The 59,697-nt window shown below is 40.4% G+C and overlaps 3 protein-coding genes across 4 annotated transcripts; all 3 read left to right on the top strand.

The window, feature by feature from the left end:
- The first annotated feature begins 11,565 nt into the window (after positions 1-11,565).
- Positions 11,566-31,241, top strand: LOC139916077 (globoside alpha-1,3-N-acetylgalactosaminyltransferase 1-like). Its single transcript, XM_071904865.2, has 11 exons — positions 11,566-11,726; positions 16,154-16,195; positions 16,867-16,977; positions 17,403-17,435; positions 19,812-19,946; positions 21,669-21,777; positions 22,397-22,510; positions 28,801-28,917; positions 29,356-29,489; positions 30,059-30,136; positions 30,438-31,241. The coding sequence occupies exons 1-11, from the start codon at positions 11,656-11,658 to the stop codon at positions 30,583-30,585; spliced, it is 1,092 nt and encodes a 363-aa protein (XP_071760966.2). The 5' UTR covers positions 11,566-11,655; the 3' UTR covers positions 30,586-31,241.
- Positions 31,242-38,074: 6,833 nt separating this feature from the next.
- On the top strand, positions 38,075-42,905 carry mpc1 (mitochondrial pyruvate carrier 1). Its single transcript, XM_071904861.2, has 5 exons — positions 38,075-38,249; positions 39,814-39,817; positions 40,136-40,232; positions 41,082-41,214; positions 41,800-42,905. Exons 1-5 carry the CDS (start codon positions 38,179-38,181, stop codon positions 41,822-41,824), a joined length of 330 nt encoding a protein of 109 aa, XP_071760962.1. The 5' UTR covers positions 38,075-38,178; the 3' UTR covers positions 41,825-42,905.
- Positions 42,906-44,000: 1,095 nt separating this feature from the next.
- Positions 44,001-54,994, top strand: kifbp (kinesin family binding protein). Of its 2 annotated transcripts, XR_011784837.2 has the most exons (14): positions 44,001-44,461; positions 45,619-45,717; positions 46,140-46,219; positions 46,466-46,524; positions 47,277-47,401; positions 47,994-48,087; positions 48,704-48,816; positions 49,674-49,823; positions 50,176-50,250; positions 51,152-51,314; positions 51,706-51,880; positions 52,154-52,339; positions 52,866-53,080; positions 53,191-54,994. XR_011784837.2 is itself a non-coding variant. In XM_071904866.2 (13 exons), the coding sequence occupies exons 1-13, from the start codon at positions 44,006-44,008 to the stop codon at positions 53,002-53,004; spliced, it is 1,914 nt and encodes a 637-aa protein (XP_071760967.2). In that variant the 5' UTR covers positions 44,001-44,005; the 3' UTR covers positions 53,005-54,994. The 2 variants fall into 2 exon arrangements, 1 of the variants encoding a protein (XP_071760967.2); XM_071904866.2 differs by having other exon boundaries at positions 52,866-54,994.
- The last annotated feature ends 4,703 nt before the right edge of the window (positions 54,995-59,697 follow it).

Genomic DNA, 59,697 nt, shown 5'->3' on the forward strand with positions numbered 1-59,697 from the left:
ATGTCTTTTCCAAGAGAGACATGGAGATTTGGTTAATATATCACAATATTTTCACAAAATGCATCACAATATTTGGACTCTGCCGTAAACAAATCTGTTGCATGTTGCATGTTGTTATGGGCAATAAATTGTTGTAGATCTCAGTGAGCATATTCATGTACACACACACACACACACACACACACACACACAGATAGATAGATAGATAGAGAGATAGAGAGATAGATAAGAAATTAGGGCATCACAGCAGCATTGCAAGATAAGAGATGTAAATAGATCATATAGGGAAAATAAATAAAAAGGTGAATAACAATAAGGGGGACATACTGTATATACATATATGGAAATATAAACATGGTGAGCAGCAATGTACCCAGGTGTAAACAGTGCAGTGCAGTGCAACAATAAAAACTAGAGATTATTAGAATGTACATATACATGGTGCAGGTGTCAATAATAAAATAATTTATAGTATGTATAGTATGTGTAATTGGAATTTTGCCAGAATATACAGGTTCCTAGTGTAAATAAAATTGAGAAAGTACAGTTTATAAAGGGGTGAGCAAATGTCCACATTTATTGTCAATGCGCAGATGGCAGGCAGCCATACACAAGCGACTTTTTGTTGATACACACCTGTGAGGTAGACGATGTTGGGGGGTTCGAGTGAAGTCGGAGGTCAGGAAATGGTGTATTGCTCTGTACGGTGCTGAGCAAAAGGGTGCCATTATCAGACAGACAGTTGCTCCCGATGTTGTTTGTAAGTTTTGCAATGGAGGCACTTTTGAGCGCTGAGGCAAACTCCCTGCTTGTTGGGTTGAACCGGTGTCCACCCTTGCCATGGATCACAGAGAACAGATTCTTTGGGGGGGGGGGGGGTATACAGTATGTTAGGTTGGAAGAGATAACATATAAAATGGCTTATTAGAGGACATAAGATTACTTCTGTGGTGCCCACTATTTCTACCTTTTATTTATTTATTTATTTATTTATTTTCTTTTTACCTCAAGGCAGTCCTGATTCAGCTTGGCTGTGGTTCAGTTCTCCCAATTCTTTCCCCAGCTGCTGGACAATCAGGATGACACTGCGGATTGTGAGGATGAAGCTGTGCTGTTAAGGGGGAGTGAATCCAGGCCTGTAGTAACATATTACAGAGAAGTCAATGATCTATTGCATGAATGATTATGATGATGGCAATGAAGACCTATTTATGTTTACTAATTTCTTATTTAGTGTCTGTGCAGTAAAGCTGGAGGAGTGGCTAATTGGGAGCACACAGGTGTTTTATTATGATCCACAGTGTTTTCGTTAGTTTAGTTCAACGCCTAATTATTATAAAGATGAATCAGTTTTCGCTGATAATTTGTGTATTGAAATAAATGTTTAGATTTGGATTATTTGAGATAAAAACCTGATCTTAATCATACCGTCTCAGTTGGCTGAAATGCACACTGTCACTATACAAATCTCTAGATGTTTTCAGCACTCTACCGAGGACTGCTGCATGGAAACATTCTGACCTGCATACTTTCACTCACTCATAGCACACAATCGATGAATCTTATGTGAACGAAAGAAAATGTCAATTGTCCATTGCCTTTTTCTGACCACACCATATGTAATGTTTTCTAACCAACCTGAAGGTCCAAGATGAGATCCAGTGAAGGCTGTCCATGAGGAGGTTCATCTGTTGAGCACTTCTTGGTCCAAGGGGCCGGCGCCATGGATTGGTATCGGAGTAGCTTCTGAGAAGTGTTTGCTAATCAATCTTGATAATCAAAATTTCACCTACATTGACTCTCATAATCAATGCCAAAAAAAAAACAAAAAAAAAAGAAATCTATGATGATCAGTAGGCATTTCAAATGGAGTCATAATTAATACCTTGAATTCAGTATGTCGAACAGCCTGTTCATATCCTCAAAGAAGTCCGCTGTAGCATGCGCCTCACTTGGTAGCCTTTTTAGGTCAATCATGGTCTTCATCCCTATATGATTGTACGATTAGGGTTTAAGGGTGAAGAGATATCATTTAAAACGTAAGAATACACAGGCCTAACAATTTGATCCAACAACAATCAGATTGAATTCTGATTACCGTATTAATGTAACACAGATGCATCATAAAAATGTTGTTCATGTTGATTCAATAAATTTCCGTACATTTTAAAAGTTCCATCAGGCTTTCTAAAATAAAATAAAAACTAGTTGCCTACCGGCTGCCACAGTGTGACTGAAGACTTGAGTTGAACTCGCATGTTCATGAAAGGCGGCAGTGCTACATGCTTCATAGTTATTTTTGGAGCCATGCGGACAGAGTTCTGTCTATCAATATCATAAAACATCTCCAAGTGTTTCCACTGGGCTTGTTTTTCGCTCCTATCTGTAACACAAGACAGTAGAAGGTGATGTGATACATGTGGTTTGATACTGTTCATGTGGTTTACAGCAAGATTGGACCAGATGTAGTCCGACCCGTCAGACCCATGGAACACTATGCAAGCTAGCTCTCCACTGGGTCTGGATGTGGCACATCAACAAGTAAACAAATAGCCTCCCGGCGAAAATGGTCGTTAATAAAGTCAATTTGACTTACCATGGTGATGTGTTGGTGTCTTACCTCCCATCCCATAATGAATTCCTGGCGCTGTAATCAATCGTGTTAAAGTGTGGGGAATAGACTATTTCTCAGTTTCTCTGTACTAGCCAACAGCTCTCCCCACTGTAAACAAGCCTTGCACGCATGGAGCTACAAGCCCCTGTGTGCACAGTTGACAGCCCGTCGCTTTGGTAACACACAGATAAACAGAGAAATCATCTTTTTCAATACTTTAATGTGATTACAGTGCCAGGAATTCATTATGGGATGAGAGACAACACATACGACACAGCATGGTAATTCAAATGTACTTGATTGATGACCATTTTCACCGGGAAGCTATTTGTTGACTTCTTTATGTGTTCACACCCAATGGAGAGCTAGCTTGTGTAGTATTCCATGGCTCTGATGTGTCAGGCCAGACCAGATGAAATCCAACTTGTATTCTCACTAATACTAAGTGATAAGCAGGACTGGAAATGGGCTGGAACAAACATACATATGTATGATAGCCATATTTTATTTGATAATGAAACTAACCTTCAGGCCATGTTTTTTAGGTTGTTACGAACAGACTTAACAAGATGAGGCACATCGAATATCATCCACTGATATACAGTGTGCCACATCTGTACTGTCTGCAATGTCCAGGCTGGCTCCTAACAGCTTTAGTGTCTTTATGTTAGAAGACGATTGGTCACAGACCACAGAAATGACCTGTTGTGAGAGACACATAGTGTACATGTTAACACAACCTCCATTACATTTAAGTGAAGTATTCACACAATATGTTGTCCTCCTCTAATTGGATTTTATTCAGACTTACTGTGAAACCAATCTCGCTTAGGCGTCTCACAGCCTCTGACAGTATTTCTACTGTCTCTTCTGCAGAGAGAGTAGCTTTGGCCAGGAAGTATCCTATGGCTTGCAGTGAGCAGATGGAAGTGTATACAGTTATGTGTCCTGAACACACAATAATCATTCCATAATATCAGACCATATGTATCTTTCCCATAATATGACCCCTTTAAGTGAACTAAACTGTATCCTGTATCTGTAGTGTTCAGTTGCTCTAAGCAGTATAGAATGAAACTAATGAACATTAACTCACTTGCTTCCACTTTGAGGCCATTCCTCGAGCCATCAGTACCATGGCTTGGTTAGCCACCTCGCCTTTAGCCATGAGTCCATCTATCCTGTCCAATGCCCGATTATAATCAAGATGTTTTTTGATCGCCATCTCATCAAAAACTAATGAAACAGCAAGCTCAGATGGCTTCATTGTTTTGGCTAGCTGTGCCATCTGGTTCAGGATAGGATCAAGGAAACCTGGCTGTAAAACAGAGGAGCAGTAGCCTGTTAGTGGAATGGATTGACATATTAAAAACATCTGAAAGGAGGTCAATGCAGTGTGGACACATTGTCATAGATTTGTAATAGCAGAACAGAAACATGGTAATAGTGCAGAAAGTCTGATATTACAATATGTTATTTAACTATATTATGAACTGCTGACACATCACTCTAGGTCTATAATTATGTCATGATCCATGAGATTCTGAAACTACTCTTACATGGAAATGGCCCACATTGGTATTTATGAACCGTTGAAGTGTTGATGGGGATGGAAGAATAAAATGCCTCCTCAACGTCCTGTAGGTGTTCGGGCTGTGATGGAAAATCTGCACACCCAACTGTTTGATCGATGTTGGAAATTCTCTTCCTCTCTGTTTTCGGCCGCAAGTTTTCACTTGATGATATAAAAACTCTGCAGTCTCTGGAGGAAGAACTTTCAGGGCATCAGAGAGTTGTTTTTTTTGCCTCTTCAGCTTTAAGCATTGAGAGAATAAACAAAGGTTTTATTTTTAAAGAAGGGAGGGAAGTTAAGACAAAAAAAAACATACACAAAGTAGTTACACCTCAGCTCTATTGTAAGGAATGCCTACTTTGCATTGTTCAGTCTCTTCTTGCTGGCCTTTTCTCTACGAAGCTTTGCATTCATCTTTCTTTTTCCCTCACGCTCTCTCTTAAGTTGCTGCTCAAGCTGCAGTCTTATCTCCCTTTCCAGTTTCAGTTCTTCCTCAAGCTGTCCCTATTGTTAAGAAATGTGCATTGAAATCCACCTTACAAATCAGTATCTTAATTCTAGTGATATAAATTGTATTCTTTATTTGTAACTATCATTAAGAGTCAATCTTTTTAATTACAAATGGACTTACTTATTACAACCACCTTACCTCAACTACTACTTTCTCGTGCACTTCAACTACTTCCTCGATTACTTCTTCGGCTATTTCCTCTTCTACTCGTTTTTCTCTCGCTGCTGTTTTGTCCTCTCCTTAAAAATAACATGCCTTTAACATACTACCACTGGTGTAATGGTATGGATTGGAAGTTGTTGCATGAATTAGATGTTGCTGAAACTAAGTACAGTAGCATTCTATTGTAGCATACAGATGGCAAGTTCATATCGGTGGCACATTTTTAAAATGGCATGGGTATAATTCATTTGTTTTTCTGTGTTTGTCTTTTGTTACAGGTGCTGCCAATATTGGTCTGACCACTTCAACCCTCAGGTCCCTAAAAGATGGAGATATAGCCTGCACTCCAACTAATCTACTGATGTTATTAGCTCAAGGGCTCTACAATCCATTTGTATCATGAGATGTGCAAAACTTCATAGGAAAAGAGAAAATAGTAGCTAATTCTTAAAAGGCCAAAAATCATCAACATAGTCTATGAAAAGACCAAAACCTACAATGCATTTCTCCTACTTACAAGTATGGTCCATCTAGCCAACACCAGATTATAGCTCATATCCAGAAGTCATAGAACTCCGTTGTTGTCAAAAAAGAAGGATTAAAACAAGTCACAGAGATGCACTGTTGCTTTGGTCAGCATAATTCATCGTTGGGATGAACATGGGTATTTTTTACATTCCAGTACTTTTTCCTGGACTTGAGTGTAATGTGCAATGCGGATGCTCGGGGACTACGCTGTTCTGTTTACTACTGTACATTGATAGATCGATAGATCGATAGAGCTTGTTGCCTTTTGAAGTACATTTTGTAATAACTACAATACCCCTGTTTTTCATATAATACTTTGTGATATTTAAAGCTGGAAATATGTGTTTGCGAGCTGTATTTAATGATTTCAGCATACAATGGGAATGTATGGCTTCCTGGTTGAGAGCTCCTAAGGGTAGGAGAGAGCAGGAAGAGTATTTAGAGTAGAAGAAATGCATTGTAGGTTTTGGTCTTTTCGGAGGCTATGTTGACAATAAGAAAAAAAAATGAAATTACACTGGTCTCATCATTCCATTTAAAGAATCCATACTTGAAAGGATAACAATTGGTATGCAAATGTTTAACTGTCACCTGTTTTTGTGCTGTTCAACTATAGGGAGGGGCAATAACTACCAATGTTATTGATTCTACGTAGCACACGTCTACCACCAGTTGATGGAGGGGGATTAGGGCAGTTGATTATTGTTGGTGTAGCATTGTCCGTCAGACATTTTCTCTGTTGCTGCAAAATATATTCTCATTAGGACCTCTTGTCTTCATACTAACAATTCTTCATTGCGCTATTCCCTTCCCCTCAAGGATGATTGTAGGATATGGTGATTTAGGTGTGAATTGTGGAATTCATGGAAAATTAGTAAATTAAAAGACTATGTATAGCTGTACCATTTGGACAATCATGCCTCACAAACTCCATAACCCCCTTTTCTGAGGGCATCTTGAGACAGGTGGATGGACAGGTCTGCTCTTCTGATGTTCACAAGCCATCTCTTTCTCCTAAGTAGTTAGATAAGATGGTATAGTAAGGAGAAGTTTTAGTCTTTCCTAATGTCTCTGGTCTTACTTTGCTCATCACCTGTGTGCATGTGTATTTTTTCATCATTAAAGAAAATAAATGCTTTACATGTTTGAAACTGAAATAAGTGCACTTTTTATTGACAAAATGCTTAAGACACCTCATAAGCTGCCCCCCTACTTGACCACTCCAAATATCCAGCAATGCCTATAGCTAAAGATCATAGTCCAGCTTTCTTCTTAATGTCCCCAGAATCAGAGCTGTTTCTGCCCATTTGATTACTTTGCACCCTGGTCCTGGAACAGTCTTCAGTCAAAGCTCCAGCTTGACCACTTTGTTCCTTAAAATCAGTTCACAGTTATTATTCAGTCTTATGCAAGATGTGTGCTCCTGTTTCTGATCCAGATTATGACTTAGGACAAAGATGCTCTCTACACACAAGATGACGCATTACAAGCTGCGGCAATGGTATGAAATGGTATATACTTCCTGTCTCCTAAGTGGGCGTGGTCGCCTCTCCCCCCCATCCCCCCACCTCGTTTGGAAATGTGAACGTCATGTGGATGGATGAAAGCAGATTGGGTTGTGCGTCGTATGATGTTATCGGTAGTTTTAACTTTTAATTCATGGTTTCACGTATAAGTCCCTTTAAATTTCTGTTTATCCAGTTGGAAAGCGACGTCGGCAGCACTGCAGTGAAACCAGACCGACGGGATATATGATGATGTTGCCAGATTTTTTTTTTTTTAGTGTCAGAATGTTTGGAAGATATGTGGCTTGTGAAAAATGGGTCCAATATTTACTTCGGTGACTATGGGGCGAAAGAATCGGTCATATTCTGTGCTCACGTTCACTTCTCCCATTGGAGTGAATAGACTCAGGACCTGCCGCTAGTCTCTTAAAGGGGCGGGGCAGTGGCGAAACCCACGTGACACAGATACAGGAAATGACTCACAGTTGCGCCGTCTCGCTTCTAAACCGTCTCTGGCTCAAACTCCACCAGGATTTCAAAAGCAAACTAAATGCGCGATTTGAGTGGCTGGCTTGGATCTAGCATCGCGAGACTGTGGTTGATTGCGTCTCTCCCGCTTGAATTCAAACAGTGGCCTTACAGCTACACTGACGGCAACAGCGTCCTTCTCAGGTGAGTGACATGACATTTTTGGCTGGACCGCAACAGCGGGGCCAGCCCTATAAACGCTGTCACTGACTGACTGACTGACTGACTGAGTGATGAAGTTACACCATTGGTCGGCTGTGGCACGTGGCACACCCATACACGGTCCAGCCATATACTAGGTTTTGACCTAGTCTTGTTATATTGTTCCAACAATTAACATATTTCACCTGTGACCATGCACCCACCTCTAACTTGCGTTCCCATAATTCAATTTCAAGATCTGCCTTTCTAATCTGCCGCCCCAAGTACACCATTTCTTGGTCAGTTTTTGCCATCTTCTTGATGAGATGCATTTTGTACAACTCCTTTACCGGTAACTGGGAAAACGTAAGGATGGCATTAAATTCTACAGTTCTACATGCGGAATTAACCTGGCATTTACTGAACATCTCACTGTGTCAATCTGTGCTGTGGAGGTTGATGGACCCTCCTGGTAATGCCCAGCCATGCTCTGTTAAAAAGGATAAGAATGTGCAGGTTGTTTGTCCATTCATTATTTATTCTCATCACTTCAGTGTAAATGTCAAACTCCAAATTCCACACAAGAATGTAAAGAAATGTGAATGGAGAGAGAACTATCAGTAGCTACCATACATAATATTAAGATGTATACCTCTGTAGGCCTCTCTGAATCCCTCTCTGTGGCAGCAGACAACGTGTCTTCTTCATCATCATCATCATCCTGTGATGAAGACGAGCATTCTGTTTCGGTATACTTTAAACTACTATGTGGCAAGATCTCTGGAGTATTGAGTACTTACAACTGCAAGGAGTTCTGTTGTGGCAGGAGGCTCAACAAGGCAGATAACACCATCAGTAACTGTTGGGAAAAATGAAAAACCCAAAAAAGAAATACATATATATATATATATATATACATACACACACATCTCAGCACTTGTGTCCTGGGGGGTGATTGGCTAGGATGAGCTCCCTCCAGGGATGCTTTCAGCCACTGGTCGCCCAGTGTTCTGGCTCAGGGCCAGCTCTTCTGCCTCTGTCAGAGGTGGTGGCGGTGGCCCTCCACCCGTTTTGCGGGCCTCTGCCTTCTTTCTGTTGGCTGAGTAGAACTCAAATGTCAATCTACTAAACAGGATATTAGGCGAGAGGACATTTATGTGTGTTAAAACAGCATTCTGTTGGGGGTTAAAGCTACTACACGTTGAAATAGCCACTGAATGATATTTACTTTGTTTAATGTCATATATGATTAAAACCAAAGTGAGGTACAATCATGAGCCTATAGGCCTAAGCAAAATATGCCTTACCTGTTTGAAGTAGCCTATGTTTTTATTCCAAGTGCGCTTTGCGCCCGTCGGATTGCACCTAAATGAAAATAAAATTTTATTCAATACCATTCCACCACTTTTTCACCTGTAATATTATTAGAAAGTGTGGTTAAATGTTAAATGAATACACTACTGCATTCAAACTTACGCATTGACTCGGGCAGCAATTCTCTCCCACGCCAATTCTCTGCATTGAGGTGCTTACATTCATGATTTTGCATAGGCATACTAACCTGAAAACCTATTATTGCGAATCGCGAGAAAGTTTCAGAGCGACAGACACACAGAGTGTCCCCGTAACCATAGTAACTCACTCTCACTCCTGCCTGCGTGCGCACGGCGCGAGAGGAGAGGGAGAGACGCAGAAGAGCCGCTGACAGATTACTCTGAGCACCATGCATGGGAATAAATTACAATATAATAGATTTGTGTATATTTCTCGCTATTCAGATGGTCTTCGAAGGTGCCAACGCCGTTCCGGATCGTCCCGGCCCACTTTAACCCCTGGTTAGATTCAGAGTTTGTTGAACCGGCTTTCTGGAATAGAGAGCCTAAGTCCCTCCCCTTCCGGTGGACCACCATGGGACCTTATTTCGGAAAACATATGTACGGTAGTCAACGGCGAGAGACAAATAATTGTTTGATCCCGTTTGAATTGTGCCATGAATTACACATATGATGTTTTGTCAATTTAAATGATAATTTTGCAAGTCAAGAAAGTCGCAGTTTGTGGTAAAACTGTTGAACTATAAGACTGTAAAAATACGTAATTAGAAAGACTACACACCCAAAAGTCGCGCAAGTGACGTAACTTCCTCTCTCCACAAGCTACCCAGAGCCGCTGAAGCTAAGTCCCTCTCAGATAGCAGGAGTATTATACACAACCTGGAAGGTAGACAGTAGGAATGGATTTAAACTGGTTTAGGATAGTTTTAGTACAGTGGGGACTAACGTTAACGCGATGCCTGTGTGTTTCGTAAGTTTCGTTCCATGTTGGTGTTGGTGACGTATATTGTGCGAGACGAGAGATGTAGTTCACTGAGCGGTTTCACACAAAACTAAACGTTACTGTACTGTTTTACAACAAACTGCGACTTTCTTGACTTGCAAAATTATCTTTTAAATTGACAAAACATCATATGTGTAAGTCATGGCACAATTCAAACGGGATCAAACAATTATTTGTCTCTCGCCGTTGACTACCGTACATATTTTTTCCGAAATAAGGTCCCATGGGGGACAGCGGAAGGGGAGGGACTTAGGCTCTCTATGGACCCCAGGTCATGTGCACAGACAGTGTTGTGCAAGCAGGGAAGATGTATCAAGTAGTCCAGAGCATAGAAACAGAAAACAGTCCAGAACAACTAGACTTCAGCACACTCCTAATTGACTGGGCTGGCTATGGCAAGAAGTGTTGTGCCCCGGATGGACTGGAGGCTAAAGGTGTTCCGTGTACAGCTGCATTTTCGAAATTCTTGAATTCATTTCTCAATCAAACTCAACCACCAGCAAAACTGTCTGTATCTACAGCCCATTTTGCAAATGTCAAATGTCAATTTTGCAAAAAGTTCAATACTTACTGTAACATATAACATTCATGTGGACAGCAATTTGCTAAATCACAAATACTATATTGAAATATCTGAAATCTATTCAAAATGCTAAAAAAAAAAAAAAAAAAGTAGATATAATGTTACAGAGACAAACTGTTGATTGGAGTTATGTAAATTACACCAAGCACAGCTGATTCCCATCTCAGTTGGAGCCCTACCCAACTGTAAACTACATCAATTGTACTGTATTACAGTGTATTCTGTAGTTACTGTATGCCAAAAAACCCTGACAAAAACAAAGCACACTGAAGCCTTTCTTCACATTTCTTATACTGTCAACCAAAGAACAGAGTAATACTTAAGCTAATTGCAATACCAAAATAAAACATTGAAGAAGAAAGAAAAACACACAAAATCATTTACTACTTCAAAGACTGACAAGACTTGGTGCATCTAATGTGATGGTTCCTGTTGTCAGTGGTTTTTATTTCATTGTGTTCTGACTGACAAAGTGTTCTTTTTGGGAGGAAACTAGTTCTGGTGTTTTGGTAGAATGATTTGATGCAGAGTTTTGGTAGTTGTTGGTGTGTTTTGGGCATGAAATGAGGGAATTGTATGAAGAGTTTTGAAAAAGTGAACTCAGTATTTACAAAAGCTTGTAACCAATTGTTAAAAAAACTGTAAGGGGAAAGTCAGGGTGCAATAGATCTTTCATGCATCGGATCGTTGGTCAGTGCTGCATGGAAAATGAGGGGCATTCTTTCTCTCCCTCTTTCTCTCTCTCCTTCTTTATTTGCTTACCTCTCTCTCTCTCTCTCTCTCTCTCTCTCTCTCTCTCTCTCTCTCTCTCTCTCTTCCTGCCCCTTCTCAGTCTTCCTCTCTCTACCGCCCTGCGTTCTTGTCTCCATCCCTCCCCTCTGTCACTCCCAGTCTGTTTGCTCCTCCCAGTAATTTTGAGAACCTGACTACATCTTCATTATCAGCAATGCAATGAGAACATGTTGCTATGAGGAATATACCACACTGCAGCTGCTATACTGGCACTGACCTCTTCATTTAGTTTAGTTTACTTTAGTTTAGTTTAGTCAGTTTAGTTTGGCTTAGTCCTGCTCTCCTCTGTTCAGTTCTGTTTTTATTATAATTCTATATAATTGATTGTAATTGATCGTACGGATTGAGCAATCTATAAAAGAGATTAGACTGAGCGTTAATATGTTGCGCTACGTGTCCAGGACTTATCTAAATATTCTTGTCATCTCTGCTCTTCTTCTCATCCTCCTGGGGTAAGACTTTTAACTATTAATATTTAATAATATTAGAAATTAAAGCAATACGCTTTATTCATATAATGTTTTTCAGTGTTTTTATTATGAAGAGAATAACAGCTGAAACCATTAAACAGCAGCAAAAATCAGTACAGAATATTTTAATAAAATAATAGATTCTGTGTGGTTGAGGCATTTAATCAAAATAACTTACAATATTCAGTTTGTGTTATTTCTTAAACAAATTTTTCAGATGAGCCAAACTGCCAGTTTTTCATTAGGTGCAGACAAACACTGTTGAAATGTAAAGAAAATAAATGTGAAAGATTACACTTTTCTTTCCTTTTATTGAATATACTTAACACTTTGAAAATTGATGATTGTGGAATGAAATTGAACATATAATTGGATTACAGTAATGTGATCCCAAAAAAATCATAAATGGAATCTGTTACTGAATTGGAAAAGGAGGTTGCGCTTCAACAATATGGGATTCTCAGTGGAGTGCTAAACCCAAAATCCAGAGCATGTTCCAAAAACTATGAAAGGTAGCACATCTCAAATTTCCATGTCAAGGAGGAAAAAAATACTAACATTTCACTTATTTATTGGCTCACATCACAATAGAAAAATGCTGACGTGTATAGCTCAAATGCTACTTCTATTGTGATGTGAGCCAATAAATAAGTGAAATGTTAGTATTTTGTCCTCCTTGACTTGATGTGCTACCTTTCATAGTTTTTGGAACATGTAATCTGTTACTGTTATGGTAACAAAACAGCCATAGGAAAAAGGTGATTACATTTGAGAAAAAAAAAAAAAAAAAGGGTAACCTTCTACAAACATGGTGGTTTCACTCAGGTCACAAGGGTAACCAAGAAAGGACTTTTATTTCTGTTGATGTTTAACCAGAAAATGCTATATTTTAGAGAGAGAGAGAGAGAGAGAGAGAGAGAGAGAGGGAGAGAGAGAGAGAGAGGGAGAGGGAGAGAGAGAGGGAGAGGGAGAGGCAGAGGCTTCGCAGTGCTCAGCAGAGGGAGGGGGGGGGTTGTGTGTGCCCAGCCTGTGTGACACAGAGCTTCAAGAGAAAGCGAGGAGCATAAAACAAGCATGAAAAAAAGAAAGAAGCGAGTCAAAAGAGTTTTTCCAATGCTAAGAAGGGAACTTCAAGAGACGGTGTTGTTTTGACAGTGGAAAAGTAAGTTACGGTTACAGTTATAGTGTGTGTGCGCGCGCAATGGGGGAGAGGTGGGCAATAGGAAGGAGAGGGTGAAAAATGTAAATAAATAAATAAATAAATAAAACAAAGTACATGTTGCTGTGAATGTGAATTTGTAATTAATTAAATACATTTCCATATATGTCAATTCATGGTTCTTTGTGTTCTTTGGATTTATTGATAGTTTACTAATTTAGATGTCATGGCAACTGTATATTTGTGAGTTTGGGTCCCCGGGAAACACCAAATCTATCTTTTGGGTCCCAAGCTGAAAAACTTTGGGAACCCCTGATCTATATAATGCTCTTGGTTGATAGTTAACTAGGGTTTACCAAATAAAGCATGGAAGTATACATGTAGAAACATCAATAAAGAAATTAAACTGAAATTTGAGGAAAATTAAAACAACATACCCATTTGTTAGTACATTTTTTATTCATCACTATTTTATGTTATTTTTGTATTTTTGAGAATGTGAATAATAATTCAAAAGTAGTGCTTTTACAAACATTACATCGTGAGATGGCCTTTGCTGCCTTACAAACTTTAACGGTAGGTAACGTTATTACCTTGTGCTTTTTAAGTAGCGTTAGAGGAAATAGGATAACCGACAGCCTTTAGGCAAAAGGTCGCCAAGACGAACCCACAAAAGACAACAATACAACTAAAGTAAACTTATTTTTAATCAATGTAAAAGAAATGTACTCACTGAAAACTCCCCTCTTTTTGTTACAATAAATTATAATCTTGAGTCATGGTCACCCCCCTATTCTCAGTCAGGCTACTAGTGTGATTTTTCCACTTGACTATGCTGCCCTTGTCCTCGGGACAAAAATGACCCGCTCTCACTGTCCCTGCTAGTATAAGACTCTTCACTTAATTTTTAACCCAAAATCTATTTTGCATGAAGAAACAACCTGTCACGCAGCAACAACTTGGGGAATAACTGCGTTTTCCACCAAACATTCCAGGAGACTGTATTTATTCAGTGTACACCACTCGTTTTTACTGTAAAATACACATCATAAGTGGACTGGTACTGGAGCACCTTTATAACATTATGACCCCATTATGAAAAGAGTGCTTCATAGTTACTACAAATAATTTATAAATACTTCAATTAGTCTGTAATTGATTTAATAACTGCAGGGTCAAAAATGACATGAAATGTACAGCTTTTATAAAAATATAAAAAAAAGGGAAATGTTTCACTTTTTCTAATTGTAAGATCACTCCAGGAGAAGTCATCAAATTTCATGCAGAAAAAAAATAATTTAGGAGGTTTTCACTGCTGTTTTTACTTCCAACTGCATCACAATAAAAATAAACAAAGCTACCCATGTGGGGGTGGAAAAACAACAAAAAAGTGCCCTTGCATGCATACTTTGTGCCCAGTTGGGAACTGGTACCCTCCCTCAGGCAATCGAGGTGGGCAGGTTCAATTCTATTGATGAGGAGGAGAGACTTTGTACTGTATGTGAACTGGGTGTTGTTGAAGATGAATTTCATTTTTTGTTTCAATGTACGTTATATGAGGAACTAAAACTGCTTTTATTTGAGAAAATGCAAATCAAGAAGCCTGAGTTGTTCTGTTTAAGAGATGAGGTTAAGTTGGTTGGTTATTCAGAGAGGAAGTTTTTGGCGTGGCCAGTTCAATTGGGAAAGCATGGAAACTGAGAATGGAGAAGCTGTGTATTTGAATGTATGACTTGTATTTGTATATGTTTTGATTATTATTTGTTTCTGGTTCTTGTTTGTTTGTTTGAACGCCACGCCTCTGTGTCTTGTAAGCCCACACGGGCTGGGCACCATGTGGTGGTACCATCATCTATCTATCTAAATCTACTTTGCTCAGCCCAATTTGATGGTAATGTATAGAAAAGATGGATTAAAAAGGGAAAAGGTTGGGATTCATGGGGTTCGCCCCAATAAGCGATAACCATGTCGCAATGCTTCAAGGCATCGAATTGAACTGAATTGAACACGCGCCGTGGGCCATGCAATACCAAGCTTTTAACCAGTAGATGTTAGTCCAACCCGAAAAGTAGTTTTTGTGTTTGGTCTCCCTTTATAAATTGGAGCAATTGTTTTTGTGTTTGTCACGTCACACGTGACTGTCCAACACCAGAGGGCAGTTGAACATTATGTGCGTGAACAACCTACACTCTTTTTCAGTTGGATGCTGCATTTAGAAAAGTTAATCAATTGGATAAATATTTTCCAATCCATTGTAACAGAACATATGCTCAGCCATTCATTTTCACTGGATTTTTGAAAACTGTCTAAAACCTTTCTTTTAGAACCAATTTCAACTTCAGCTTCAGAAATCTTTTAATTATTCATGATGGGCAACCATGGTTGACTTGTATGAAATATCATGTTTGACATTTATTATAAGGTAATCAGAAAAAGAGAATAACACGTATTTATAAGCTATGCTATCTGCTACAATGGACAGACACTGCTGGCTTTTGTTAGATCCATTTTGGTTGCCTACAGAATTATTATTATTTTTGATTGAATTATTATTTGAAAATTGATGTTGACGAAATGAATGAATATGTTCACAACTTAATGCTTACTGTTATATTATTTGTAGATAGAAGTCTGCCCTCTGCTGCTCATTTTTATGTATGCGACTGCAGTATAGACCGGATGGGACGTGTGTATCTATTTAGGCAGGACAAAGTGGGAACAGGTGGGCTTAGTTCAGACCGCTTGCTTTTTGTTTGGTCATGTTTGTTTTATTTATTGATGTTTTCAACACGTATATGGAGACGGAAAATAAATACGTCTTTTGCAACAAGTTTGGAATTGTATTGGTGAAGTTTTTGAAAGCAAGAAGAGTCAGAAACATACAACTGCCTGTTTTACAGTGGCTATAGAGAATTGTTAGTAAGCCACAACAGCTTTTGACAATCTTTTTTTTTTCTTTTTACCTCAACTTCTCTGCAATTTGATATTGTTGGCCTCCTAATTTTTACTTTGAGGGACTACATCAAATTAAGGTTTCCTTTTGCTTGAAATAAAGCTGTCATACCTTTGTTTTGCTTTAACCATAACAACAAGTTTAATAAAAACTAGTGTATATTATAACATCAGCGCAGGTAATGAAAAACGAAATTGCATTATTGACCTTATACATTCCCACATGGCAACCTTGTAACTACTTCTGTAGTTTTCGCTGGTTATTCTCTGGTTAACCTCTACCTGTGTGTCTTCACAGGGGCATCTACATCTACTCAGGATATAACATCACATCCCTAAGGTAAGGTCTACTTTCTGCTTGGGTTTTGTGAAAGATATACAGAGGACAGGTCATTTAAAATGCATGAAACAAGACATGAAACTTTTTTAGTCAAGAGGCCACAGTGGCCAGTAGATTCAGATTTTACTAGCCAATTTAACTCGTTAGCAGCTCAAGAAAGTTTATGAATAGAATAAAAGTAGATAGTAGAAGTGATAAACATAGCATTTGGCTGGGGGAAATGTGATGCTCTACAAACGACAAAGCATATTGTTATATGTTGGCCTGGAATGTAGGCCATGGTACTCCCATGGTCCTGCAAACACAATGGAAGTTCCAGGAAGTGTTTTAGCCATTCATTCTTATTATAGAGTACAAGCTTTCTCCAGATCTTATTTTAGGAATCATTTATTTGTTCCTCTATGAATCATATTTATAAAAGTTACAGTTATAGCCTACGGTTATACCGATTGGGTGTCTTTATAAACTCATTAAAATAGTTAAGAGTTAAAACACGTCCTGGAACCACAGTGGGGAGCAGGACCCACCCTGATGCCAAAAAGGTTTTCAGTATATGAATTCTAAAGGAAATTAAATTCCTCATTTGACTTCATTCAACCAAGCTCTGGTGTCGACTATATTTAAGTGCATGGTTCAAACCAGGTATGTTTACTGTGTGTTTTCCTTTTAAGTTTTTGTGAGGACTGTGATAACAAACCTAAGCCAAAGATGAAAGATGTAACCACAAAAGATGGCTCACACAATGGCAGCTGGATGATCGGCGAGCTAAAGATGCAAAATGGGTGAGAGTTCACTTCTCTTTTGACTTAAAGACTGACACAGTTGGTACAACTTCAGGTATAAATTTATACTTGTTATGACTCTGTATTTTTAGTATTATATGGTTTAGTATTTTATGTATTTTTGTTATTCAATTCTACATTCTTTCCCTACTATACAACATTCATACAATCTCAACTGCACTTTTAGAGGGGTATTAAATAATCTATGACCCTTATAAGACCAGTAGTATAGCATCGGCAGAACTTGTCTCCACATACACAAGTTCCACCTCCCCCCCACCCCCCCCCCAAAAAAAAACACACACACACACACACACATTACCCCCTCCCACCCCACCTTTCCGCTTTAGCACCTGACAAAGTAATGATTCAATAAAGACAATGGCATTACAGCAATAAAGCCATATTTTGCTTTTGTTTTTCAGACTGAATTATCCTCAGCCTAGCACACAGCAAGGGTAAGTTATTCCAAAACAGAGAGTACAGCTCATATGTGTAAAATATACAACCACCTAATGACAGCCATTGATTAAAAATGTTTGGGCAATGACATTTTCAATCGCAGCCATGTTATTTCCAAAATCCTGCCCCTCGACTGTTGCAAAGTAACTTTGTAATTCTTTGTCTGCTGATCTTTTGAATACATCTCACCATGGCCTTTTTTTGGCGGATATTGCTACATTGTTTTAACCATCACTTTAGTTCTAGAGAAGAGGCATTCATAGCACAGCCTTGATAAAAACTCTCCACAGCTCTGATCCTAGCAAGCGCATCACATTTTACACCATGGGAGTACTGCACGCTTAGAACCGCAATATACAAACTTGTACTTTGACTCAAACAGTGCGGCCTTCCGCATGTCAAGATCCGCAGTGCACAGGCACCAACCACAATAAAAAACTCCCTCTCATATGTTTTTGTTTAAATGCGTCAGGTGTTTTTTATACAAGCAAGGATTATAGCTTCCTCTTTGGGTGAGTGCTCTTCATAGTCTAGAACGGTTAGGCCTGTGCTTTCTAGCACAGTAGATGGCTGACGATGATGATTCTACCAAATGGGATATTTTAATAACTTCCCCAACTGTGTAGATGAGGCAAACTGATGCAAAAAGTTGTGGTGTGTATCACTGCTTTCAGTTTTAATTTTAGCAGCCCCTGCTGATGGTGATATGATTACATGAGACTAAAAGGAGAAGTAAGTAAGTTTAACAAGATGTGGTCTTGACCAAGGCGCCTAACCAGCTCCTGTTGCTCCAGTGGCTCAGTGACAAACAAAAGACAGCTGTGGTTGTAATGCCAATACTGTTGAGTAGCTGTCAGGTGTGAGTCTGTTCAGCTGTATGAGCATGGAGCAGGGCACTGGATGGAAGAAAGCAAGCGTGCTCCGACAACCTACCCCGCAGAAAAATACATGGCGAACAAACAATGGTTATGGCCATGTTAACATCAACTCGTCATTCTTTTAGAAACTGTGAGTGTGATACAGAATGTATATAACTGTGAGTGAAGCAGAGAGTTGCTAAAAAGGAGCGAGCATACTCAACCTATCCTGGGTAAATAACAAACGACATTTGATTACTCTGGACACCAAACAATTACAGAAACACTAAAAATACTAGAGAAATATCAGTATTATATAGAGTCTGTTGAGGAAAAAGTTCTGGAGTCAGAGGTTCGTCTTACTTGAGTATATATTTATTAAAAGGAGTCTCATGAGAGGAAGAGATGCACACAGCACATAGGCTACATACACTTCTTCAAAGGAGAATAGATTTGAGCTGGTCTTTATGTATCTTCCAAGGACGCACAGAATGTGCTGACATGGGAACAGGTCACAGAAAAGAGTTACAGCATCATATGTTATGGCTTAGTTTAGAGAATCTACAGATAGTCTGGGACATCCAGGAGCCACTTGTGTCAAGAGACCTCTGGCCTAGTAAGTTATGGCCCAAAGGTTACAGTGAGGTGACCATTCATCATGAAACAGTGCATTCCCCGAGGGAGACCAGTTAAGCTGTTACATGTATGTTAAATTTTCTTCCACAGAGTCATATACTAGTAAATACTAGTACACAGTAGATATGCTATGGCACTTTGGTAAGGCTGCTTCAATCCATGAACTGGCTACCAGTCTGTTGCCAAGCCTTTGTGAATTAAGCTGGTTAGGATTCATATGTTATTCTACGACAGTCTAATGAATAATTGAGAAACTAAAAAACTCTCTCCCCAAGCTAGAATCCAAAGAACTGAGACTCAAAACTGTGATTTTGTTAAGATGAGCTGCTCTATAGACAATACATGAAAGACTTTATTTGTATGTATGTTTGCATTATGCACCATCTTTGTTTACACATGCGGGATGCCAGTCTATTGCAAGGCTTTTTAAGCCTTTGTGAAGGTAGTCATTCTTCATGAACAGAATGCAGAAGGTTTCTTCCATTTGTGTGCATATGTCTGTGTGTCTGTGTACTTCTGTGTTTTGTTGAAGCCTGAGAAACTAAGTGGAAAAAACAGATAGGGGTTTTAACATTAATGGATTTAAAGAAGTACACTATTTTTTATGCAAATAACACTGTGTGATGAGAAGACTAGTAGCAGTTTTACCTGTATGCCACCACCTGTGTGTCCAGTATCTACTAAGTCTGCTACTGTGCACGTTTTAGCACATTGCATATGTTTAGTGGTGTAGTGTAGTATCTCGGCGCACTAAATACTGAACACAAAGACGCAAAATTACTGCTGATCTTCATGTTACACAATGGTAGGTTGAACATAGAGCTGATTTTGCCAAAATATTGGTATTGATTGAAATCAACATCTTTTTCCTCTCTCCAGACGGACTGATGTGAACTCAGTGACGAACTGGAACGCTCCTCTGGTCTGGGAGGGAACCTTCGATCCAGTGGTTATAGACGCGATCTACAAGAGAATGGACCCCAGAATCGCTGCAGTGGTGTTTGCTGTTGGCAAGTAGGTACACATGACTTCCTCCTCTCCTCTCCTCCCCTCCTCTCCTCTCCTCCACTCTCCTCTCCTCCACTCCTCTCCCATCCTCTCCTCTCCCCTCCTCTCCTCTCCTCCCCTCTCCTCTCCTCTCCTCTCCACTCCTCTCCTCCACTCCTCTCCCCTCCTCTCCTCTCCTCCACTCTCCTCTCCACTCCTCTCCTCTCCACTCCTCTCCTCCACTCCTCTCCCCTCCTCTCCTCTCCTCCACTCTCCTCTCCACTCCTCTCCTCTCCTCTCCTCCCCTCCCCTCCCCTCTCCTCTCCTCTCCTCCCCTCCCCTCTCCTCCACTCTCCTCTCCTCCCCTCTCCTCTCCTCTCCTCCCCTCCCCTCTCCTCCACTCTCCTCTCCTCCCCTCTCCTCTCCTCTCCTCCACTCTCATCTCCTCTCCTCCCCTCCCCTCTCCTCCACTCTCCTCTCCTCCCCTCCCCTCTCCTCTCCTCTCCTCCACTCTCATCTCCTCTCCACTCCTCCCCTCCCCTCTCCTCTCCACTCCTCTCCCCTCCTCTCCTCTGCTCTGCTCTCCTCTCCTCCCCTCCCCTCCCTTCCCCTCCCCTCTCCTCTCCTCTCCTCCCCTCCCCTCTCCTCTCCTCTCCTCCCCTCCCCTCTCCTCCACTCTCCTCTCCTCCCCTCCCCTCTCCTCTCCTCTCCTCCACTCTCATCTCCTCTCCACTCCTCCCCTCCCCTCTCCTCTCCACTCCTCTCCCCTCCTCTCCTCTGCTCTGCTCTCCTCTCCTCTCTTCTCCTCCCCTCTCCTCTCCTCTCCTCCCCTCCCCTCTCCTCTCCACTCCTCCCCTCCCCTCTCCTCTCCACTCCTCTCCCCTCCTCTCCTCTGCTCTCCTCTCCTCTCCTCTCCTCCACTCTCCTCTCCTCTCCACTCCTCCTCCTCTCCTCTCCTCTCCACTCCTGTCCTCTCCTCTCCCCTCCTCTCCCCTCCTCTCCTCTCCTCTCCTCTCCACTCCTCTCCACTCCTGTCCTCTCCTCTCCTCTCCTCTCCTCTCCTCTCCCCTCCTCTCCCCTCCTCTCCTCTCCTCTCCTCTCCACTGCTCTGCTCTCCTCTCCTCCCCTCCCCTCCCTTCCCCTCCCCTCTCCTCTCCTCTCCTCTCCTCCCCTCCCCTCTCCTCCACTCTCCTCTCCTCCCCTCCCCTCTCCTCTCCTCTCCTCCACTCTCATCTCCTCTCCACTCCTCCCCTCCCCTCTCCTCTCCACTCCTCTCCCCTCCTCTCCTCTGCTCTCCTCTCCTCTCCTCCCCTCTCCTCTCCTCTCCTCTCCTCCACTCTCCTCCCCTCCCCTCTCCTCTCCACTCCTCTCCCCTCCTCTCCTCTGCTCTGCTCTCCTCTCCTCTCCTCCCCTCTCCTCTCCTCTCCTCTCCTCCACTCTCATCTCCTCTCCACTCCTCTCCACTCCTCTCCTCTCCACTCCTGTCCTCTCCTCTCCACTCCTCTCCACTCCTCTCCTCTCCTCTCCACTCCTGTCCTCTCCACTCCTCTCCTCTCCACTCCTGTCCTCTCCACTCCTCTCCACTCCTCTCCTCTCCACTCCTCTCCTCTCCACTCCTGTCCTCTCCTCTCCTCTCCTCTCCTCTCCTCTCCCCTCCTCTCCTGTCTGTCTGCCCATCTATCTGTCTATGTGAGCATATTGGTAGAATCCATTTACCAGGCTCTTCTGTCTTGTCTTGATCTGTACCAGATACACCCGTTTCTTAAAGGGCTTCCTGGAGACAGGTGAAAAGTACTTCCTGGTTGACTTCAGGGTCACCTACTACATCTTCACAGACAATGAAGCACAGGTTCCCAAGGTGGGTGGTTTTTATTATGATAGGTACTACTTATTAGACTATTACTATACTATTATTACTACATTAACAATGTTATTAGCAGTAGTAGTAGTCACAGCAATATAAGTAGTTTTACAAGGACAAGCTCTTCATTTCTCAATTTCCTGTGAGATGCTACATGATGAGACTTGCAGCTTTGCACAAATCTTGGTTCATAGCCTAAACAGAAAAAAACCCCAACATAAACACAATATAGCTATAGTTTACCATTAAAGTCACAATGAAATGGAAAAAAACTTGCTAGCCAGTTCGACATATCATAACGAACACCTGTTTAACAATAAATGCCAAAAAAATTTACAAAATTTGTATTTTGTTTTCCCATATTTTTATATCAAAATTATTTTTTACTTTCTGCTACAAGTATTTTTGAACCTTTGAACCCTTTGATGAGTCGCTCTGCACGTTGTATCCTGCCACAACATCCTCTTTCAGAAGCAAGACACCATTGAAACACTGTTTCCGTGTGACTTCAGTTGTTTATATGTTTATATAGTGTACTTGAATTTTATTGTAATTCTGTCATTGTTTCTGACATTTGTTATTCATTAGTTATTATTGTTATTATTTGACTGGTCAGATTGCGCTGGGCAAGGGCCGGAAGATCTCAGTCGTCAATGTCCCCAGTGCCAGCCGCTGGCAGGATGTGGTGCTTGGCAGGATGAAATGGGCCGCCATCACCATCGACAAACAGGTAGGAAGTAATACTGGACACCAACATGAAACTAATGGTTTTATGAACTTACCACTTACTGTGGCTAATGCTTTCGGAATTTCACCAGCCAATTTTATTTGCTAGCTGTCGTAGAAGCTCTTACAACAGAAAAAACTGACTGAAGAACAGTCCTGCCACTGAAAAGTCTAATATGTGTTTGGCTGAAAAACATGGCCGAAAAACATGAAACAGAGACACTATCTTTTATACAGCTCTATCTCTCCCCCATCAGATCTCTATGTGACTTCCTGTTTACCACAAACTCAGAGTTCACTGAAGTGTAAGTCAAAGTTTTGTGGTCTCACCATGGGTCTCACTCGGTTCAACTATAGATTGTGTTTTCAATGCTCCAACTGCCTCCTATCTATAACTCCAGCAAGCCACAGAGGCTGAGTAGCACATAGGGCTCGGCTCTATTTTCGTGATGACACTGATGGACGATGGAGGGGCTCAGGGGATTCACAAATGTGTTCATAAGATATCTCTTAAAAAATGACATGAGAAGAAATTTTAGAAAGTTCTAAAGAAGGCTCTTGAGTGCAATTCCTCAATATTTTCTTAGTAACAGTCTCATTTCTTACGAATTTCTTTAATTTTCCTACTTACAAACTTCTCAAAATAGGCCCTGAATTAATAATGGTTAATGGCTCACTACCATTGAGGAACATGATTGCTGGTCTAGCAAGCCTATATTGTCTATTGATGGGGAAGTATAAGGGAATCCATTCTGTCATTCGTCATTTCTGTTGACTGAGACCTGTTGTACTGAAATGTGGACAGTTTTAGCTGTGGTATCAAAAGCACCATCTGTAGAAGGGGTTGTTAACAAGATGGCGTTGATCACCATTGATTTACCGGCTCAGCGCAAACAAAAGCAAACAAGATTAAAAAACTTTGACGTTTCAATTTATTTATATACAATTAACAACATTTGTAGTTTGGTATGACATGCTAATTTGACATTTTTTAGTGATCGTTTTGAGCCAGAACACCGTTAAACACGCAGTACTTGTGTGAGGACAGTGGGACTACATTCCCATGAAATTCATCCACAGGGTGGGGAGAAGTGAGGGAAAACTGGGCTGAAAGTAACACTTTGCAAGTGTGTTGTTTGTAAATATAGATAGAACAGTAATGTTGCATGCAATAAAATTTGTCTACATTGTTTTTATTTGTTGTTTATGTTTTTGCACTGCAAGGTTATTACATTGAAGTAAATAATTGTATACATACTGACTTTACAGTACTTTATTGTGCTATGCAATAGAAGGTGATATTAAAATGTTACATTTAATGTTACAATGTAAACACATTGTCCTCATGTGAGGACATCATTTTTTTCAGAAACTACTTACTGTTCAAAGACATTGCTTAGTTTCCATAGTTATCAGGTGCTACTAGTTCCAAATAGCAAGGAGAAATTTAAAATGCACACAAAATCTAAGTAGGGGTCTCACATGGTTAAATGTATGAAATTAGAGGCTTACCTTTTCACTGAAGGAACTTTAAGATAGGTGAAGGTTGTCTAAAAGTTAAGAAAAAAATCAAGAACAAATTTGAGAACATTTCAAGAATACCATTTACTCGTATGTTTCTTCTTAGGAAGAAACATAAGAAGAAACTTAAGAAAATATGTAAGAAATGTTTTTGAGAAAATAATTTTTCCTATTTTTTTTTCTTAAGACTAAAGTTAAGAAAAAAGTGGCACTTGGGAAGATTTTTTGTCTTAAGAAGGTTTTGTGAATCCCCATTTTATATTTTTGTGAGTTGCCATGAAACTGACTGTGGCTAAGTGGGGGTTGAATACTTTCTGAAGGCATTATCCATGCATCATGGAATGTGATTGCTTCTTGGTCACTCCCTGAATGTACAATAGATACAATAGATGTTGTATCAGGCAGCTTTAATGGAACATGGGCATTGATGGTATTTGAATGTAGTGAGTGACTCCAACAACACTCCATTGTATCCATGAAGGGCATTACCAAACGGCAGGCCCGGATTAACACAGTGTGGTGCCCTAGGGTGGCCTCACTTGAAGTGCCCCCCTCCTTCCACTTTACACGCAAAAAAGTGAAATTTAATAAATACAATAAAGATCATAAATTTACATTAACTTAAACTACACAGGCTCAACACACATACTACAGACAAATGTAAGACAATGTACTAACCAACAAATTACTTTACACCATAGATTGACCTACAAATGTCATTTTAGGCACACAAAGCTATACTGTATCAAATTTGAATGCAACTCACATCAAAGACATCATGCTAAAAATCATTGTTTCCACCATAAATTTTCAAAGGCCTGAATGAAGACTAAATGCCAAACCATTACAGAGCATGACTAAAAAAATCATAAAACAAAAAAGAAAAAAAAATCATTACACAGACATCTAATGCAACTTCAGCACCACAGACAAGGCCCCACATACCACCAAATAAGGCAAGCTCAACTGTAGCAATCACTTGCAGAAGGTGAAAGGAGCAGCACATTGAGACAGTGTATTCAGGGATGGACTGGGACTTTTGTCCAGACCAGCCCACCGCAATCGGCCGGACACCAACCATCCTTGCTGGTGATTTCACAACACAACCTGTCAGCTCCGCGGCTCAGATTAAACTGTGCCTGTCATTTGATGTGAGTTTGTTTACAGTTTTTTACGATCGCTAGCAAGCATTTTTCAATACTTATAATACTTTTTCTAAACTCTTCACACACCAACTCACCTACAACACACAGTTGGCAAAACAGTTAATTTTATGCTCAAAATCACATATTATAAACTAAACACCAACACTAATTTTCAAAATGCAAGAATACTTTGTCAAAATACACTAACTCTACCAAAACACTGCAAACATGTCTCAAAATCAAATAATTCTTTCAAAACACTAGCACATGTTTTCTTCCAACAGGAACATTTAGTCAATCACAGCACAATGACATACAAAATACTAACAGCAGATGGTATTACAGAACATGCATTACTTTACATATGTCAGTTCTACCCTTATACAATAGACAGTATATTGATAGTCAATTGTTTTTCACACTGCAGTTTCTTTTGAAGTCACTCTACATTTTTCTTTTGTTGAGTGTAGTAAATGTACGCATTTTTTGTCTTCTTTTTTGCAAAAATTCTATATCAAAAGTGATTGACTCATCTTTACTTTATAGAATGTACAGTATATGAAAAAGGAATAAGTGACAGAATTGCTACAGTAATGGCTTTATTTGCAATAGGAAATTACTGCAAGAGATCAACAAAAATCTGCAATATAGCTGCTGGTTACAGTTGTGTAAAAATAAAATATACAAACAGAAAAAGGCACAGAAGAAAAAAAATAAAATACACAGTCCTTTTCTAATCTACCCGGTCTTCTGCATTTGGCCACATGTTCTTGTCCACATCACTCCTTATATTTTCTCTGGCTATGCACCTTGGGAAGTATCTTTTGGCGTGCCTTATCCACCCCTGGCAGTGTTCAGCTGTGATGGGTCTATTTGCATAACTTCAATCAGCTGTTTCTCAATAGCAATAAAAAAAAATATATAGGACATATATTTGTGTTTCAATATACAATGTGAACTGCTGTTCACTTCAACTTTAGCCTATAAGTTAGGTTTAGAACATGAGGTTATCTGTTCTGACATACAGTGTGAAAGCATTTGTAAATTTGGCAGTAAAAATCCATAATTTTGGTCTTGGTTGAGCTTGTGTGTAAAAGAAATTCAAGAGTTTTTAAAATGTGTTCACTGAATGCATTTTGTGTCAAAGGAACAAGAAATGTGTTAATGGTATGGCCCGCAACAGACCGATGTTGTGCTAACTGTGTTAAGAGTTATGAAAATGTGACTACAGAACTGATAAAAGGTTGCTAGCAATCGTAAAAAACTGTAATGTGGCCGGGAATTCTCCCGGTAGTCCCAATGGCCAGTCCATCCCTGAATGTATTGCAATGCGTAGGCTATTAGAAATTATGGTTGTTATAAGCATCACAAACTGTGCAATTCGTTCTTCACTCTTTTACAGTTTTTCTCAATCGCTTACACACTATAACTGGGCCTATTAACTAAACATCCCAAACCATGACGCCATCTACCAAAAGACAGACCCATTTCCCAAAACTATAAACACTATTCCCCTGTTTCCACACATGATTCAGATTTGTTTAACTTTTTGTGAAAAACTCTACACACAAATCCCTTCATATATCACTGGCTACACCATGTGCTCATTTAGAAAGCACTGACATTCAATATCATTAACTCAAGTCATCACAGCTCGAACCCAATTAACACACAATTCCCCAGGTGCAAACACTAAGAGTCAAAATTGTTCACACACCAATCAGAACCTCAGGATAGATAGATAAAAGAGCCATGGGTCAGTTCACTTGTTTTGTGATGTGATGTTGATGAGAATCTCTGGCCTGACCCAGACCAGAGACGGGATGCTGAGGCAGAATAAATGTGATTTCTTTCTTTATGTACAAACTGGTTTTTTTTTCATTGCTTTATATTGGTAAATACATGGAAATTATTTTACTGTATTCTACGTTCTTTATCAGTTGCATATTTTTACAGTACATTTACTTTTTCACTCAATTTCAGTTTATTTTACTACAGTACATTGAGGAATTACTGTAAAAATTTTGAAAATGTATACATGTGTTGTGTCTCTATATTGTGTTCATCATGTAAAGAGGTTGTTCTGGGGGAAAATCATGTGCCATTATTCATTGCAGTAACAGGTTTTTACGGTAGTGTTTTGAATTGATCTCACCAGTGTGTAATGGCTATTTTGTAGTGTATGTGTATTTGATGGCTTTTGTGTGATGTCTGAAGGCAAAGTTTAGATGTAAGATTACATGGTTTTGAGTGGAGAGTTTGGTTTTGACATGGAAGTTTGAAGTTTGTGAAGATGAGTGTGCAGTTATGCATTTGTGTTTAGAGTTTTGGGAAATGGAGCATAATTTCAAGAAATGTGTCTTGGCAATCAAGAAAAACTGTAAGTTGTGAAAAGGTCTCTCACCCTTACAGTTAGTAACAGGCAGGGTTAAGAAAAGCCTGACTGCGGTGAACACACTTGGGAAAGTAGTTTTCAGCCTACTTTTTTGCAGCAGCTCCTCCGGTGAACGTTTTTTCTCTTCCCACACAAAATGCTTGAACTGGACAAATTCAAATGTGATGGGGAGGCGGGGGCGGGGGGGGGGGGGGGGGGCACCTACACACCAATCACAATTCTTTCTCTTTATATCTTATCTTATTCTTATATTCTTTTTAGTATAAAAGGTTAATTTTGGCCATGTATGCATTCCCGCCAGAGTAATATATAAAGAAAATATGACAAAACTTTTAAAAGTATAATTGTGGTTTGAATGCTGTGGTGCCCCCCCAACAAGGCAAATTGGCTGGTGCCCCCGGGCACTCGCCCGATGCCATATATGGATAATCCGGCCCAGCCAAACGGTCTTACACAAGAACACACATGACACTGACATATGATTCACATCAGGGATTTGTCTTTGCCTTTAAACGGGCCAGAAAATGAAGATTTATTTCTTTTGCCCTTACATGATGTTTAGTTTGATTTAAATGCTGTATGCATCTATTGCAAGAGTGGCCGTGAATGGATTTTGTTTTCTAAATTTAACCTTTCATGATACAAAAGAAACAAAGAAAAAAATCATACATGGGTCTGCATACCCGTCAATCAACATTTCCGTTATACTTTAGCCCCTTTCACACACGCAGCCTGTTCCGTAAATGTGACGGCATGCCGTCATGTGTGAACAGCAGCTGGTGTGGAAATGCCAGGATATCAGTTCTGCCAATTTCCCAGCTCAAGACGTTGTAATGTTACTAGTAATGTAGCTTTTATGCATCTGTTTTTAGTATTGTGAATGTGAGTTCATGTAAAATATTTCCATTTTCTTCACAGGGATAATAAAATAAAAGATGTGAGCATCATTCACTCAACAATGATTATGATAATGTTTTCATAACAAACACATCTGTCATTCTGTTGAAAACTTCTGATTCTGTTGTTTCTAATCCATCTCAAATAAATATGTGGATAGGGAATTAAGGTAATTCTGTGTTCATTTGCATCTAGTCTGTTGCATCTAACAATAGTTTAAATCCTGTTTAATTTGTGGAGTTCCTGCAAATAGACAGATTTAGTCTCACACACAGAACTTGAATTGAACTTCTATTCAACTTCTGTGTTCTCACATCTCATCTGTCCTGTTCTCAGATCCGTCACGAAGCAGACTATCTCTTCATGATGGACATTGACAGCGTCTTCCACAACCGTTTCGGAGCCGAGTCTCTTAGCCGTCTGTCCGCTGTGCTTCACCGTGGCTACTACAAGGTTTTACTCCTCCTCCTATAATATTCATACTTAAGTTAATGAAAGTATAGATATGTTATTGTCTCTTCTACCTCTCCTACATTCTTTCTTCTTCTTCTTCTTCTTCTTCTTCTTCTTCTTCATCTCCTTCTTCTTCTTCTTATCCTAATTATTATTATTATTACGGCCACTACAGGATCTTGTTTTCATAAATTGTGTGTTGTGTTCATAAATGTTCATATTTTATGTTTTTGATAACATTATGGTTTTGATCTCTATGTCCGTGATATTGATGCTTTTGATAGAGCTGATATGATATATATACTTTTTATTGAATAGTTTTAGATTTTTTTTTTGTTCGATTTTTTTGTTTTTGTGATTTTGTGATTGTTTAGTAAAACATGGCACTAACACTGCCAATATTTGAGGTTTTGTTTCACTATTTTTACTCCGTCTCAGAACACCAACAGGGATGCCTTTCCTTACGAGCGCCGGCGTGAGTCCAAGGCCTACATCCCCACTGGTGAAGGAGACTACTACTACACTGCAGCAGTCTGGGGTGGATTCCTGGAGGACATGTACAAACTAGTCAGGTAACAAAAAAAATCCTCTCTCTTAAGAGAAGTTTGTTGTGTTTCTGATGTGATGGACAGTGATGGAGAGAGACTGTAAAGATGAGAGAGAGAGAAAGGGCTGACGACATGGTGGGCATGTACAAATCACTGTCTTCAAAAACCTACATTAGGCTATACATTAGGTTTTGTATATTGTATATTTAAAAAATCTATCAAGCTATCACTTGTCCATAGATCTTTGTTTTATTGGTCGCTGTTCATTTGTGGTGGTGCTGATGAAACACTGTTGTGTGTGCTTCTATTATTACTACTACTACTACTACTTATACTAGGCTGCTGTTACTACTGCCAGTACTGGATCAACTACTACTAGTATTTCTACTACCACTATTAACTGCTGCTGCTGCAACTACTACAACCACCATTACTGTTACTACTATTACTAGTAGTAGTTGCAATACTACTACTTTGCTGTGGGCAAAGCTTAGCCTAGTGGCCTAACATTAGCCAGACTAAGTAAAATTGAATGCAATCCTTCTCAGTGAGTAAATGTTTGAGAGCTCCTTCCACCTCTTGTCGTTCCTCAGGTACTGTTATGACCAGTCAGAGGTGGACGCCAAGAACAAGATCGAGGCTGTGTGGCAGGAAGAAAGTCATCTTAACAAGTAAGTCTGACAATTCATTCCCTCATGTTTAAAGCTTGTCTGACCCACATTTCTTTGTATCTTTCTTTCTTTGTTGTTTCGTCTAGTCAGTTCTTTGAGTGGCTATTCTTACTCAGATCCTTCTCATTTTCTCTCTATTTAGAGTCCAAATGGTCATTTCTTTTGTCATTCTTTTCTATTTGTCTTTTTCTCTATCTTCCAGTTTTTGTGACATAATTGTATTATTATATTGTATTCTATCTATCTATCTATATCCCCCCCCCCCCCCCCCCCCCCCCCCCCTCTCTCGCTCATCTTGTAGGTACCTGTTATACAACAAACCAACCAAGGTCCTGTCCCCAGAGTATCTGTGGTCAGACTACGACCAGCAACCATCGGACATCAAAGTCATCAGGATCTCCCAGCTGGTCAAGAACTATGCAGAGGTCCGGCCTAATGGCGGACAGTGAAGTCAATGATAACCAGGACATAAAAATAGCTTTCTGGTCAACCAAAGTAATTTCTCAGTAGGAAGGATTGATTGAACACTGGAGTGCTGCCTGCCAAAGTGGAAAGTAAAATTAACAGATCACCAGACATTAGCAGAAAAGAACAGGGAAATTCTCTCATCTACCTCATCCTTTTATTTAAAAAAAAAAAAGTCAAAAATAGACATGTCATCTTATTATAATTACTATTTACATTTAATGAACCCAATTTCATCTGGTTTAAAAACTGCAATCAATCCATAGCTTTGGAAGGATATTTGAACTTTTTTCCAGCAAATTTTGAACCAACTTTCAGTGATATAAAAAGTTTATCACACATTGAATTGCTAGAACTTCATACCAGGTCAGATCATTTGGAAGGATGCAAGGGCACTTACATACTTTAAATTACTGGGGGAGCAGCACATTGTGGGGTCTGTTTTTAGCCTGTCCTATTTAATGTGAGTGAATGTAAAAAATATATATATTTTAGGGGGTAGGCCAGTTGTGTGTTTCTTACCTGTATGGTTTATTTGTATATTTTTAAAACAATGTTTCACTTTGTTGTAACATAATTGTAACATAATTTTATAATTATGTTGTAACTGTTTTGTTGTTGTTATTGTTTTTGTTGTTGTTTTCTCATACTCTCCTTATTAAGCACAGAGAAGGGCAACAAACTAGCAACCGACCTCCCTACTGATTATTGGGACAACTAATGGGGGTAGTTGACATCTTAGTCCTACAAGGATTTTTTTTTTTTTTTTTTTTACCATGATGTAAAAAATTTGGAATGAAACCCTTCAAATACTGCTCCAACTATATGAGTTATTTGTAGAGGAATAATATTTTAAAACTTACACAAATTATCAGTGCATTGTAAAACTACTCCCTCTCCATGTTGCTGGATTGTGTTTTAGTCAAAATAGTGATTTAAAGGCACACACAGTATCTGAAGGCTACAGATGCACATTGATCCTTTTGGGGGACAATAAATGGTCTGTCTTTATACCTGCTAGCATTGCATTACATTACATCCCTGTTAACATTAAGCAGTGTTGGGGAGTAGTGAACTAAATATAATTAAACTAGTACTTTAACTACATTTTGCAGTAGCTTGCTGGTAGTTCAACTACATTCATATTTGCATCGTGATTCAAGTAGTTAAATTACTTTTTTGCCATTTTTTGTGTAGTTAACTACTGAAACTACAAACTACAAACAATTTTGGGCCATAAAAGGAAAGGAATGATTTTTGGCGGGTGGTGCAAAAATGTGCCATAGTATTGATAATTCTTACTTGGTTACTTTCTACTGTAATTATTGTTTACATTAATTTTTACTTATTGTGAGAATCTATGTTTAGAATTTATACTGCGGGAGCGAATGGGGAGTAAGCATTCCATTGTACTTGTTACACATGGCAATAAATTATTATTGCTATATATTAACAAATGTTCAGAGAAGTTGTTGCATGCTATTTTAGAAGTTACCTGGCTAACTGAGTAATCCTGCTTGCTGCAGGATTTTCCCATGAATAGTGTGGTATTTTATTTTTTGGTTTATGTATGACCTGTGAACAAGTGGGCACTTTTTACAATAAACTCAATTGAGTGGCATTTTTTGCTGGCATGTGACTTTTTTGTATTATATTTTGTTATAATTTCATATCACATGTACATTGTCAATTTGATCATTTTTTTTACAAAGTAGTTTGAACAAATTTTTCTAAGTAGCTTTAGTTAACCAAACTAGATTTCTCCCTAGGGTAGCTTTGCTGTAGTTCAACTACTTCCAGTGTGAAGTAATTGGTAGCTTGCAAAGCTATGCTTTCAAAGTAGCTTCCCCAACACTGGCATTAAGTTATTACTTTCCAGTATAATTTATTACCACCAGTATGTTAACAACAGACAGCCAAAGATGTACAAGTGGACTGAGCTTTCAGCATGACAGGCTAACAAAACTACAAATTAGATGTGAAAAATGTTCAATTAGCAGTAAAGACACTGCTGTTTTGTTTCTCTGCAAAATTTTGTGTTTGGCACAAAAAATAAAAAAACATGATGCAGATACAGCACCACCAGTGCTGAAATCCATGGTTCTTCTTTTAGGCATGCGTCCACAGCCTCTATAAATAAATGCCCCCCTGTTGGAGATAAGATCGATAGCCTTAGCTTGTTCTGGTTGACTTCATTGCCAGGCGAAAATTCATACGTTCTGCTTCAGACCACAAGCTCACCTGCAAGTGTCTACTGAAACACAAAGATATAAAGAGAGGTTAATTAGGCACAGGTTCTCCTCACCTATGGGCCGTTCCTGGCTCATGGAAGCCACTCGACCACGCTCAATACACCCATCTTGCCTCTGTAGATTTTTTTTAGATTTGATAACTAAATATCAGAATCAGAATCAGGTTTATTGCCAAGTAAAGTTCACAATACAAGGAATTTGCCTTGGTATGTAGGTGCATACAATAAACATGGAGAAAAATAAGAAAGTAGAAGTAAAAAACACAACAAGTACTGCAAGTCAAGAACATAAATATAAAAAACAAAAAGAGATATTTACAATACAGAATATGAAAAAATATAATAAAAAATGTGCAATATATCTGCTATTAAAGTGAAATGGAAAAGCTGTACAGTTAGTGCAGGAATGTGCAAAATATTGACCAGAGGAATGTTCACTGTACAGTACACTGTACAATATCTAATCATACGTTGTTTGGTTGGGAATCAATCTATATCAGCATGGCATATCTGGATTTGGGGATTTCGTTCCATTATTCTTTGCGGATATGCTCAAACTTGGTGAAGTTGGATGGCTACCTTCAAGTCATTCCACAGATTTTCAATGGGATTAATGCCTGGATTTAGGACTTTCACATTCTTGTTTGGAATTCCAGTATTGATTTGGTTGCTTAGCGTCACTGTTGGAAACTAAATTGTTAGCCTCCTGAAACCAGCCAGAACCGTGCACACAATCACTGGATTGGGTTTCAGCTCCACTCAGAATATAAGCAGCCAATCAGCACCGCTGAATTTTGAAAACAACAATGGCGGCTCTCGGGGATAGCTTAATTGATGCAGCTTTGGAATCAGTTTTGTTTGAAATGGACAACATAAAATCCTTAAAAAACGAACAGAAGTCAGTTGTGAAGGATTTTCCTCGAGGAGATAATATTTTAGTCATTCTTCCGACTGGATTTGGCAAGAGCTTAATTCATCAGTTATCTCCATTAGTGGCCAAGAAAATGTCCCCAGTCAAGAACCTATTTTCATTGTTTTGCTGTTGATCGCTCACATGGAGGACCACATCAGTGAAGCTATGACGCTTTCACGTGCCATTTTGCCACCTCCAGGTGCACCGTTATGTGCCTTTTTTTTACCAGGAATGGCTTCATTCTGGTGATTCTGCCATACAGCGCAGATTTGTGATGTGCTGCACTGACTTGTCCCTCCAGCAAGATTTCCCACCACAGCCAAGGAGCTATGGTGGAAGCTTGGTCACCTCAGTTTGGTCAGACGACTGTCTCTAGGAAGACTCTGAGTAGTTTATTTCTTGATGATGAAGCCTGCTGTGCTTTTGTGAACCCCCAGCACTTCAGAAATCGTTTTATTCTCTTCCCCAGATCTCTGCCTCCTCACAGTTCTGTCTCTGAATTCCACAGACAGCTCCTTAGACTTCATGATCATCTGAGGAACTTCTAAAGACATGTATGTGTTTCATTCTGAATCATGTCCAGTCAATTCAATTGGCCACAGGTGGACTCCAATCAAGCTGTATGGATCTCAAGGACATTCAAAGGAATTTGGATGTACTTTGCAAAGAAGTTGAATGCTTATTGACTCAAAACATTACAGCTCTTTATTTTTAATTGAAGGAACAATAAGTAATATGGACTCTTTAGTAACATTTAACGGCAGCCATAGGAACTACAACAACATCTGCAAGCGTGTGTCCTCCTCCACAAGTCGCAGCCAAAGCCTCCAGCGCCACCCAACCTCTCACCCCTCCCGTCCCCCTGAGCTACGGTGGCCTGAAATTGACAGAAAGTGTTACCCCCAGAAGATTCCCTAGTGTTTCCTTGTGTTTCCCCTTCCCCTTGTCTGTCTCTCTCTCTTGGTCTATGTTTTGTTTGTGTGTGTATTGGCGTGGGCGTGGTCTCCCTTCCTCGTTCTCCTGGCTCCCGGCTCTGCTCATCCTGCACACCTGTCACAATCTGCTCCTCAGTTTCCCTTGTCAACCACTCCTTCATCCCCAGCCCTCCACATTGCTCTCGGTCCCTGTCTCCAGCCCCTGCTCTCTTCTCCCAGGCCATGTTCTTTCCTTCAACTCCCCAGTCCTGCCATCCTCTAGCCGTCCACCAGATGTCCTCAGACTTTCCCTCCTTTCCTGATCACCTGTTCCCACTTCTCATCAGCCCTGCAGTCACCTGAGCTTTCCCTCCCGTCTCCCCACCTGCACCTCATTCCCTAATCAGCCTTCACTACTTATACCAGTTCACTTCCTTTGTTCCCTGCCAGATCGTTAAGTCAAGTTGCCGTGTGCTTCATGTCTTGCTCTCTAGCTTCTGTATCCTGTTCTTCTGTTGTCCCTGAGACTTGTTACCTGCCTGTTTTGGACCTTGCCTGTGTATTGGACTTTTTGATTCTTGCCTGCTCCTTGTCGGATTTGTTTGCCAGTTTGGACTATCTTCTCTGGTTTTGAACCTTTCCTGCCTCACCATCCCGTAAGCCTTTGTACCTCATTGTGTTAATAAAATCACTGAACTGCATCAGCTCTGCCTCAGGTGTCTGCATTTGGGTCCTATCCCCTGTGTTCCTGTTACCTTGCTAGCACCAGCCGTGGCAAGAAAGTATAAAAACAGGCGTTTGTACACCAGACACCACCTAGCCACGTAGCGTTACAGTTCAGAAGAGGTAACATATCCCGGTCATTGTCCAGTCCTTACGTAGTCTTCTCTTGGGTCTTCTTCTCCTTCTCTCAATTATTTCCAGGTCTCCCTCTTATATCTCTTGGAGGATCTTCCAAAAGAGTGTCCCTGTCACGCTTTGTCCCACTAAGGAGAAGTATATGTTCTTCTGTTTCCCTATTACTGTTTCCTACATATTGGCATGCAAGGATTCCCCAAAAAGAATGGCTCACTCTATTCCATTCAATATTTTAATACTTGCTAATCTATTCATTAATTTAGATAATCATTAGGCTATATATTGTACTAACCTCCCAGATCTCACAGCGTCATGTATTTGCAGTCATTGAGTCAAAACAAATAGATACGTCCTTCCACAGAACAGAACATGTGGTTCTCCTTTCTAGCAGTTGGAGACATGAATATTCATGAATTTAAACAGAGCTGCTTCGGGGTATAGGAGAAACAGATTTGAGAGGTGGAATTCTGTTATATTTTCCTTGTAGGGCTCTTGTTTGTCTTTCATTCACACAACAGGCTGAACAGAATATGAGTGAAACATTTGCATATCTACAAACACAGCATCACACAGGTGCTATCTGTATTGAGTCAGTGAAAACAAACAGGCATCCTGTTAAAAAGTAAACCTCCTTGTGACAGATGTCTGGCTGCTCCATTCATTTCATTACCTTTTAAAGGGTGGCAGGTTATCAGGAGGTTTATAGGAAGGCTGCCCAGTGGTCAAAAGGTTGCTGACGTGATCCCCTCTATCAACACACACAACCCCAAATGTTTGGGTGCACCAGCCTGACAGGTTTTGCAAACAAGCTAACATTCCTGGAGTTGGAATTGGATTTGGAAATGCACCCATGCTCTAAGGAAAAAGAATGTGAATTAAATTGGAATGACAGGAAACAATCGAATTCTATGAAATTCCCCTTCTAAGAGAGGTTGTCTTGACTTGCTAAACATTAGGCTATAAATCAAACATTATGAATCAAATAAAAGAAAGTTCATTCAATCATAATGTATTAGGATTACATGTTATGCATCATATACCACCTGAAAGGTACGTTTAACATTTTCTGATATTCAGTATTGATAATATATAACACTACGTGTAATCTCAGATATGTGGTAAGAAAAAACAAAAAAACTTTCACTGAATTTCATTGAATTAAATTAAACTTCCTGAAATTCCAATTCAATTCAAATTCTGTTTCCTGTAGGTTTTCAAATTCCAATTCCATTTCCATTTGTCAGTTGAATTGGAATTGATGAGTTCATTCATTGAATTGATCCCAACCCTGTCGTCCACGTTACTTCCTGGTAGGAGAGGAGGGATAGATAGTGAGGGAGGGAAGGAGTGAAAATGCTTTGGAAAGCACCAAAAGCAGAGAAGGGGGCAGAGGAGAATGGTGAAGGGTTTCCACTTCATTCTATTAAGCTGCTAAACCAATAGATGAGATAGATTATTATTGTTGATGACAACAACAGCAATAAAGTCACATGAATGATAATGGTTAGTGTTTTTGTTTTAGCAGACAAATAACTGTAGGCCTGTGTGTGTGTCTGCATGCATGCACATGTAGCCTACAGATGTGTGTGTCTGTATACAGCGTTGGTGCATGGGTGCACATGGGCACATGTGTGTGTGTGTCTTACCCCAGAAGTCTGGCTGCCTTTTGATAAATCTGTAGAAAGTAGTGGCTATATGGTACTGTGAAGGTCTGCATCGCCTCCATGTGGATTAAGAGCAAAATGCAACTCCATCGTCTCCTATTAACCTGGATTCTGCCTCAAGCAGCACATGCCTCTTCAGTAACATACATCTCACGGATATTAATAAATGAGATCTTTTTCTTTTCATTTGTATTATTTAGCCACCTAAGTTCTACACATAAGTAACATAAATATACTTGTATTTTGGAAATCCAGTTATCGTCAACCTGTTTAGGAGCGATCATTTTTAGATTTTCTACCAAATTGCTTTGTAGACATGTTTGAGTGAACTGTGACTCATTTAAAACTAGTGGGTGCACTCGCTCATGAGGGTTCAGGATCTTTAGCCGCACCCCATGGATCAAGTCCCCTGCTGGGACATTGTAAAGTTTCATGCTTTTATGTTATAAGAAACTGGCATCAGTCTCCATTTATGCCGGTATGAGTCAACATAATAACAAAACGCACGCTTTGCACTGCTATGAGTCCACATATTTTAACATGTGACCCTGGGTGAACCCCTAACCTGATCTAGGTGTCATTCTGTACCGGTCGGGCTGCGACCACATCACTGCTGCCCCGCTCGGTTAGCCTACACAACTTCATCTCTCTCTGTTTAAGGGGATTTAATTTAGTCAATCAACATCATGGGAACCTTCGGCCAACAGGGTTATCGACTTGCTTACTGGTCTAATCTTATTTTATGGAACTACTGGAACCACAATGGCGGTCCTGGATAAAGGTAAATGCGGCATAGCAACCACACACCTCCCCTATAGCAACACAAATGAGAGCGCCTCTTCGCTGAGAAATCTGCGACAGTGTCGTAAAGCGCAATATTATGGTCGGAAATTTGACCAGTTGCCCTCTAAAATAAGCTCTCAGTAGCCCGTGCGAGCAATACAGGTCTTCTGAGCAAAAAAGACACCAACCCAAACATGGCAGGGGTAATCGCACGGAAAGCAATTGACCACCTGAAGAGCAAAGAATTCAGGGATTATTTGATGAGGTAGGCCTGTGGTTTATCTGGCTACATTTCTCTGTTAGAAAGCAACGCTAATGTAGCTAGCTGTCAAGAGTAGCTAATGTTAGCTATGCTAGTATTAGTTTGCCGATCTAAGACAACTAACGTTATAACCAGAGTCTTTCCAACAAATTGTGGATTTCTCAACAATTCGATGTTACTTTAAGTTGTATTTGAAAAGTTTTGCTCTGATACTTTTGAAGGACGTTTGTGTCTGTGCTGTGTGACGCCAGCATGTAGCTTGCGAGGTTGACTGCAAATATTGCACTGTTTGGCTGCTACAGTGAAGACTAAATCCTTATGTAATATGTAATGTAATATGTAAATGTTATACTGGGGACTCTTGAACTACTTTAAACATTCAGTGATCCCGTTTTTACTTCCTGGAACTAAACTAGAGAGAGAAAATGGTATCAAATGCCCTACAAACTAACAGCTAAACTCTTATTGGCAGCGTTTAAGACCCCTTGAGGTGTAAATAATGAATAATAATAGCATTCTCTATTGACCCACATAGAAAAAAAACGTTTTTGCTTGCCCTCAGGCCAGGGCGCATGGTTAGCTGTAGTACAGACTTTTATTTTTATTGTATTTTTAGATATTAAGCGATGTACCCAACAATGAGGCTCTCAAAAGAGGTGATGCAGATCAAGATAATTCTCACTTCACACAAACTCTCAAAACAGCCAATGTAATTATCTCCATTACTTCTTTAATAGCTTTGTGGAATATGACTTACTCAGGAAGCAGTTAACACATCTTGATTGACATGGCAGGCAGGTCATGACAGGCTTGGATAGTGTTGCAAACAAAGAATAACCTGGATAAGGAAATACTGTGAGTAGGTTGGGGTTGTGGCTTTATGGTCAGGTATGCCTTTATGGTCAGGTAAAACTTGGATCCAGATGCAAAAGCATGTAAGAACCATTGTCTTAGAGGGCTTGACATGCTGTGCTGGGGGTTAATTTCCTATGTTCTGCTGGTCTGGCCTTTGCCACAGATTAGCATGCTTGAAATTTCAAAAAAGGCAAAATGATTACATAGTGATGCAAGAGGCCATGTTGGTTTACAGCTGCCACAGGCAGACAAGATGGTTATCTCTTGGGTCTTTTCCAAAGAGAAGAGACAATTATATTTCACCACTTGCTGACTCTTGGTCAAGGCATGATGTGTACACATTATGGCAGCTTGCATGGCATTAGATACCATCCATGTTCTTCCAGCTCCCTGACAAAACTGACTATTTTTTATTGCTGGTGTGTTTTGTCACGATGCTGCAAATTGTGCAGGCTAATCAGTAAGCTTGCTATGTGAAAATGTTACCTCGTTCAACAACATGCTTGAGTGATGTGGGTACCCAGACAGAGCAAATGTAGTCTCTCACCTTGGGACCTGGGTTCTTTTAAAACAAACAAGTTCTCTTGTAAACCTGCTAGAAACAGGCCTGTGACCCATTTTAGCTGATAGCTCCCTCCTATCAGTATGACTTATCTGTGTCTTTCTGTCCCTCTCTCTCCTATGTTGCCCTGAAAATAAAAACATTCAACAGCACGGTACGTACTCAGCCTTTCTGTCTGTCTGTTTGTCCCTCTGTCTCTCTGCCTGCCGGTTTGTCTGTCTGCCTTCTTGCCTGACTTTCTGTTCGTCTGCTTGTGAATGTGTATGGGTGTATCCTTTTTCTAGTTTTTAGATTTTTCCATTAAATATTTGTATTACAAGTATTGCACTATTGTACTGAACAAAACTGACTGTAAGTCATAATGGATAAGGGCCTCAGCTAAATGCCTAAATTCTAAATTGTCATTGCGCGCGCGTGTGTGTGTGTGTGTGTGTGTGTGTGTGTGTGTGTGTGTGTGTGTGTGTGTTTACAGCATTTCTGGGGCCCAGTAGCTAACTGGGGTCTTCCTGTGGCAGCCATCTCAGATATGAAGAAGAGCCCTGAGATTATCAGTGGCAGGATGACCTTTGGTAAGACACACACACACACACGCATACACACGCATAGACACATCTACTGATACACACAGATGTGCACACATACAGAACACACACACACACCATACCCCATTCTTTTCTAGTTGACATTGTTGTCATTTGCATTTCTTTATCCCAAGGTTACTGGGAAATATGGGATTCACCAGTGTAAACTTATTCTACTGCTGCACTTCTTTAAGTCACTCTGGATACAATTGTCAGTTAAATGGCCTAAATGTAATGTAATGTAGCACAAACACAGCAGTTTTGTATACACAAATACATAACACACAGGTGCCACATAGATAGATACACACACATACACAGACAAGATATAATACTACTAACACCAAACATGTACTATACATGTGTCTGTTATTGCTGAAGACACCTTTTTTTCTGGACCTCAAACAAGAGTATTTCAGGAATTAAGTTCAGTCAGACTAGTGAAATTGAAACAGCTTGCATCTTCCTGACTTTAGAACAAAACTGATTTTTAGTCTCCAAAGGCCAGAAAGCCAGAGAAAAGAGTTTGTACTGTCCGCTAATCTGCGATATTAGGTGTTGGTAGCAGTGGGGAGTGGGAGTGATTTCAGTTTTGGAATCAGGATTTGCTCAAAGACTTAATCTGTTTCATGACCTGTTGTGGTTTTAAAAATGCCTCTTATTTGGATGTTTATATCATGACATATGGAATAATTGTACTGTAATTACTCGACATTTGATTGTTTTTCTTGGGCAATAAGGCCAGAATTTCATTGTTTTTACACGTTTGAGCTGTAGTGGGAATTGTCCAGCAGTGAACCCACTCCCTGTGACTGTCGTGTGTTTCCTCTCTCTCAGCTTTGACCTGCTATTCACTGCTCTTCATGCGATTCGCCTACAAGGTGCAGCCGCGTAATTGGCTACTGTTCGCTTGCCATCTGACCAATGAGACAGCACAGCTAATCCAGGGAAGCCGTCTCATCAAATTCAAGTAAGTCATATTGTAGCCCACTGTTTTCTCCTTTGTCATTATGGGCAACAGATGTGCCATGGAGCGATACTGTTGGTCATGAGTGTTATCTACGTTTCCCCAAAATTGGTGGCTGTATGTCAGGCTCTATAGAGTGTTGAGTCATGGATGTTGTCATTTCCATCAGCTATACCAGCGTGCTTTACTTGTTGACATAAATGTTAGTGAGTTTGTGCAGATGGCTCAGCAGCCTAATATGCATGCTATGTACTTTGTCATGACCATTGTAGATTCAAATCAAGCTCAGAACCTTGTGGCATGTCATCCTCTTTCTCTTGTCTCTATTAAAACAGACATGCCATAAAGAAATGCTCAAAAACATTAAAGGATAATTCTGGTAGTTTTCAACCTGAGCCTTATTGTACTATTTTTTTCCATTGTGACAATCGATTCTGATCAAAATTCTGTCAGTTAATTCACTGTAGAGCTTGTCTCTCAGTTTGCAGGGAGTGCTGCTCTCCAACACAATCCAACACAATCCCTTCAATCAAGGTTATGGACTAGAATAGAATGGCACGCAGTCTGACTGTTCTTCTGTCATTTCAGCATGGAGAAGAAGAAGGCATCTTAGTGGCAGAGTGAAGCCGATGCAGAATGTTCACTTTTGGGAGCCAGCAGCAGAGTGAGACCCTGTGGCTACAACATCCACCTTAACTGGGACATCAAATCTAACGCACCTAAACATCTTATCCAATCATCAAAACAGTGGCACTTAAACCTATTTTTTTAACTTGATGCTAATATGATTTATCATCCTCATGAAGTTTTAGTCACTTTTTACTACACAGAGAGAAAAAAGCAGATGTGGCTCTCCAAGAATTAAGGCCAACTGCTATCAATTAGTCTTTAGTCTTAGTCTTAGACTTAGACATAGATTTTTGCAACATGCAGCATCACACACAGATGTAATGAGGGAGAATGTACACAGTCAGCAAGCCAGCCTATCCATTGCATGCCTTGCACATTAGGTCCAGTTTGACTGGCTGTTGCACACATGCAAGCTGTGTTCAGGCAATCTTTATATAGTCATCAAACATCTTTTTTCAGGCCATCAACACAAATATTTTTTATTATTTAACAACTCACCTGGTTAAATAAAGGCTTGATATTTAATAGAAAAAGATGCCTGAAGTCAATATGTTGTCCATACTGTGGCAGAATATCACTGGCTAAGCATATGGACTTAAGTTCATTAACCTTTATTTAAACAGGGAGAACACACACAGAGCTCAGCTGTCTTGGTGCGCCCTGGAGCAAGACGTTACACTGTACGATCCATAGAAAACGCATACGGTTTAACTTGGTATGATTTTACGACAGTAATGATAAATAATACAAGATTAATTAAATGTTTAAAAGATACAAATAATGGATATCTTTTTATATGGAGAGACTGCCTAGATTGTAAGGCTGTATGATTAGGTTACGAGCTGAGGCTGTCTAGGTTGTAATGCTGTGTGACCGGACAAGGCAAGCTGCTTCTGTCAGTGCTGCCCAAACATGTATTGTGTGTTGTTATGTGTCATTCACATTAATTTATTCTGTCACATTAATGTGTCATATTCACATTAATCTTTTCCCTGATTGATGAGCTGATTCCTTGTGTTCTCTGGGTTTGTTGGAATAAACTGGCAATAAATGACTTGAACACGGTTCAGTGAGTGACTTAGTTACTTAGTTTGTTTAAGACTAAGGTACAGTTTGGCCATTGTAGTTTTCAGTTGCAGCCATGTTTGCTCCAAAGTCCTGTTCCATGGTCATTGCAAGGGAACAGGTAACCTTCACAGTGTCAGATGTGTCGTCATGGTGACGTCAGGGAGCATTGCTCCATGTTTGCACTCAACACTTTGCTCTAGAGAAGGTGTAGCAACCTGATGCCCTTGGAAAATAACTGAACAAACCCTTTCCTCAACAAAGCTGTAAAGTACAAATTAAAGTAACAAGTACAGCAAACCAGAGTACCTCTAGAGCTTTATTGAGAAATTAGTGGGGAAATTGCATACATTGTACATCCAATTCCCGAAGCATTTTTGTAGAAACATTGTTGAAAGCTGGATTAATGAATCAGATCATTGTTTACTTGTTCTCATTTATCCCAACAATTTACTGCTTGCTTCTTCAGAGTTCTAGCCAAACATGGTCACGGCTGAATTCTCAGAGATACACTGATGCAAAAATCTGATAAATGAAGCTAATGTATGGGTCTCAGACATCTTGAAGCCATTGCACTGACATTTTTGACAACTAAAATGCCTACATTATTGAAAATAATCTGCAGGACAGTGTATACAAGGGGATATACTTTTTTATATGGCCATCCAGTTTTACTGAGAACAGTCTGCACTTCAACCTCAAAACCATTCATGGTAACATTATGATGATTTGTATTGCTTACATTACATTTATCATATGTGATAAAATAACCATTTAACCAAATGTACCATTTATGGAAAAATATAGACTTGGTTCTGACAGTAGTCTAATCTGAGTTGTTAGAGAAATTGTGGACAAAACAGAGCTTCCATGGTGAGGGACTTGTTCATGAAATATTGATCATTTAACAGGTAATTTGGACATATTCAACAGTATAATTGTGTTTTAACGTAATGGTAGCCCCCCGTAGTTTATTGAAAATGTGTAATGGAATAAATATGCATCAAATCCAGTAGCTGGCGCTCGGCTGGTGCTTGGCTGCCGACCGCTCTAAAATAACAGAGACAAAGAAGGAAGCAGTCTGTGCCATAACGTCAACATGGCGTCCCTCAACAGCGCGGAGTGGAGAGCCGTCTGCGACAAATTCACCACCGCCCAAAACCTCTCCGAGGTAGAATCTCGCAAAGACCCCGCGACCGACCCTTTCCGCTCCAAGTACAAGGCCAGGGAGCTGCTCAGGGAGATTTACTGTTCGCTGAAGAGTTTCGAGGCTGGCGAGGGTGAAAATGAGAGCGGCGCAGAGACGGGCGAGCAGCGGCCGGCGGAGCAGCCGGTGGACGGGGAGAAGGAGGAGGGCTTCGGCCGAGGCTCCAGCGGAGACTCGCCAGCCGGGTTGCGGGCCGCTAAACTGGGAGCTGTGGAGTATTACCTGGGTGTCAACCACGTCGAGACAGAGGAGCTGTCAGCCGGCCAGGAGCATTTGATGAATTGCATGAAGCTGATAGAGAAATGCAGCGTATCATCCGAGAATGTGTCGCTATTCATCCATGTCAGGGTAATGATGCTAAAACCAACTACCCGCTAGCTTTCGTTAGCTAGTTGTCAGTTTCTTCTTACATATTCCAGCAGAAGTCGAAGTTTAGAAACAGGACAGGGATATAAGCAAGGACACAATTTAAAAAATCGTACTGTTAAAGATTTGCCAGTGAAATGGTCATGATAATGATTGCTACGCAGCTGTGAAGCAGCTAACAGGGATTGATGTAGGGGTAAACGCCTTTCAAAGCCCTTTAAAAGGGGTGACGGCATCCCTTGCCAACACAAACAATTTCATCCATAACGCCATCCCTTGATGTTTAGGGAATTGTGTGTAAACACGGTTTTGCACCACCCTGTATTAACACATCACCCACTACTCCCAGTGTGACAACTCAGTCATAATGTGATCATTTATCTGTAATAATTAATTTGGAAGCATTTTTAATAATACTCATGCAGTTTGACAGCTGTTGAAAAAGGAAAGGATCAGAGTACCTCATCATCAACAAAAACAATCTATAAAACAGTCAAAAGCAAAATTCATTTTTTAAAGCTTTAGTTTTCTGGAGAAGGTTTGCTCAGCATGCATGCTCTTTTTCTGTGTCATGCTACTTCAGATTTAGACAGATCCACATTTATTTACCAGTCATACACCACTGCCCAATGAGCAGCCCCATTGGAGCGGTTGGGGTTATTAAGTGCCTTGCTCAAGGGCACTTCAGTGATGAGACTTCAGTTGTTGAGAAAATTGAGAAATTCTCAGATATACTTTGCCATTGCCTGCCCCAACTATGCCAGAAACACTATAAGTTCAGGGTGAGAGTAAAAGTAACTACTGTTGCAAGCCTCAAGAACATTTGTTTTGTTCAAAGTTCAGAAATGCATGTATCCATGGTGTTACCTTTCCCCATGATTATCATCGTTTTGGTCTGACAGCTGTTTTGACAGAAGATCAAACCGCAGCACATGTCAAGCTGTTGCTGCCCCATCTTAATTATTTATAACAATAACAGTAAATCATGGGGATTCATTATAATGCTGTGTAAGCAGAGTAGAAGTAGCTTGCTTAACTACATCATTCTTGAGTAAGACATCTAGTTTCTCTCTGTCTGAGACCACGCTAGTAGATTTCTTGATACTACTCACTCATTGGCTGTTTGTGTTGTCTGGCAGAACCAGCTGGGCATCCTTTGGGCGGGACGAGACGAGACAGAAGAGGCTCAGGGCTTCCTGGAAACAGCAGAATCCATCTACCTACGATATATGAAGGAGGTAAGATTGGTTTCCTGGACGACTGGCTGGCTGGCTGACTGACTGGTTTACATCGTACTGGTTTACTGACTGACTAATGACAAGATGGAAAAGGCTGGAACAGGAGACAACTATCACTGCTACATGAAGGAGGTATACACGCAATTAGTTTGTCGGCTGGTTTACTGACTGACTGGTTTTCTGGCTGGTTTATTGTCTCACTGACTGATCTACTGACTGGCTAGAACTAAGTGTTGGCTGTGAATATGTAACACTGTATTGTAACCATAGTGACACGCCCCACACAAAAGATGAGCTGACGTAGAATCACTAGTTTCATACAACATCCATGGAAGAACATTGTGGAGCCAACATGGCTGCCGTGAAAACTGCAATGGCCAAATCCTCTTCGTCAGTAGCCCTGGTGGTTGTGTTTTTTTCAGGAGGGGAGTCCTCCCACTGACATGGCAGAGTACTTCACTACTGAGGAGAACCTGCCGACCCATCAGGAAAGGACCAAGAGGTAACACACACACACACTGACATACGCACACACGCACAAACACATACACACACACACACACAGGCAGATGTACACTCTTAACACCCTGTAAGCTTCCTATCTGTTTATGATATTATATATCGTATATACTGTAAATTATATTAATTTATGTCCTTCCCCCCTGTCTCTCTCTCTTTCATTTCTCTCTCTTTCCCTCTTCCCCTCTGTGTCTCTCTTTCCCTCTCTTTTCTCTCTGTCTCTCTCTAGGTTTGAGTTGGCCTACACCCATACCATGTATTACCTGGCTCAGGTCTATAAGAACCTTGGTGAGTCTGATCTGTTGTTCAAGGCAAATTAGTAGGCAAGTAAGTGTTGGCTACTGTAAATTAATACTGTAAATTAGCAAATCCATATTCAGCTCCCCATTACATTATTGTGCCCTTGCACAAAATATTACCAAGTTCCCATCTTAGTAGTTCATTGACAAATCTTTGGGAGAAGCTATTTTTAAAAATACTTAAATCACGCTTTTATTCGGCATCAAAATCACATGAAATTGAGTCCCAAAATAGCTAAGAATTGCAACTCATCTGGTGTGTATAGTTTCTTTGCATAAAATACTTATGCAAATTAATTCCACACATATTGTATTGCTATGCAACAAACACGTAATCCTCCTGTAAACAGAATTCACATTATTTCTGTGATCTTGGATAGTTCAAAATTACACAAAACTAAAAGTGCCCATCTAAGATAGGAGTAAAGTCTGTTTTCTGATGGATTTTATTGAACGTATGTGGCAAGATAACTAACTAATTGAACTACTCAATCATATTGGAATCTGTGTTTCTGTTGTATTATGCTCCTTATCAATTTGAATCCATTAACATCTGCTTTCATCTCATAAGGAGCAATTTGAGGATATTTCCTCATAATCGTTGCATTTTTTTGCATGCATTTTGATGGGGCTGAAACCCCAATTTATTGGATTCATATTTGTCCAGGTGAATATAAGAACGCTGGGTCTTGTTGTTTTATTTGTTGATAGTAATAATAATTGTATTATTTCGTGTCCCAGGTGAAATTGAGCGTGCTGCCACCTACTGCCACAGTACTCTACAGAGACAGTTACAGCTAAACCAGTACAATCCAATGGAGTGGGCTCTCAATGCTGCTACACTGTCACAGTATTACATTACTAAGGTAGGGTTTGGATTGCAGTGGCAATTTTGTTTACAAAATGTTGATGAAAAATACTCACACAGTGAACTTCAACTAACAATGACTAGGCTAAAAGGATTTTGCATTCTCATCATAAAAAATGTGACAATACTAAAATGTATTCTTTTTTAGAGACTAATGGACATGTATTTAATGAATCTGTGAGTGTGTGTTGTCTTTAGAGAATGTAAATACATATTCGCTCACCACCTCCTTTGCCTCGCCTCTCTCCACCCCAGCTCTCACACTCAGTGCGCCTCCCTCGCTCAAGCAAAGAGAGATTAAGATTAAGAATTATCACAGAAAATGTAACCATTTAAATTGTGGTTCAATTTTCCAGATGCCATAAAATCAGGTCTTTGGTTGCAGTAATCATAAACATTCTGTAGGAACTGGTCTGTGTTGGCCAGCAATGTTGTCACTGTACTTTATTTCCTAGATAACCATTCTGAGGTGTGTGTGTGTGTGTGTGTGTGTGTGTGTGTGTGTGTGTGTGTGTGTGTGTGTGTGTGTGTGTGTGTGTGTGTGTGTGTGTGTGTGTGTGTGTGTGTGTGTGTGTGTGTGTGTTTTCCAGGGCCGCTACATGGAAGGCAGACATTGCCTCTCAGCAGCTACTGTCATTGCCGATTTGGCAGGGGAGGTTCCTTCTGAGGCCGCAGCACAGGAGAGTAAGTATCTATCCATCTAAATTTCTTTATCTACCTACGTATATGTTAACTGCAGAAGACTGTCTTTTTTTCTGTCCCTTTTACAATCAAGTGCTAAGTTGTTCTGGAGAGGAGAGTGTGCCCTGTCGAGTAGCGAGAAGAAGAAAATGTGACAGCTTTATTGTTAATTGGATGATATGAATGGTTTAACCAGTTATGCTAAATAAACAAGGTTAAGGAAAATTATTGTCATTATGAAATTGATACATTAATTCCCATGAGTTATAGGAGTTGATCTCTGAATGTGTGCTTTCACCCTTGTCACATGGAGATATGAGATGTTGACTCTTAAATTTCATATTTCAAATCGCAGCTATAATACTGATCAAAATAATCAGACTGATTTTTTTTTTCTCCATATTGTGTTGCCCTAATCAACCACAACAGCTCAAACATGAGAGAACACAACTGTATAGCATTCACTGTAACTTGTCCCTCCACCTCTGTCTCCCTGCCTCTCAACCTTTCCCTCTCTCCCCTCTCTCTGCCTCTGCTCCTTCCCTCCCTCTTTCTTTTTCTCCCCCTCTCTCTCTTCTTCCCTATATACCTTTGCCCCCCCTCCCCCTGTCTGACCCAGGCGAGACAGAGAGTGAGCGCAGGGACCAGCTGAGACAGAAGAGGGCAGAGATAGCCAGATGCTGGATCAAATACGGTCTCAACCTGCTGCAGGATGCCAAGAAACTTCTAGAGGTATTATGTGTGTCTGTGTGTGTGTCTGTGTGTGTGTGTGTGTGTGTGTGTGTGTGTGTGTGTGTGTGCCTGTCTATAACACCTTTTCATCCACCAGCTACATTGTTTAGTGAACTTTCACTGGCCACTTTGACTTCTTAGCAGCCAAAATAGATTTCAGAATTAATAAGAAATCTGTAACATTTTCATATATATAAATATCCATTTTGCTATCACTTTGCTCTATCATGGTTTACTCTGTAGCTGATTGATAGTGATTCACCCGATATCCAGTTCATGAAAGCTTTAAAATGTGCTGTTATAAACACCCAGTGTCGGGTAGGTCTTTCCTAGGAGAAAATTGTCTGGTCTACAGGAAACGATACGTTTTAAGTTTCCAGCAGCAGCAACAGCAGTTTGTTTGGAATAAGTAGACGAACTGGGTAGCATGATCAGCGATAGCCACTACAGCTGAACAGACAAAGAAAAGAGCGCTACCTACAGAAACTCAAACTTCATCAACAGAAAATCCAAAGAAAAAGACTCAGAAAGATGCAATACTGGTGACACTGTTTGATTGAACAGTGATTTTTGGGAAGTGCAGTGAAGAAAGTCCACAGCAATGACCACTGATCACCAAAAAAACAAAAACAAGGATTGTATTGACTGTAGCTTGTGTTGCTGTCAAACCCTGGTCTGCATGTGTGTTAATGCATATCTGTGTGTTTACTTGTGAATTTCTGTTTACGTTTATATGCTTATGTTAGTGTGTGTTTGTGTCCATATGCTTGTGTGTGTGTGTTCTCACTACTATGTCTGTATATACACGTGATTTCATGTATATATATGTGCTTGTACCCGTGTGTGTTTGTCCCCAGGACAACATCGGCGACCTGGATGTCGAGCGTCAAGAGGAGTTGAAGAGAGTGAGAAGAGGGGAGGAGGAAGAGGAAGAGAAGGGCAGGAAGAGCGCCAAGCTCTTTGGCTCCGAAGACACTTTCGACTCCATCGCCAGCCTGGAAGAAAAGGTCCATATTCTGTGGCAATTGCCTTTACTACTGCTACTAGTAGTACTACTTCTATTACAGCTGCTAGTAGTACTGCTACTATTACAGCTACAGCCTGGAAGAGAAGGTCCATGTTATAATACTGCAACTACTACTAATAATAATCATCAATAATCACCTTTATCTCTGTAGCCAGTGTAGAAGAGAAGCCCTGTCAGTCCATGTATCAAAAGCTCAATCAGTTGCAGACAAATCTCACCACAAATGAACAAGAATCAGGATGATAGTGTTTCAACAGGGGGCGCCATACTGCAATTAAATACAGTATGTTGCCTTTTAGATGAGATCAACCCGTTTATTTTCTGTTTTCCAGGTGCGCTGTTTGTTGCCATTGGACTTCACTGAAGCTAGAGCTGTATTTCTGGTGGGACAGACCTATGTCACACAGGTATACACTACATACACACACACGTTTGCCATTCCTTCTTTGAAGCTCTGGTGGGATAGACCTACATCACCCACATACACACTCACACACAAATGACACACAGAATGGTGGTGTTGATGGCATTCCCGGGGTGGACAGAAAACAGAAATACTGCATTAAAAGGATGAAAAAGATTAAAATACCACATTAAAAGGAAACTGTGATTCTACCCACAGTTCAGGAATTCTATGATTCTACCCACAGTTCAGGAATTCTATGATTCTACTCACAGTTCAGGAATTCTATGATTCTACTCACAGTTCAGGAATTCTATGATTCTACTCACAGTTCAGGAATTCTATGATTCTACTCACAGTTCAGGAATTCTATGATTCTACCCACAGTTCAGGAATTCTATGATTCTCCCCAGAGTTCAGGAATCCTATGATTAAACTCACAGTTCAGGAATTCTATGATTCTACCCACAGTTCAGGAATTCTATGATTCTACCCATAGTTCAGGAATTCTATGATTCTCCCCAGAGTTCAGGAATCCTAGGGTTCTACTCACAGTTCAGGAATTCTATGATTATACCCACAGTTCAGGAATTCTATGATTATACCCACAGTTCAGGAATTCTATGATTATACCCACAGTTCAGGAATTCTATGGCAGCAATCAAGGAGGATTGAAGCTGTTCTGAAGGCAAAGGTTGGCCCTATACTCCTTATTAGGTAGTTGATATTCACATATTGTTAGGCTGTACTGTTATTTTGTCCACCCCCAGTGCCAGAGACCACATGCAAGTATTTTTTTACCTACACAGTAAAAAGTCAACCTCTCTCCTTTCTCTTTTCTTTGAACTGTCTATATGCCTATTTAATGTGTCTCTTTCCATCCATCCATCCACCCATCTGTGCAGGCCAAGGACTACTTTGAGATCGATGGCTATGTGACAGACCACATAGAGATCTTGCAGGACCACAGCGCTCTGTTCAGGTCCCTGGCCTTCTTCGAAGAGGATCTGGAGCGACGCTGCAAAATGCACAAACGACGGGTTGACATGCTAGAGCCAGTCTGCAACGGTATGGCACTAACTTTTTACTTTATTTCAGTTTTATTCATTGACCACATATAGTCTGCAAGCTTATATGAGGCTGAACTTCCTGTTATGTGTCAGTCATTCATCATAAAATAGAAATACAATACAATCCATGCATTCATTAACTATATCTTCAGTGGCTTGTGAACCATCTGACAACCTATAATTCAAATAGTTGTTTTTGTCTTTTTTTGAATAGCATTTTCTGCAAAGGGGATTCTCTCAGAAGCATATTTAACAGAAGGTCCAAACAAGATGACACTATAAGATAATGGATTTGAATCTGACTCTCTCTCCCTCTCTTAATTGCTATTTCATTTTCCCCTCTCTCTCACTCCCTCCCTCCCTCTGTTCTTCCCTCTATCTATCTATAGACCTGAATGCCCAGTACTACCTATTGATCCGCAGACAGTTGATGTTTGAGTTGGCTGAGACCTACAATGAGATGATGGACCTGAAACTGACCCTGGCCAACAGACAGGCAGACTCTCAGTCTCTGGATAACCACACCATTAAGAAATTCAACCACCTGTGCTCCGCCTCTGCCAAGTGAGTGTGTGTGTGTGTGTGTGTGTGTGTGTGTGTGTGTGTGTGTGTGTGTGTGTGTGTGTGTGTGATGGGAGGGGTGGGGGGACGGGGGTGTACATGCACATTTACTCACTCTATATGAATTGAAATAAGAGGGAAATCCCTTCATGTTTCCCTTCAATCAATGCAATTCCTCTCCTCTCTTCTCTCTTCCCTCCTCTCTTCTCCCCTCCTCTTCTCGCCCCACCTTTCTCTTCTTTCTTCTTCCTCTCTTCTTTCCTCTCTCCCCTCCAGGTACTTCCAGATGTTCCTAGACTCTCTGTGTTCTCCGGACGGGAAATTTCCAGAGCGGCTGGAGGAGGAGGTTCTGAGACCGGCTCTGGTGGCCCAGTTCAGAGTCGCCCGACTCCACAGCCGACTGATCTGCTCCGCACCCGCTGCTCAGCTGGACAACCTCAACAAGTCTCTGGACAACTACAAGTACGGAGATGTATTCATATAATATTACACTATGTTAGTCTACCACCCCTGACTCCAAAGGCCACAATCCCCCCCCCCCCCCCCCCCCACCGTGTGTAGGGGGGCGTGACTCCACTGTCATTCATACTCCCAGATCCCCCGCACCACCATCCTACTGCCAGCCACAACTATGTATTTTTCAAAATTGGTGAGCAGGCAGAGACAGGAATTTTCTGTCTGTTTCATCACCCTTTCAACACCCAGATTGCTAAAATGACATGTAACTAATAGTAAGGCGTGTAGGGGTCAGGGCCTAAGTGATCTGACGATATTCCTGTGACCATGGGACGATTGGGTAAGAAAGTTCTAGGAAAATAGAAAAAATACAAGCTAAGGTGTGGGATAGAAGGGATTTTACTGAGAGCATTTAAAACAAAAAGGAGAGGGAATACAAAACATAACGAACATGCTCCCAGTCCTTGTGTTTTCTACCTGTGTACCTAATGCTTATGTTTACCAGGCCTTTCATTCTCCACCTGTTGTCTAGGTATGTTGTTCAGTACTGTGAGGCTCATCCTGAGGCGGCAGCCGCTGTGGAGACAGAGCTGGAGCTGAGCCAGGAGATGGTCGGCCTGCTGCCAATCAAAATCAACCGCCTCAAAGCCAAGATGGCCACAAACAACTAAAGAATTCCACGGTTGACTGAATGACTGAATAACCGAATGACTAATTATTTAAAGTCCCATCAGCCACTCAATCCAAATCAACCACCTTAAAAAAGAAGGCCACTCCCAACAACTAAACAAACTGGATGGCTGACTGACTGACTTTCTTGCTCGTTTTACTGGCTGATGGCTTTCAGTCTGTACAGTCACATGCTGCTTTCACAAGCCCTTTGAACACGTTACAGTACTTCACAGGCGGTATATATGCTCTGTGTAGTAAAGAGTTTAGGTCTGTCTACTTTGAATTTTACTTGCAGAAAGTGGGTTCCCTTGAAAACTGATATTAACAAGACTAAGAGTCTTAACAGCCCCGCAACATTTAATTTTGTGGAAGCGTTCCTACTGGGAATCAAACTCGGGTCTCCTGATTGAGAGTCTAACCCCCTCTAGTACACTTTCACCCACGTGACAAAAAGTGGTGAACAGAGCGACCGACGGACAATGCAGTCCATAGAGCCCCCGCTGTCGTGGGGCTAAAAATGTCTTTCCCCAAAGTAATAAAAAATAATTTAGAATGGATGGTTTATCATTAGAAAATTATTTACAGTCTGTAATGTTCAATTGAATGTGAATTGAACCAGGCCTGTTGGTAACACCACTTCTACACTTTCTTCCCAGCCAGAGCGATATAAAAAAGAGGGCACCTTCACTGGATATCCACAAACTTCAAAAGTTCCTCTCTGAAATGTCAAAGAGACTAATGTTGCCTTTGCAACCCAAGTAGTTGCTAGGAGTAAGTGAAGTCCCCTCAGTCCCCTTAGAGCGGATATGTACATACCAGATCTCTTGTTTTCTTGAACTAGTCAAGTGTCTTCTGTGACCCTGACGTAATTCATACCTGCCTTTTTTATTGCTTATCATATTGGATTTTATTTATTGTTTTATTGCCTGTAAAGCACTTTGTCACCCTGTTTTGAAAAGTGTTATCCAAATTCCTCTCGGCCTTCTCCTCCTCCCACTTCTTCAGCCCAAAGATCACGAGAACCATGAGAAAACCTTAGGTGTGTGTGGTACGGCGTAATCGGGCTAAATCGTCAGAAAATATGTCGGTGTGCATCCACCCTTAAGAAAAACTGTTTGGCCTTATGCATCTCGGCTCTCCGCCTCTCTGAGGGTAATAAAAATATGGTCTACTGAACTGTAACCAGGGTTTGGTGTTCGTAGATGGCAGAGTTGGACCAGGTTGTACTATGGGTAGGATGTTGGTACCCCTTCTTGAACTGAAATGCTTGTGCTGCAGATGTGTAACAGGGTCCTCCGTAACATCACTGTGGAGAGAAGTCCAGCATCCTAGAGGTCATCTGGTGTACAGTCAGTTTCCTAGCGGTAATTGTTGCGCAGGCTTGTGGCGGCAACATGATTGCCACTGAAAACTACAATGGCCAAACTGTCAGTAACTTGTAAGAAACTTTTATCTGCATGATGCCAACTTCACCCATTAGAACTTGGCTACTTATTTCTGTGTCTCTCTGAGGAATCAGAATGTCCTCATGTTTTATGTAGATATGTAATGATAATAATAAACCAATATTGTGTGAATAAAGTGATCTGCACTAATATGTTCATATATCGTGTGATGTGGGATCAGTTTCACAGAGGTGTTTTAAGCTAAGAAAGTGTTTTTTTGTTTGTTTGTTTTTACCTGGAGTTGGACCCAAAATGGGTCATTGGGCTGTTTCTGGTAGGTCTCCCTGTAACAGGAGCACTGTTTTGTTTTAATGGCGCTGAGTCCCTGGGTAAAAGGCTAAATTTACTCAGTTTGGGTCCCAGACTGAAGAAATGTAAGAACTCTTGTTCCAGACTATGAATTTCCTTAATGCAGTGAGCTCCATGGGGAGAAATGTCTTAATCCATGTCTGTAAAACCATCCCATTTTGTTATGTCTTGACAGACTGTGATTGTGTTTACATTACCTAATGATGATCTCATATAAAGATAATATCTCAACTAACATCTTCATGTCATGTCTGTCTTTACTATGCGCTTTTCACAGATGTTAACACTGTAGTAGTCTCCTGTCCCGTCACTTGACTTCAAACTGCATACACACGCTTGCTACTTGGTGTGGATACAGATACATTTTCACATCAAGTTATAAACATCTCAGTGTGAACAAGGACATTTAATACCAAGCTGTATATGTGTATATCTGTATAAATTCTCAATTTGAGTCGTATCTTTTTAAGGTGAAGGTATTACAACAGAAGCCATAGATGTGTTGACTGATGCAATGTCCAAACTAACCATGAGGCTGTGCAACAGGATGCAGCTCTGTGTTACTCCACGCTGCTTCCTCTCTCAGGGCAGATAGGGGGGCATTATGGCTTGGTGGTTAGAGATGCTATGCTGATGGAAACACACTGAGAAGAAACTGACGACAGACAGTATATCTGATCTAGAGGTTAGAGGCTTTGACCTGTTACTCCATGGTCACAGGTTTGAGCAGCATCCTGGTCAAAGTGTCCTAAAGCAGAAACATGGTTGACCCTGCACTCTGACTATTGTATAGATATATGTATTTACTAGTGAGATGTGTGAAAAATAGCAGCTTATGGAGACAAAAGATGAGAAAGAAGGGATGGCATGCAATAAATGTGCACAAGGTGGGTTCCAACAAACAATTTTGCATATGTAGGCTACACACTCTGCTCAATGTGGCATGCACATTTAATGTAGCCCATCGAGCTACCAGGTCATCCTGTTGGAGCTGGTTTTTGTCTCATAAAACCTTATTTCCAATAGTTTCTCAGTCTCATCCACAACATCCTTCTAGCCATACAAGAGATGAACTGACACCATTAATTGCACTGATGTCATTCACTTTGTTGAACTGTAAACACACAAACACACACAGTTTACCTCTATCTCTGTCTATCTCTCTAACCCACACACACAGGTGCATCAAGGCTGTGAGCCAAAACGACTGCTTTGATGCTGCCTTCTCTTTGAGGTTATAATTTGCGGTTTGTTATCGAACAGGATCCAGGACCAACTTGTGCAAAGGAAGCAGCTTCAGCGTGTTAAGAACCTGTAATACTTGCTTTCATTTCATTCGTTTCCCCACAAACTTTTCATGTCCTATTCAGCTTTGTAATGCTAGTCAAAACGCACGCACTGAAATGCCTGCTAAACGACAAGGAAGTTAAAACTCATATTCTGTGGAAGAGAGGTGGGCCGAGACAATTCAAGGGAAAATCCAGACGTATACTGAATTTGCATACTGCGTTTCCTTGGATTCTAGCTTCGGAATAAATCTGTTCTGTTAACAGATTTAAACTCAATTGTGCAAGATCATTTGAATAACACACATTGTCAGTGTTCTGCAGAACCCCTGTATCTCCAACCTGCCAACTTGTCACATGAAAAGCGTTTTATAATGCAGCCTCAACAGGTATCCGACCTGTAATGCCTGATGAAATGTTCTGTTCATCTTTGAAACACTTGCCATGAATAACAGCACAGGTATACAGTACCTGCTCAAATGCCAAGTAACCTAACTGTTCTGTTCTAATGTACATTGTATTGGATATGAGCAAGATAATTACAATCGAACAAAAATTCTCACGTCTATTATTCCTTACAGTTCCCAAAGCTAGAAACAGAAGAAACAAGGCTGTAGTCTGTGACATGATCGAGAGGCAAATCCAGGGGCTGCTCTGATTTGAGGCTGACTCAGAGCTTTGTTTTTCCAATTAACCTTTATGTTTCATTTACCTTTTTAACACAAGCCCAGAATACGCCCACAGGTATGCACATCAGATGCCAAGAAGGTAATGGTTATGTTCTGATTCACACTACCAGGAACAGATGTGGGTTAATCCATTAACTGGAAAATCCACTCAATTTACATGTGGTTTCCGGATTGTAGTTTTGGGAAAGACCTGCTCATGTTTGAATCTAGCATCGCTGTGCAAGTTTATATGAATAACACACATGTATAGATCAGTAGATCATCATTTGATCATTTGATGTCAAAGGTCACCATTCTGCACACCTTACACCTGCAGCAGAGGGTCATGAGTCATTTCTGGGGGTCGCAAGCTGTATAAGGTTGAGAGCCACTGGTGTAAGTAGTAATGTAGGGTATATTGTTGTGTATACATCATTTCTACCAGACAGTAAAGTAATCTAATCTAATCAAACGTATTTTTTACATTTTACAATGTAGCTTAGCTTCATCAAGAAACCAACCTGTAATGCCAAGAAACATCCACAGAATAGTTGCCTAATGTCTGGTGGTGTAACAGGCATCCTCTGATTCACAGCTGAAGGAAACATCCACCCTTCACATAGAGCGGTTCTTGGGTTTTCTAACTTTGGGAGCCAGTAGTTGTCCAAAACCATACAAATATAACTGTAAATATGCTGAAACCTGTGGGTTTTTTACATTCTACAATACATTGCCAATAGCTTGCCTTGGTCTTAGAGAAATTATATATTTTCTTCATATGAAACATGAAGACAGATATCAAAAAACCTTTTACCTCCTCAATACAAGTAAATCTCACTTTAAGCTTTCACATATAGATAACTACTACTGCTGCTGATACTCTTACTGATACTACTGCTAATACTACTACTACTACTACTGCTGCTGCTACTACTATTACTGATACTACTGCTAATACTACTACTACTACTACTGCTGCTGCTACTACTACTACTGATACTACTGCTAATAATACTGATGCTACTACTACTACTTTTACTACTGCTGATACTACTGCTACTTTTTATTGTAAAGTATTACTATTCTTCAGTGTATTGATAACTGAAGGACGTTTGATAAGAAATGAATTGCCTAAGCTCCAAGTAATGTTTAGTAAATTCTAAACACATTTAATCTCTTTCAAATTAATTCAACTCTTACTGTTGAAACTGTAGCAAGCACACAACATGGAGCTGTGAGACATGGGAGTGTGCATGTACAGTATATGTGAGTTTGTGCGTGTGTGTGTGTGTGTGTGTGTGTGTGTACAGTCATTCCCACCCAGCATGGAGCCCTGCCTCTTCCAGTCTCGCTGGCTGAGAGCTGTTGTCACCGACTCAACACCGGTCGCCAAAACAGGGCATTGCCTTCCAGTGTGCACATATCCCTATAATAAAGTTGTCAAAACCACCCAAAACTATGATGAATAGTGTAAATGAAAATGTAAAATGCTAATTACAAGTATTTGTTGACGTTAGGCGGATATGCTGGATAGTTTTCACACCAGAAGCGACTAGTGGCTAGAGGGACTGTGGCTAGGAAAACACAACTCTCACTGCAACATAAGTTACATTACATAAACTGCCTGAGACAAGAGTTTCAAAATATACTCTGAAGGGAAGAATAAAGGTAAATCTCTTAAAAATCTGTTAATTTTTAAAATCCTAAAGCCAAATGCCAAATTTGAATGACTCATAAGCAGTTGCTTGAATTTGGTATTTTGACATGAGAAATCTCACTAGCAAAGAGCATTAAATAAAGCTTAAAACCAGACTGACTGTGTGCACACGTGTTTCGGTAGGTGTTTGATAAACTCTGTGACAGAGATTTTCTTCCTTAGCCCTTCTCGGCCTTTACTCAACATATTACCCACAGCATAATTATGCACACAGATGGAGGGAAAACAATACGCTGCAGCGACAGACTGCAGAGATAAGTGACAGGTTGTGAGCTGAACACACAAAGCCAGCTGCAGTTGCCAATGTACACCTAGACTTTCCCTAACATTACATTAACCCGTTTCTCAAAGTCCCTACATGTCAGAAAAGAATTATGCTTAACTTATTGTCATTACCAGTCATTACGTTTTCCATGGCAAAATTGCGTTGTGCACTTTTTACCTTGCCACGCTGAAAATTTGGTGAAATGATACAGCTGTGCCACTGTCAGGACTGAGATACTTTGGATTGTGTGTTTGTGTGCACACACTCATGTGTGTGTGTGTGTGTGTGTGTGTGTGCGTGTGTGTGTGTGTGTGTTTTACTATGTGCATACGTGTGTGTGTGAGGGTGTGAAAATAGAACTGTCATAAACTCTGGTTACTCAGACAATAGACTTGAATTCCACATAATGTGACAGTGGTGGGGATGGAAACCCAGCTGACAATAAAAGGCGGACTGTTTTATGAGTGCAGTAGCATACTGCAGCGGGGAAACACCTAAAAAATATATCTTATATTGTGGCCTATGGACCCTGTTTTTTAAATGACTGAGTAATAGCACATTTTAATGAGCCTGGATGGAGGTGTGTGACGGAGGGCTAATGGGAAGAGAAGCAGGTTTGAATCTCAGGACTGGTGGGGAAAGTAAATGAGTGACTGCCTCGTTTCTTTCTACAACTGTCCAGATGCTCTTGAGCCAGACACTTCACCCAAAACATTTCCAGCGGCGTTCTAACAGTAAAACACTGACGTTGTACTGGGCAAATCCCAGGTGTAAATTTGTGTAACCGAACAAATGTGAAGCAGGGCTGTGCTGGAATTGAGCATGCTCAGTAAATCTTCTCTGGTTGAAAAAAGTTTAATAAAAAAAAAATCTTCTAAAGAGTGTTGGTCCCAGGATGAAACTACATTTTCTATGGGTCCCAAACTGGAAAAAGTTTTCAAACTTTTTCTCCAAGGATCCACCATTAAATTATGTTGTTAAAAAGATGTACCCTATTTTTTT

Source organism: Centroberyx gerrardi, chromosome 1 (assembly GCF_048128805.1).
Source record: "Centroberyx gerrardi isolate f3 chromosome 1, fCenGer3.hap1.cur.20231027, whole genome shotgun sequence".
Lineage (NCBI taxonomy): Eukaryota > Metazoa > Chordata > Actinopteri > Beryciformes > Berycidae > Centroberyx > Centroberyx gerrardi.

Bases quoted from the DNA above. Each gene is read 5' to 3' on its own strand.
- LOC139916077 (XM_071904865.2), top strand. From the start codon at position 11,656: ATGTTGCGCTACGTGTCCAGGACTTATCTAAATATTCTTGTCATCTCT. The intron at 11,727-16,153 runs GTAAGACTTTTA...GTGTCTTCACAG, and splicing joins CTTCTTCTCATCCTCCTGGG to GGGCATCTACATCTACTCAG. The intron at 29,490-30,058 runs GTAACAAAAAAA...GTCGTTCCTCAG, and splicing joins GACATGTACAAACTAGTCAG to GTACTGTTATGACCAGTCAG.
- mpc1 (XM_071904861.2), top strand. From the start codon at position 38,179: ATGGCAGGGGTAATCGCACGGAAAGCAATTGACCACCTGAAGAGCAAA. The intron at 40,233-41,081 runs GTAAGACACACA...CCTCTCTCTCAG, and splicing joins CAGTGGCAGGATGACCTTTG to CTTTGACCTGCTATTCACTG. The intron at 41,215-41,799 runs GTAAGTCATATT...CTGTCATTTCAG, and splicing joins AGCCGTCTCATCAAATTCAA to CATGGAGAAGAAGAAGGCAT.
- kifbp (XM_071904866.2), top strand. From the start codon at position 44,006: ATGGCGTCCCTCAACAGCGCGGAGTGGAGAGCCGTCTGCGACAAATTC. The intron at 45,718-46,139 runs GTAAGATTGGTT...TGTTTTTTTCAG, and splicing joins ACCTACGATATATGAAGGAG to GAGGGGAGTCCTCCCACTGA. The intron at 50,251-51,151 runs GTATACACTACA...CCATCTGTGCAG, and splicing joins GACAGACCTATGTCACACAG to GCCAAGGACTACTTTGAGAT.